This window comes from Salvia hispanica, chromosome 1 (genome assembly GCF_029641045.1).
Source record: "Salvia hispanica isolate PSC_SH4W2 chromosome 1, Shi_PSC_v1, whole genome shotgun sequence".
NCBI classification, from domain to species: domain Eukaryota; kingdom Viridiplantae; phylum Streptophyta; class Magnoliopsida; order Lamiales; family Lamiaceae; genus Salvia; species Salvia hispanica.
In genome coordinates this window covers 58821201-58893289 of record NC_142692.1, presented here as the reverse complement: position 1 = coordinate 58893289, position 72089 = coordinate 58821201, and the positions used below count along the sequence as shown (strand labels likewise).

At 36.2% G+C, this 72089-nt stretch overlaps 6 protein-coding genes across 10 annotated transcripts; 2 read left to right on the top strand and 4 right to left on the bottom strand.

Annotated features, from left to right (window-relative positions):
• Positions 1-12185: 12185 nt before the first annotated feature.
• Positions 12186-13342, top strand: LOC125218130 (AT-hook motif nuclear-localized protein 24). The gene has a single exon (XM_048119733.2). It carries the CDS (start codon positions 12492-12494, stop codon positions 13239-13241), a length of 750 nt encoding a protein of 249 aa, XP_047975690.2. The 5' UTR covers positions 12186-12491; the 3' UTR covers positions 13242-13342.
• A 3705-nt stretch (positions 13343-17047) lies between these two features.
• On the bottom strand, positions 17048-29787 carry LOC125224516 (kinesin-like protein KIN-UA). Its single transcript, XM_048127925.2, has 19 exons — positions 29526-29787; positions 28841-28941; positions 28581-28703; positions 27668-27853; positions 27337-27558; positions 27084-27240; positions 26528-26677; positions 24431-24519; positions 24060-24263; positions 23202-23348; positions 22172-22306; positions 21955-22086; positions 21069-21207; positions 20563-20655; positions 19831-19956; positions 18937-19062; positions 18087-18230; positions 17602-17730; positions 17048-17522 (listed from the first exon to the last, which is right to left on the bottom strand). Exons 1-19 carry the CDS (start codon positions 29692-29694, stop codon positions 17359-17361), a joined length of 2736 nt encoding a protein of 911 aa, XP_047983882.2. The 5' UTR covers positions 29695-29787; the 3' UTR covers positions 17048-17358.
• A 15052-nt stretch (positions 29788-44839) lies between these two features.
• On the bottom strand, positions 44840-46777 carry LOC125219654 (YCF49-like protein). Of its 3 annotated transcripts, XM_048121688.2 has the most exons (5): positions 46480-46770; positions 46296-46374; positions 45972-46040; positions 45216-45369; positions 44840-45072 (listed from the first exon to the last, which is right to left on the bottom strand). In XM_048121688.2, exons 1-4 carry the CDS (start codon positions 46728-46730, stop codon positions 45262-45264), a joined length of 507 nt encoding a protein of 168 aa, XP_047977645.1. In that variant the 5' UTR covers positions 46731-46770; the 3' UTR covers positions 44840-45072; positions 45216-45261. The 3 variants fall into 3 exon arrangements, with proteins under 3 accessions (XP_047977645.1, XP_047977646.1, XP_047977647.1); XM_048121689.2 differs by lacking the exon at positions 45972-46040; XM_048121690.2 differs by lacking the exon at positions 44840-45072 and having other exon boundaries at positions 45269-45451; positions 46480-46777.
• A 3631-nt stretch (positions 46778-50408) lies between these two features.
• Positions 50409-53644, bottom strand: LOC125219795 (Golgi apparatus membrane protein TVP38-like). Its single transcript, XM_048121863.2, has 5 exons — positions 52982-53644; positions 52121-52357; positions 51803-52020; positions 51290-51452; positions 50409-50834 (listed from the first exon to the last, which is right to left on the bottom strand). Exons 1-5 carry the CDS (start codon positions 53207-53209, stop codon positions 50793-50795), a joined length of 888 nt encoding a protein of 295 aa, XP_047977820.1. The 5' UTR covers positions 53210-53644; the 3' UTR covers positions 50409-50792.
• Positions 53645-57866: 4222 nt separating this feature from the next.
• On the bottom strand, positions 57867-61833 carry LOC125223111 (1-aminocyclopropane-1-carboxylate synthase 6). Of its 3 annotated transcripts, none has more exons than XR_007176668.2 (5): positions 61230-61833; positions 60674-60799; positions 59637-59797; positions 58580-59549; positions 57867-58403 (listed from the first exon to the last, which is right to left on the bottom strand). XR_007176668.2 is itself a non-coding variant. In XM_048126095.2 (4 exons), the coding sequence occupies exons 1-4, from the start codon at positions 61644-61646 to the stop codon at positions 58697-58699; spliced, it is 1557 nt and encodes a 518-aa protein (XP_047982052.2). In that variant the 5' UTR covers positions 61647-61833; the 3' UTR covers positions 58412-58696. The 3 variants fall into 3 exon arrangements, 1 of the variants encoding a protein (XP_047982052.2); XR_007176667.2 differs by lacking the exon at positions 57867-58403 and adding an exon at positions 58412-58470; XM_048126095.2 differs by lacking the exon at positions 57867-58403 and having other exon boundaries at positions 58412-59549.
• Positions 61834-63164: 1331 nt separating this feature from the next.
• On the top strand, positions 63165-64394 carry LOC125220307 (uncharacterized). The gene has a single exon (XM_048122466.2). It carries the CDS (start codon positions 63165-63167, stop codon positions 64392-64394), a length of 1230 nt encoding a protein of 409 aa, XP_047978423.2.
• The last annotated feature ends 7695 nt before the right edge of the window (positions 64395-72089 follow it).

Genomic DNA, 72089 nt, shown 5'->3' with positions numbered 1-72089 from the left:
GACAAAAACGAGTTGGTGCCTACTCGACTGGTGACTGGATGGAGGATGTGCATTGACTACAGGAAACTGAATGAGGCCACCAAAAAGGATCATTTTCCTTTACCATTTATTGACCAGATGCTAGAGAGGTTGGCTGGCAAACAGTTTTTCTGTTTCCTTGACGGATACAGCGGTTATTTCCAGATTTACGTCAACCCAGAGGATCAGGAAAAGACCACATTCACATGCCCTTTTGGCACTTATGCCTACCGAAGGATGCCATTTGGTCTATGCAATGCACCGGGAACGTTCCAGCGTTGTATGATGAGTATTTTTTCGGATCTGCTGGAGGTATGTATCGAGATATTCATGGATGACTTCACCGTATACGGAGACTCGTTTGATACTTGTTTGGCCAGCCTTGACCTAGTGCTGCAAAGATGCCAAGAGAAGCACCTGGTTTTGAATTTCGAAAAGTGTCACTTCATGGTGACTGAGGGCATTGTCCTAGGTCATGTAGTTTCTGATAGAGGAATTCAAGTAGACAAGGCAAAGGTGGAAGTGATTTCAAAGCTACCTTACCCCACAAGTCAAAAAGAAATTAGAGGATTCCTGGGTCACGCAGGTTTCTATAGGAGGTTTATCAAGGACTTCGCAAAAATTGCGCAACCACTCACTCATTTGTTGCACAACGATGTGGAGTTCGTGTTTGATGAAGAATGCAAAAAGGCATTTCAGTTGCTCAAGGATAGACTCGTGATCGCACCAATTATTAGGGCGCCAGACTGGAGTTACCCTTTTGAGATAATGTGCGACGCGAGCGATTTCGCTGTGGGAGCCGTCCTAGGGCAGAAGATAGACGGAAAAAGTTATGTGATCTTCTACGCGTCCAAAACGCTGAATCAAGCTCAAAAAAATTACGATACCACGGAGAAGGAAATGTTGGCTGTCGTGTACTCATTTGAAAAATTCCGACCCTATCTACTTGGGTCAAGGGTTATTGTTTTCACGGATCATGCAGCAATAAAGTACTTACTGGCTAAGAAGGAGTCGAAACCAAGGTTGATCCGATGGGTATTGCTTCTGCAGGAGTTTGATTGGGAAGTAAGGGACAAAAGAGGAACGGAGAACAAAGTGGCCGATCACTTGAGTAGAATTCATCAAGGGGAAACAGAAGAGGCCATCCCTGATGCTTTCCCCGAAGAGCATTTGAACTGTCTGGATGAACTCCCTAGACCGATAAGCTGGGAAGCTGTGTTGGCATTAACCGGTCTTGGAGAATCTGATAAAGGAAAGCGCACACTTAACGCAGAACCATGGTTCGCCGATCTAGCAAATTATTTGGTCATGGGAGAAATGCCAAGCTCAGAAGAAGCTTCCCGAGCCCAGAGGATGAAGCTTAAAAGCGAAGCCAAATACTATTTTTGGGATGATCCGTACCTGTGGAAAATGTGTTCAGACCAAGTGATTAGGCGCTGCATTCCCGAATGGGAACAAAAGGACGTGCTAATTCATTGCCATACTTTGGCATGTGGAGGTCATTTCGGACCAAGGAAGACATCAAGGAAGGTCCTGGATAGTGGTTTTTACTGGCCAACATTGAATAAAGATGCTTTTGAATTTTGCCAGTGCTGCGAGAGATGCCAACAGACGGGGGGAATTTCTAGGAGGGATGAGATGCCTCAGGTCCCGGTGGTTGTTTGTGAAGTTTTTGATGTATGGGGAATGGACTTCATGGGACCATTTCCGTCATCTTGTGGGAATACTTACATATTGGTTGCAGTAGATTATGTGTCTAAGTGGATAGAAGCCAAGGCCACAACGACATGTGAATCAAAAGAAGTGGCAAAATTCTGCAGACCAATATTTTCAACAGATATGGAGTTCCTAGAGCAATCGTTTCGGATCAAGGGACGCATTTCTGTAATCGCACCATCGAGGCTCTGATGAAGAAATACGGTGTTCACCATAGAATATCCACCCCGTACCACCCTCAGTCTAACGGTCAAGCGGAGATATCTAATCGCGAGATCAAGACGATATTGGAGAAAACGGTCAACCCGTCAAGGAAGGACTGGAGTAAGAGGCTCGGTGACGCACTATGGGCTTACAGGACTGCCTTTAAGACACCTATTGGAATGTCGCCTTATAGGCTTGTGTTTGGCAAGATGTGCCACTTGCCCGTGGGTATTGAGCACAAGGCGTACTGGGCAGTAAAAGAGTTGAACATGAAGCCTATGGCTTGCGAAGAAGAAAGGAAATTACAGTTACAAGAACTGGAGGAAATGAGGCTGGAGTCGTGTGAGTCTGCCATGTGGTACAAAGAAAGAACGAAGCTATGGCATGATAGGAATCTCCGGGTCAAGGAATTCCATATTGGACAGAAGGTGCTCCTTTTCCAATCCCGGCTCAAGCTGATGCCAGGAAAGTTGAAGTCTAAGTGGATTGGCCCATATACCATCGTTAGCCTCCGCGCAAACGGAGCAGTGGAAATCCAGGGAAGTGCCTCTAACTCTGTTCCTTTTCTTGTTAATGGTCATAGATTGAAAGTCTATAGGGATAATTCTGAGTTGTGCGTGGTGGAGGAAATGCCACTTCGTGCACTCTCGGTTGTCACCTAGTCAGGCAAGGAAGTATTCTCGATAAACTCCTGGGTCAAGGAAAATGTTTATGTTTTTACATACTGAACCAGGGGATTTCGAGAATACTCAAAGATAATTTGTAAATAGTTTAATTGCTTTCGGAAACCTTAAGAAAATCCAAACAAAGTAAAAATTTTAATCTCCCAAAAACATTTTCGAAGCACCAGACTCCAAGGGGAATCTATATCTTGTACTCTAATCTTGACCAAGGAGTTTGGCGTCTTCATTCTTTTCTTAGTGTAGGGTCACGGTCAGGGAAATCAATGAGGGAAGGAAAGCATGAAGGAAAAGATCAAGGAGGGAAAATAATAATTTGAAATTCAAATCACCGATATTTATGGAAGGTGTACGGGTACTGACGTCACGTCTGCAACCGCATCACCTTTTCAGTTAAAGGGGGCGAACCGTCGTTTCTCTCTCCACATACTCAACCTGAATTTGCTCTCCCTTCTCTCTACTGTCATTCTCTCTCTCTCTAAAAAAAAATACAAACCCTAACCCAAAATCGACCAAATTCTTGTCTAATTTCAGATCTACAGCGATGGAATCAGCCAAGCCCACCGGAAGTTCGCAGCAAGCGGAGTACGACCCAACTTTGTTAGCCGAATTGACGCAAAAATTGGGGAGCGTCGAGAAGGCAAAAGAAGTATATGCCCTCTTTTCTGCTAATTTGATGACATCCGCGGCGGCCACTCCACCAACGTCGATTCCAGAGGATTCGGCGGCCGAACCCTCAAGTTTTCAAGAAGAATTGCCTCAAGAAGAAGCGAGAGAGCCGAACTCTGAACCACAAAATGCAGAGACCGCTTCGCAGGAGGCGGGCGACGAAGAGGGTAGACCAACGAACGGCGGGAAGGTGGATGAAACAGAGTTGCATGGTGACGGAAACCCTAAATCTGAGGGTGATGACGGTGTGGAGGGGGGAACCCTTGCTATGGCTAGTCCGGCTGAATTCAGAGTCTCAACCTCTGAAGCCATGGAAGAGGGGGCAACCCCGAGTGATGTCAGGGGGGAGGACCCCGTTTATATTGAGGGGACAACCCCGATGGTGGATGGTGAGGGGGAAACCCCTGAAAAACTTTTTGCAGACGCAGATCTGCAGATGGCTGAAGTACCAGAGGACGTGGATGCAGGAATGAAGTTGATTGTGGACCAGGTAGACGACCAGGATGCAGATGAACCCCAAGAGGACAGGAGGACAGAAAGGAGACGGGCCAGGAGAAGTCTACTTGATGAAGTAGACGACTTAGTCGATACGGGGAAAAATGAGTCCCCTGGGCAAGGGACGGAAGCGGAAGAGCGTCGCCTGGCGAAAGAAAAGGCAAGAAAAGGGAAGGGCACGGCAACTATGTCTACACGGTCTAGGAAAGCTCCCTCTGTCAAGGAGGTTGAGGATACCCTTTCCTCAGAGGCTGACGTTCCCTCAACCGAGGAACAAGACGAGCCTGCCCCTGAATCCGACTATGAATCAGAAGACGCTGAAGGAGTACCTATTCCTGGACGTCCGGAAGTCTGGCTGACGAAGAAACTACTGGAAGCGATGAGACAGTTTGACGATCAAAAAAGGGCTGCGGTGTACAAGGAAAGGTGTGGTACCGGGAAGATGACCAAATCCGGGAAGCAGTATAGCTCGAGGGAGCTTAAGATGATCGCGTGTGACAAGGAGTTCCGCGCCTGCATCTCCTCGATAGGATTCGAGTGGCTACTGCGACACAGCCAAGAAAGGGTGCCGGTGGATCTGGCAAGGGAGTTTTTCTCCACTTTTCGTTTGAAAAATACTACTGATCTGGACGCTGACTCCATAACGTTCCGGCTTTTCAACGAAGAGTATGAGATGAGCATCCGGGAGTGGTCACTGCGAATGGGATTGTTCACACAGGCAGAGGACGATGAAGGAGAATGGAATGAGAGGATGATCGGCGCACCCAAAAACACGTCGAGCTTTAAGGTGCAAACGGCATGGGACCTGATCACCCACCCCAAGGCTGGAGCGTTCAAATCCAGTTATTCCAAGGCATCCAACATCGAAAACCGCATCCTCCGTTTTGCTCAGACCTTCATAAGCTACAATTTGATGGGAACAGCAAATGCCGCTCTTACAACCACCGATCTATACTTCACATGGTGCATGGCAAAGGGCATAAAGGTGCACCTCGGATATTGGCTGGCTCAGGCTTGCCACCAAATGACAAGCAACCCTGCGCGCCATATGTACACATGCCACCTTCTCGGCGCCTACCTCCAACGGAATATTGATGTGAAAATCGCCAAATCCGCTCCCCTGATAGTTATGTGCGACCCCCCGGAGGTTTTCAGTGTTGATTATTTTTTCAATAAGGGGAAATGCAGAGCCTGAGGAAGCCGAGGAGACCATGCCCAGTGAAGAGATTGAGGAGCTACGGAAGGAAGTCCAGGAAGTGAGAAAGGAGATGCAGTTGCTGAGGAAGGAGATGGTAAAGGAACTCGGCGGAATCAGGAAGGAATTGAACGGGAATCGGGAGGAAGCGAAGGTCCTGAGGGACAATGTGGAGGATTTGGCCGTGAAATGCGCCAAACAAAGTGAACGAGTGGCGGAGGCAGTGGAGCTCTCCATGAGGATGTTGAAGTGGATGCAGCAAACACTCCCCTTAACCCAGACGAAGGCAACTCCTGGGTCAAGCAGTGAGGTCAAGAAGCCCATCCAGAGCAGTCCCTCCGTCAAGTCACTCCAGCAGATGACCACTCCGACCGTTCCCAAGCAAGTTCCAGTCCCACCCAAATCAAAGCCCCAAGTGATGAAGTCGGTACCCACCCAGACAGGACAAGCAGAGGAAGAGCTGGATCAGCCAGCAAAGAAGAAGGTGAAAATGACCCGCCACGGAATCCCACCACATTCTGGCTCCCGAGGGAGGACTTAAATAAAGAAGACGGAAATCCTTTCCCTCGGACGAGAGAAAATCGCCCCTTGTCTATGTAGAGAGGGGGGCGAAATTTTTGAAGAAAAATAATTGTGTTTTATGTCTCCTTTATTCTCCTGTTTATAATAAGTCACATATTGGGCCCAGACAGGGATCTATGGAAGGCTTTGGATATGGGCTCCTCCAATTAGCTTTTTACTAATTAAATTAAACACAATTTAATATAAGCTTATAATTGGAATATTACGAGCAGCCACTACAGAAGTAATATTGCACTCCCCATCCAAATCCGAAATTATAAGTACTTCGGGTTTCCATTATTTGATATTTATTTCCCACGCTTAAGATAGAAACATCCATTAATTAATTATTGTCTGCTATGGACTTAATTAATTAATATCTTATTTATTCCAAGAGAGGACTCAGCAAGAAAATCTTATTTATTATTCATAGAGTAATTAAACTCCAACTAGCTAGGTTCCGAATAATAAAACCTTATTTCAAGCTTCTCTTGAAGATGTTATCAAACGAGACTCACCTCGCGCACGATTCAGCATAATAGCAATCCTAGCACCGCTAGATATTAATCACCACTACCCAATATACCAGGCTTGTTGGGTTGCGAAAAATCCGCACCATTTGGTAAGTCAAAGTAGTGCATAATCAATACCGTATGCTCAATGCTAACGTACATTGATTAAGAAATAACAATTTACAAGACCTCGTCTTTCAGTAGATAGCATAAAGACTGTCTCGCTGTTAGATCCATTCAGTGCTATATGACACCAACGTCATCTTATTTCAGTAAGGCTTAGAAATAATCGGACTGACGTTGCAACCTTTCACGATAGGTAGTCTAAGCCTATCTAGGTTGTGAAATTCTTCTTTTTCTTTGTTTAGAACTGACCGTGTTACCTTAAAGTGGACGACGCCCACAACCGGTCTACTAAAACAAAGACTTAGACTTTGTTAAGTTACTTATACATTTAAACATGTAATAAACATCCATTAAATGTAAAACATAACAACATTATGACAAAGATAATATGTTTATTCCTTTGGAAAATAAAATAAGAGTTTTAACAGTATTCAATCACTCGAAAGGTGATTTCTAGTATATAAACTCTAACAGTTAATTCCATCGTTGAATCAACCATCACACTGTAAACCTGCACTAAAGCATTGAAAAACATAAAATTAAACTAAAGCTTCATTAAAACTGGAAATAAATCGAGGTCCAACAGCGGAGTCGTCAATTCATCCGATGAAACTCAGGATCTAACTACAGCATCTCAAAAGCAATAAATAAAGCAAGGATCCAACATCGGAGTTGTCAATTCCTCTGCCGAAACAATTTAAATCTAACTAGAAAGCAAGGTGGTGAAGGAGCTTCTAAAATGGAGGCGTCAATTCCACCGTCGAAACGACCAACACACTGTAAATCTACACTAAAGCATTGAAAACATGAAATTAAATGTAAACAGGAAATGAAATAACCAAATCTTCAATAAACTGGAAATAAGTAAGATCCAGCGCCGGATTCGTCAATTCCCTTGCCGAACCCATTAAGTCTAACAACAAAGCAAGGTGGTGAAGGAGCTTCTTAGATGGAGGCGTCAATTCCACCGTCGAAACGACCAACACCATGTAAATCTACACTAAAGTCTTGAAAACATGGAATGAAATGTAATCCCGACGTCGGAGTCGTCAATTCCTCCGTCGGGACTACAGAACTAAACTAAACTAAACTAAACTAAGCTAAGCTAAGAGAGCTTCCTATCTAAGCAACTGTAGTGTTCAGTCCCTTTCTTTATTGTAGAAAACTTCTATTTATAGAACGACTTCAAATCTTTAACCACAAGGTAACTTCTCGTAAGTGACCATTTTATCCTTGCAGTAATTTAGGCTTGATCAACTCATGTCTTCATGTGGTGATTTGATCAGCTCATGTCTTCATGTGTTGGCTTGATTCAGCTCATGCCTTCATGTGGTGGCTTGATCAGCTTGTGTCTTCACTTGATCAACTTGTTGGCCGCCTGGTATTGTCAATTCACCTTCGCCCACTTGATCAGTTTGATCCAGCTTGATCAACTTAGCATGGCTGCCTGTCATTGTCATCCCATCTAGGCTCTCTTGATCAGCTTGTCTCCAACTGATCAATTTGTCCTCATATTTGGCCATTTTTTGCTCCTTTTCCGTGTTGATCAAGTTAATCATGCACTTGCCGCTTTTTTTCATTTTATAGCCTCTGCACACTTAAATTCACCACTTTTTCGCACATTATTAACCCGATTAGTTTATAAACACCCATAAAACCATGCCTGAAATGAGCCTCATCAGCTGCCATATACACAATTTTACCCCAAGACAATTATTTATTTTTCGTTTTGATGACATTTAACACTTTGATACTATTATTCCGTTGCTTTGATTAATAAATACACCTATTTTCTTTATTTATTGTCGAGTCAAGTTAAATACCGCAATTTAATGTACGTCTTTCCCCCGTCTTCTCTCGTCGCTTCGTATCTCCCACCCCCAGTCGCGGAGCCCACCCGCCATGGGCTATCCTTAGCCGGGCGGGCCGCGTCATGTTTACTTCGTCCCCTTCTAAGTGACATTTTTCTTTTTAGATGTCTCATTCTAATTGATATATTTTGTAGAATGGAATTTTTTAACTAAACTAATAAAACAATACTGCATAAAATTTCACGGCGAATAAAAATTGCTCCACTTAAAGTGGGACATGAGAATATATAGAAGTAAGACTCATGAATGCATTAATTTTATCCTCTGAGAGAATAAAAATTTTATCTTCATTAATTTTATCGACGAATAAAAATTTCACGACGAATAAAAATTGCTCCACTGAAGTAAGAGAGAATAGTATAGAAGAGACTATCTTTTATATTATTCTCTATCTTACTTAATTTTATCTTCATTTTAATTATTTATAATTATATTTAAAAATAAATGCAAAAATAAAACATCTCATTTAAGCAAAGACTTTGAGTACATTAATACACTTTGAGGATGAAACTTAAAATTTCGAACGAAAGTAGACATGAATAGACTTTGAGGGCCGGGGTAAAGACGCGTGTCCATCTCCTCTTGGAACCCTCAAACATTTTTTCTCCTCTGAGAATCCTCACTTGCAAACTACTCCAAGTAAGAAGACGAGATTGTAATTGAATGTGGTGCACGTGGCTGCTCTTTCTCTCTCTCTCTCCTCATGATGTTGCATCCCAAATCCCAATGTTTTAAAAATCGGATCGGCCGGTGAACCGGTGAGGCTACTGGTTCACGGTTCAACCGGTCCGACCGGTTCAATCACTGGTCGAACCGTTTTACCTTGCAAATATATATAATTAAATATATCCATACAAAGTATATTAAATTTAATGAGTGATAAATTATAATTAGTAATATATAACAAAAACATATACTATTAAACTTTGTATATAAATTAAATATGAAGAGCATTTAAAATAAGTGAATGATAAAATTTAAATAATAACTAAATACATAAATTATTAATTAGAATAACTAAAAAAGTACAATATTTTTCATATATAAATAAATAAAATTTATATTAATTTAAAAATATTTATGTGGTGAAATAATATTATAGACAATATATAAAAATAAACATGAATTTTTAGTTAATTTGGATAAATATATACTATATTAGTATTATTAGTTAATACATAAATTAAACATGAATTATTAATAAGTTTGGAGTATTATTTAGTAAATATGGAGTAATAAACTATGTTAATAATATATATACTACAATGTTAAATCTTAGATAAAATCTATTATTTATATACATTATACAAATAAAAGTAAGATTTAGTGATGGATAGTTAATATTAATCATATCACAACTAATAGTAATTATTTAAAAGTATAAAATTAAACACAAATTATTAATTTGTGTGGACAAAAAATTATAGGTTTAATGTATAACAATAATTAATGCTCATAATATTTCATTCAAGTACATGTGGTGGAGTGGTAGAGATGTTGGTCTCTTGACTCATAGGTCATGAGTCAACTCCCACCAAACTCAAATTTTACAAAAATTTTAAAAATCTAGAAAACCGGTTTCCGGTTCCCGGCCAGACCGGTCCGACCGGCCGGTTCCGGCGGTTCATGGCGGTTTGATGTGCTACTGGTTTTATAGTGCAAACCGGACCGGACTACGCACCGGTTCGCGGTCCAACCGGTCGAACCGGCCGGTCCGGTCCGGTTTTTAAAACTTTGCCAAATCCCGACCTAATTTATTTTGCCAGCTTCATCTCCTTTATTGTTGATAAACCTCATTTTTCTCAATTTAGGTAAACAAAATGCAAACTTCGTCTCCTACTTATTCATACATGAACAAACTTGATTATTTATTCGAATTGGGATAAAAGTACTCGGTGGAAAATGTCAGTTTTTACTAAAAGAAAGGGCTCGATGTTATAGTCACACAAACTTACAACAAATTAAAGTCGAGATACTTTAACAAAAGTTATCATAGTCATGCAAAATTAACAAAAGTAATGTTGACATTTAGTTAATTTATACGGAAGATAGCCCCCTAAAAAATGATCTGTATTTTGATATGCGTAGTGTTACACGGCCACTTGATATTTTTATATGGGAATTGCAATCTTTTCCAGAAATTAAGGGCATCGCTTTATTGTTCATTACGTTAATTAATAACTAGTACTCCCTCCATTCACCATTAGAAGTCTCATCGACTTTTCTGCACTTGTTTTATAAAAATGATATTCTTTTCGTCCAATAAAAATTTGTGCATTTTCCATTTTCGTCCGTTCCACAAAAATATGTACATTCCATTTTTAAAAAGTTATATCAATTTAATAATGTGGGTCCCACTATATACTAACATTACTTTAACTACCATTCTCATTCTCTCTCTCTTACTTTACCATACCATTCTTCTCCTCTTGCTTAATTTACCAATTTTGTCTTAATTCACATCCCATACCCATTACCCATACTTTTATGGGACAGAGGAAGTAATAAATAATTAAAGTGGAAAAATGGTAAAGTATGAAAGATAATAATATAGAGAAGACTAATGGTGGATAGAGAGAGTATTACTTTTCCTTTTTTATACTCTCTGCGTCTCATAATAAATGATTAATTTTCATTTTTCTGTTTTTCATAATCAATGAATGATTTTTAATTTTGGTAAAAAAAAGCAATGTATTTATTTTTTTATTTTATTATGTCTCTTATTTTATTTTCTTTCACTCTGCTTAATTATTCTTCCATTTATTTTATTCTTGTACTCCCTTCGTCCAATTCTAAGTGTCATGTTATAAGTGACACATTTTCTTTTATAGCAAAAAAACACACTTTATCTTTTTTTTTTACTTTATCATCTCTCCTACTTTTTCTCTCCACTTTTTCTTCAATCATACTTAATTATCTCTTCATCTAACCACTAAACACCACTATCTCAAAACATGAGCTCAAAATAAATGTATCACAAATAATGGACAAAGGGAATAACCTGTATATTTGGAATATGTTTTTAGTGCTAATAAATTGTGCATCAACCATACATATGGAGATTACTATCATAATTATGACGATAAAGTGAAGCTCTGTTGGTGAGGCGTGTCCTTTTTAACCAATATGTCAGGAATTTGAGTCAACACGGGTAGATAGGAAACTATTAATAATCCTCTTCAAAAAATTTAGATAAAAAAAGTAGATGACTATTATAATTATGAATGAAATTATATGTTATTTGAAACATTGCAGAGGAGTAAATAACTACTAGGGTAGAATGATATGATTAATGGACCTTTATAGATTAAAATAATATTTGACATTTCACATGACATACTTTTGAGTCATTAGTTCGCCAAATCTAATGATAAATAATTATTCTTGGTTAAAATTTAAAATCCAATTATTATTTGATTGCATAATATATACTCCTATAAATATAACATTGCAATAATTCGTAAATAATTGATTAATCAGGTTTAGAAGTAGTTATATCGGTTGCACACAAATATTCACATATGGTTGGTTTTAGGGACTGTAATAACAACCTTATCTTAATAGCTTGTGCGGTATGATAGCAATTAGTATTATATCTGTCAGTATAATACGACACGCAGCAGTGAACTTACCATAATATCCCTCATCAATATATTACAAGAAGCAATAAAAACCTTAACCAATGTCCTGCAACTACAACATAAGATCGTGACCAAATTAATACTCTATCCATGCATTAAAAATTAGTTTCATTTTGCTAGCTACAAATAATAATCTCATTTCTAAAACTGGAAATATTTTCTCTTATTTAACAATTTTTTCTACTCTCTATTACTTTATATACTTTTTCCTTTCTTTTCTCTTACTCGGTCTATTTTTCTCTCTCTATCTTACTTTATCAATTTCTCATTAAGATTCGTATTGTCTACGAATAAGACTAATTTTTTTTTTGGCGGAAGGAGTATTTTTCTTTTAAAGATCCCCCTTATTTTATTGCTGATTGTGACCTTGTGCAACAAATGGACAAAGAGAAGTTGAATTTGGTGAGCATTTGGCTGAGATAGTGTGAACATATACTAGATAGACATGAGAAATTAGAGGCCCACCTATTATATATGAACAAATAAAGTTGAAGAACCCTAATCCAAAAGTAGCCCTTTGAAATCAAACAAGCCATCCAAATTTAGTTGGAAGAGATGGTGGATTCCTCTCACAATTTGGTTGGCAACACCCAAATTCTCAACTTCTTTACAAATACTATGAGTAGCAAGATTCATTAAACAATCCAAAAGGAAAGCAAGAAACTCACGTTAATTCCACTCTCTTTCTCTCTCTTCCCCCCTTCAATTCATTTCTCCTTCCACTACTAATCCTTCTCCTTTCTTGAATTATTACACTCTTTATTGTATTGTAATTAATCAAGAAGAATTTGAATTTGAATTTGATGGATGGCCATCAACTCCCACCACCATTCCACACAAGGGATTTCAATTTGCAGCAGCACCAAACCTCCGAAGAAGAAGAACAAAGCGAGACCAGCGGCCTCAACAAGAGCGGCCCGGGCACGGGCGAGGGCGAGATGTCCGTAACCCGGAGGCCCCGAGGCCGCCCGGCCGGGTCAAAGAACAAGCCGAAGCCGCCGATCATCGTCACCCGCGACAGCGCCAACGCCCTCCACACCCACGTCATGGAGATCTCCGACGGCTGCGACGTCATGGACGCCGTGGCCACCTTCGCCCGGCACCGCCAGAGGGGCGTGTGCGTGATGAGCGGCACGGGCAGCGTCGCCAACGTGACGCTGAGGCAGCCCGGGGCAGGGGCGGTCGCGACCCTGCACGGAAGGTTCGAGATCTTGTCCCTCTCCGGGTCGTTCCTGCCCCCGCCCGCCCCGCCAGCTGCCACAGGGCTCACCGTGTACCTCGCGGGCGGGCAGGGGCAGGTGCTCGGGGGCAGCGCGGTCGGGCAGCTTGTCGCGGCGGGGCCGGTTATTGTAATGGCGGCGTCGTTTAGCAATGCGGCGTATGAGAGATTGCCGCTGGATGAGGATGAGAATGCGGCCCAAGTTCAAGGCGGATCTCCGCTGCCGCAAAATCAGCAGTTGATGGGGGACCTGCAAGGGATGCAGCCCAATCTTTTTAACCCGATTCAGATGCAAAACGATGCGTTTTGGGCTACGGGTAGGCCGCCATTCTAGCTACCATCTCCTTCTTCTTCATTAATTCACTAGTTTTTTTTAATTAATTATCAGATCATTAACGTTTTCAGTTTATATTATTACATGGATTTATCGCTTCTTTTTTTTTGTTGGTGAGGATCATTTGTTAGTGCTATTTGGTGTATGTTTATGGGGTTTTTTTTTCTACTTCTAGGTTTTCACTCTTTGTTTAAGTTTAACCATATATTCAGCCTAGAACTTCATTTTAGCAAATAGGAGTAACTTTGAATAATTTTACGTTGTTATTGGTTCGCTAGATAAAATAATACTCCAGTTGGATACAATGAGGGATAAGTTATAATAGGATATTAGATTTGTCTGAGATTAAATTAGATGCGGAGGTAAGATGATTAATTGTGAATTTATGAGGGAGTGCAACATAATCTTAGCATTATGAAGGCGGGACACGATATATTGTTATTGGTCGGACTTTTGAGTAAAATGCAACTGAACGAACCGAATACGATCAACTTCCAAATTATTTTTATTTGTGTTTCCACATGACCTTTTCTCTACACACATTGATTAATCTAGCTTTAAGCATAAAATGGTCATTACCTGAAAAAAGGGCATCAAATGTTGATCATTATTTTTTAGGGAGATTCGTTTTTGTCCAGCTTATTTTAATCATTTAAAATTTCATAGTAATCAGCGAGAATTATGTATTAGTAACATGCATAATAAGTAGAACGGTTTCATTAAAGCTATTTACAATTTCGATACTGGAGGGGTGGCAAAACATTTTACGAGAAGCTAGGGAGGTATGGCCTTATCATGTAGTATTAATATAATTTTCCCAATCTTTAAATGTACCAAACAGCTCACGTGTATTTAAAAATATCCTACACTATTCGCAATATTCTAAACTTTCAATTTTGTATCTTAATCTGGCATACGTTAAATATTGAAGGACTAAACCATTCATTGTTGATTTGTTCCACTTTCCATTTAAAATGACATTCATGTGCATATTTATATACTGTATATTATAAAGTACTTGTAAAATCTTGAATATTAAAATAGGGGTTAGGAACTTAGGATTATGTTCTTACCCTTATTTTCTCTAAACTTTTCTTTAGGGAAATGTTCATGGTTTCTTTTCTTTAGTACGTATTGCAAGGGTACTAAAATGAAGGTTAGAAAATATTTGATATGTAGTTCAAAATACAAGATTCAATAGGATTATTTTTCATATCAACATATTCAAGAATTACCAATTCTGTCACTAAATTTTTGACGGATGTTTTTAGAGTACATAATATTCTTCCAATGAGCATAATTAAGTATGGGGCAAATTGCTTCTAAAGTCATGAACTTTCAACATAGTTTGGTTTTTCCCGAGAACTTTAAATGTTGCATGAAAAGTCATGAATTTTATCGAATTGTGTAAATTTCTCATCCGACCTGACGCGATAGATTTCCGACACAAACTTATCCTAGTTGACGTGTCGGAAGCATGACTTGGCAAATGACAAATTTAGGGTTCAATTTGAATTTTGGAATTAATGCTACTTTTATGCTGATTCGATTTGTGATTCTTTTTGTATGTTTATGTTGATTTGTATACTGAATTCGATTTGTATATTTTCATTTGTTCTACTTGTATGTTTGAGATAAGTACAAGGTCAGAGATTGTAAATATAGAAGAGAAATAATCAGAATTAGTAGAGTTTTCCAAGTCATGCCTTCGGCACGCCACGCAGGATAAGTAATTGTATCGAAAATCTATCGGGTCGGGTTGGATGGGAAATTTACACAGTTCAGTAAAGTTCATGACAACAACATTTAAAGTTCACGAGAAAAACCAAACTATGTTGAAAGTTCATGACTTTACATGCAATTTGCCCTTAAGTGTTTGTTCATCGAATTAGTGCATATAAGTTGTCATTTTATTAGGATTTTATTTCTCATTGAAAATTTATATATGTGGTCTACACTCAGTATGGGTATAAGAGCATCCCAATTATATTAATGAACAATAATAGTAATATTTGGAGTATTTGTTTGTATATATGTATATGCATATGTAAATGCTGGTAAACACGTGAAGAAAGCAAGCTCCTTTTTGAGGCAATCTAGAGTTAGAGAGTGAAGGGAAGAAGGTGGTGCGGTGCAGGGACAAAGTGGCTTGAGCTAGCGTTATTTGCGGCTTTCTTATTATTATATGTTTAATTTTGTGGATGCTCAATCCAAGAATTTTGAGATCTAAATCAGGAGCATAAGCTGAGAAGATTCTTTGAACTGAAGCGAAACCCTTTAAATACGTGATGTTTGTTGCTTCCTTTTTATGCAACATGCATGTGGACAACAACCCTATCCATTATCTCGAAACAATGACATGCCTTCTTTTTTCTTTACTTATTTATTATACATGATCACCTTCACTTGTTTTTCTACTTTTATTTGTTTTGTTTCATCATTGTGTAGCATAAAATTTGATTGTATAGATAAACTAGACGTAAGATAATTCAAAGAAATGGAACTTCAAAATTGAACTATAAATAAAGTAATATAACTGTAGTATCCGACCGAGTCGAGGAAAGTCACTTTTTGTAAGACGAAATACACCCTGATAGTGCTCTCGATTTAGGCGTGTTGCCCCCAAAGATAAAAAGGGCTACATTGTGTTCATTGCAGCATCGCAGACGGAACAAGCTCATGCCAACGGAAAGAGGCGAGGACTAGCTAGTGTTATATTATACCAATGTTTGTTAGATAGTTATAATCTATCTAGGTCGTGGAATACAATATTACTTCTACAAGGAACTGATTGTGTCACACCTATTATGATTACATGTTCCACGATCAGTCTACAATGTAGAAGAGCTTACTTTTTTGCTTATAATACATAAATGTAAGACATAAATGAATAAACAAAGCACAATGTAACAAAATTATTCCTTCTAATAAATTGATAAAAGTGAACAGAGCGTTTTACATATACGAAGCACTCGAAACATATTTTTTTATTAAACTAACTCTAACATTCCAATCTACGTCATGCTCCTAAATTTGAGTTAAAGAGACATCAAATAATAGACAATTACGCGATAATAGGCAACTGTACCACAAACGCATATTATAATAAGCGCAATAGAGAGGAACTAATTAACACAAGAAAACTCAAATCATTCAATAAAATGAAAACATATTTAAGCAAACCATACTACAATTATACTACAATAGAGTGGTCACAATTATAACATTAATTGATGTAATTGTCATTGCTGACAGGTATTCGGTAGATGAAAGCTTCGTCAATCTTTTCTCTAGCTCTTGGATGTCTCTCTTTTAAGTCATTTCTCTAGGGTGGCAAAAGTCCCTACTCAAAACGTCTTTAGGCCTTATTTATACTTGGGAGACTAATGCATATGCTTAAGATCGAATCACATTCGGATTCGGCTGAAGTTTATGTCGTCCACTCGCATAAGTTACCCAGGTGGCTTTAAGTGCCAGGTAAAAGTCTTTGGAGTAACATCTCATTATCACCCGATCGAGTAACTTCACTCGGGTGGATGAAACTCTCTGGAGTGCGATTTTTTCCCTTTTCTCTTAGTTCATACTTCGTTCTTCCTTTTGCAATGTTTGTACAATTTATCTAACATTAAGGATGTTCCATTGCATTGTTTATTTAATATCAAGTGCATTTGCGCGTCTAAACTTTAGGACTTAGGGAGTGTATTTGTTCTCTACTATAAATATCAGTAGTATTTTAGTGATACAATATTAGTGAACGGTGGAGTAGTTAATTGTGGCTTACCGTTTGGAGTTTTTGACAAGGGGAATGCAAAATTTTGCCAAAATAAAGAGTTCCATCATCAAATAAAAATAATACAAATTGTACAAATGTAATTCCATACAAAAACTCATTAAATCTCTACATGTATACAAAAACAGATAAAGACAAAAAAATATAAAAATCAAGATGACCTATAAAAACTTATTTTAGATACAAAAAAAACTCGCTATAATACATCAATACTTTTGACCTTTTTAGTCTTCTTTTTTTATGGTCTCTGATTATATTCAATCCAATCTCGTCAATCTAAGTTTCTAAGCTTTACAGTGAAAATTACCACGTGCATTCTTCATAACTTTACCCATAATCGACTCTTAGTCTCTTCAGCTCAGCTTGGAAACCAGAAGTGGACTTTAGCGTTCGTTGCGCAAGAACCCTTATATCCTCTCGTGAACAATCGCGGGAAATACGAACTAGCTCCCACAATGCACCCACATGGATCATGTCTCTTGCATTAACCTCTGCCAAGAAGAAATCAAGCATTTTACGTCTAAAAACTCTAGTCACCTTGAAGTAGCATGTATGCAGTAAGGTACTTACCATGTTGAGCTAAATGGCAAAGGGCTAGCTCGATGTGGCGCCTGATTGGTGAGGCGTTGTTGTTGGCATTCTGAACTATCCAAGGAAGGGCGCCATCTTCAATCAGGACAGATCTCCCAGTCTTAGTCCCTGAAAAAGCAAAACACCATTGTAGAGGTTAATTATGAATACATTATATTTATAATGTTAAAACCAGATCAAATGTGCAACCAAATGTAAGAGAAAATAACAGTATCGTTAAATGGGCCTTTGTTATGTTTAAAGACTCTTGCTGATTTATGAAATATGGAAATAATGATGAAAGAGTATATGTATATCTTTAGACAAAGATGCCTTATAAAATAAAAATCCTACTCAGGAGCTTCTTTAGTTTGTCTTGTAGTAGTTTGATGTACAAATAAGTAACTTTATGGAAGAAGGCATGTAGAGAATGCCATATAATAGTAATTTAGTTGGTGGGCAGAAACAACAAGAGCTCTTTGTACCTTGGGTGGATGCCCTAGACTCACATTTGGCGAAGTTCGCCATCCCACGAGCCACTTGTGCAAGAACATCTGGATGTCTACATCTAACCATTTCCACCAAAGCTCTAATACCACCTTCAGCTCTCAGCTTTACTTGCAACTTATCTGAGAATATGAACATTAACATCACAGATAGCATTAAAAACAGAAAATGCAAACTCTAGTAGCCCCTTCATACTAAGGTCTCATGGAATTCGAAGCTATGACATGACCTTTGCTGCAAATTTTTAATCAGCATTCAAGAGAGAGAGAGATCTTTAAAGACAAGTGGAGTACTAAGAGACTTAAGGGGGGAGATTATATGGCATTACAAGGATAAAGGATTCACTCCATAGAAGAAGGCAACAGTAGAATAGGAATATAATAATGATCGTAAGCTTAAATCATACTCCCTCCGTTCCATAGTAATAGGGGCGTTTTTCCATTTCCGTCCGTTCCATAGTAACAGAGTCATTTCCCTTTTTAGTAAAAGTCAACACATTTTTCCACACCTACTTTACTCTCTCTTACTTTTTTCTATCTTCATCTCTCTACCTTTTTCATTTTTCACTTTATTCTCTCTTTACTTAACTCACCTAACACAATTTTTCTTAATCTCCGTGCCGAAAAGTTTTGCCTCCATTACTATGGAACGGAGGGAGTAGTAATTATTTGAAAGACATCATTATGCACTAACAAAAACAATATGAGAAGAACCAAATAACATTAAAACTTTACTCTTCAGAAGCATCCTTCATCATTAATAATTTAAACCTCGTGAGGATAGGAAACTTAGATCCACAAGAAATGGAATTGAAGGATTGTTGCTTACCGTTGCCACAAAGATTAGCAATAGCTCCAGCAACCATGCGAAGCGTTTGAGGATCCTCTGTCTTGGTTGCTTTAAGGGACAGCAAGCTGATGCCCCCTTGAGCCATTATGAGCTCCTGGTTGGTTTCTGGCAATCCCCATGAATTAAACATATACATAAGCATGAACCGCATAAAGGGATATTTAATTTAAAATAATAACAAAGATCTAAAAATAACAAAGACCAATTATCATCCATTAGATTTGTTGATCTATTCGCTTTAAATAATGCCATGTGGAATTTCTTTTCAATTGATTTTTTTAGAAAATGGTATAAATGTATGTGTATTATATTTATGGTGGTTATAGCATTCCCTAAAATTACACAATATTTCCATAGTACTCCATGATTTAGTCTTGTTATTCTTCATGTATAATACATGTGCATTGATATACTGTATGCTTATGTTGTCATTTGTACATGTATTATATTGGTATAATATGATAGATGTATTGATATTTTATATATTTTCAAAATAAATGAATATGCAAAAAATATTAACAAATTTCTTCATTCGAACATATGCAATTAGGACATCGTTAGAATCCTTATAAAATTATCTTTAATTTGATATGTTTTGTGAAAATATAATTTAAATTGAAAGAGTTATGTGGAATACAAAGTTTGGAGATATTTTTTGGGAGAGGGAAAGTGGATAATTTCGAGTTTACTAAATTACCTTTATATTGCTATTCTAAATGACTTCTATTGACATATGGGTGATGAAATCTTGATCGCTGATTTTCGAATATGATGGATATAAGTGGTCTTTGGTATGCACTAGCGTGGTGGTATCAACCTAGGTATGAGCCTATCATAGGTAGATATGAAATAACTCCAACTAATGAAAATTACCATTCATTGCAAGATTGGCAATGGCACCAGCCGCTACTCTATGAATAGTCTCATCATTGGAACTTCTCAGAAGCTCAAGTAAGGATGTAAGCCCACCAGCTTGAACAATCTTTTCCTGATTTGATTCTGAAGATTAAGGAAACATGATATGTCATGAACTTGACTTTATTAAGCAATCAGTTACAAGAGGTCAAGACCTTTTTCTAGTAAAAAATGATATTCTGAAGAACAAGATGACAATATGAGCAATTCAAGACCTTATTCAGCAATCAGTGATAGGGGAAGTAGGTATTTTTTTCCCAGTAATAGATGATTTAGCAGGTCACTGCATTATACGATAGAGATGTGACCCAAACATTATCGGAAAAGATTAGCATTGCTTCATCTAGAGACTTTGCTGATTATCACACAAAGTAATCGGCTCTTATAAATAATTGCATTGTATCAAACTGCTGGTGTGATGACCATCTATGTAGTTTCAAAGCATGCCATTCCTTCCACTAAAGGAGCCACCCTAAAACCAGTATGACTGCACTGAATCGTCCATGGTTCCAATGGTATCACTGATTAAATTTACAGTACCAGCACTTCAGAAAGAAAAGGACTTAATTTTTAGCAATCTGTGTTCAGCCTCAGATACATGCTTGAAGACAAATGACAGGAAGGAAATACGTACAAGGAACATAAACAACGTTATATTACTAAAAAGGATAGAGACTAATTAAGATATACCTTCTGCTGCAAGATTAGCAACTACTTTAACAGCATGAATCCGTACATCAGCATCATCAGATTGAAGTAATGACAATATTTTATGCAGTCCCACTGTTGCAGTGTGGTAAAATTCATCAATACAATTGCTAGAATGAAAGAGAAAAAACAATAACCTAATAGGAATCTAATTGTAGATTGATTAATGATGAAAATAAAATTAACAAAGAAAAATCACGAGAAGGTTTTATCCTGCCCATCTGCAAATGCTGCTATTCTGGGAAAGAATGTAAATTCCAGACAAGTCTTCTCTTAGGGAGAAAGACTTGTTTTATAAAAATAATCTATGCAAAGACCAGGTAGGGGTCCACATGCCAATACTGATAAAAAAACTGACTGAAAAAAGAACGAGACTATAGACGGAGGACTTCGCACACGATGTCTCATGTCCATAACAACATGGAGACTAGAAAATGGGGTCCTAGAAAAGAATTGGATTAACTTAACACAAGAAATTACAAGTCCACCTTGTTCAAAGAGTTTCACAACTGATGCTTTGTCTCCATCACCAGGCTCTCTCAGTTGCTGATGCTTAGCCTGAGGGATGAGTGAGTCAAGAGAGCTTGCTGCTTGTCCACTCAATCTTTTATCAAGATTTCTTCGTGACTACAAGGTCATAAGTAGTAACGAAGTTAGTAATTCATCATGCACAATACTAATACTCCCAGCCTTTTCTTTTTTTTTTTCTTCTCAAAATTAAATTCTAGTCCAATAGCCAATGAAAAATTCAGCACAGACAATAGTGGACTAAAATACCAATAAGCAGAAGACAGACAAATTTGGATTGCTACCATTGAAGCAAGATTTAATTCAGTTAAAATTCAATCAGACATGGCTTTGATTAATATTATGTAGTCATCTCGTCTCGTCTCATTATGAAATCCAAAGAGCTTGCAATTTTTCCTAAGTTCAGTTCAAACCTCAAATCTATGACAGCCAACAGATGAAACACTTCAAGAAAAGCCAATTGTAAGAGAATGTAGACTAAGAAGTATTGAGATGGACAAACCAGTATTAATTTCTGAAAGATATTAACTAATGGGTAGCAGATGCATTGTATGAGCTCTAGCTCCAAAATCACAAACAAACACAAAACCTTCCAAATAGAAGACACATACACAATGTGCTGCCACTGCAATTAAAAAATGCAAAAGTGAACTATCATCTAATGCCCTAAACTTGGCCTCAAAACGAACAGGAGGGAAAGGATTGGCAAGATAAATGTTGATGTTTTAATATTGAGCAGGAATAATCCATATTATGCATTCTCTTGTTTGGTGGGATTAGTAGGTTACTGGATTTAGATTCCAGTTATGGAGTGATGGCGGTTCAATACTCGTCAAACATAGATACCTGGTCTGCTTCAAAACTTATTTGCAATAGTTGACTCTGTAACATTTTGATTTCTTCTTCCAGTTTTGCCTTTTCACGTTCTTCATCTTCCAGCCTCTTACCAAGCTTTAAGATCTCAGAATTTTTAGCAGCCTAGTGTAATCCAAGTTACAAAATTTATCAAGACAGAGAGTATTTGGTCAGATTATTGAAAAAAAGTAACCAACTCAATTAACACCTCTATGTTTTTCCACTGAATCAATTGCATATTCAGGTTATCAACTTCGGCTTCTGCAGTGTTGCGTAGAAGAATTTCATTTTTAAGCTTTTGCATAAGCTCTGCAACTTCATCAGAACTAGGTAACACTGGAGGCTGCAATATGAAGCAGTACATGTTTAGAGAAATATACCAAAATAAGAGAACACAAGACAATGCAGATATTATAAACAAGGCTAATGGAGTATTAGTTCTGGATTTACATTGTTCATTGTTCAACTATTTCAAGTGAGGATAGGAAATTTCTAAAGTCTCTTTATAGAATACTCTCATGTAAAAGTCAAACTTCACTTGAAAGTATCATCATCAGCAAGGTTACTGAAGCAATAAATAGAGTATCACAACCAAGTCAAACTAAGAGACATAGTTTATAGATTGATCTCATGCGTCTCCCATCAAAACTGATAGCTTATAACGTGCTATGAAGTCGACATATAAAAAACTTATCTGTTAAGCTCATCTTCCTTATTTTTATACATATGGCTTCTCAAGAGACCATTTAGATAACAAGGAATTTAACACGCAGTAGAATTGAAGATTCCTATGATCATATCACATTCAATGCAGCTCCTTATTTCTGCACTCTGCTTCTCAAGTTAATTCAAGACATGAAGGAATGGATTCGCACATTTAATGATTTAACACAGGTAGGACTCAGAATAAAAAAAAGTGTAGCCTACTGAAAATAAAATATCATTCATCTATGGTTGCAAAAGCAAGTACAGGGTGATGAGTTTTTAACTAGGTGAAAAGAATGCGATGGATGATGGCATTGTTTAAAGTGCATTTCATCCTCTCCAGCAAGAGTACAAACTCATCTAGCGGAAAAATTGCATGCAGGAGACCCAAAATTTGCCTGAAAAAGTCAGGCAAAATTCTTTGTAGAGGTTGTACTTTAAAATTATGAATCAACATCGATAACTATTTAGAACCAAGAGAACTACATTAACTAGAAGTTATCATACTGAGTAAACAAATGATTGCACAATACCTGTGACTTTGATTTTTGATCAATGCCATAATCTGATAAGCCAACATTAACTTTTTGCTGGCCGTATTTTTCTTGTTTTACTGCTGATTGTTTCTCAAGCCTCTTTAATGACTCAGCATAGTCTTTCTGACACTTTAGTTTCTGCTTCTGAAGGACAAAAAATAGCATTATCCAAAAGGCAATAAAGCAAGTCAAAATCAGAACACAAGTGAAAGAGTACAGGGATAGGTCCCTGCATATCAAAGTCAAAACTGAAAGACAGCTATGCATAAAAATCTCTGCAGATAAAAATCAAAGAAAGTATATAATCATACCATACAAATCTATGCACCTTCTGGGGCTTCTATAAAGGAAATGAAAGAAATTAGTCATGTAACCTTAGAGAACCTTGACTGTATGCCATCTAGGGCTAGGGCCTATACATGCATGAGCACGTCTTAGGTCTCCATATGAAAGGAAGCTAGCCTCGCATGCATCTCTCAGATACTCAAGGTTTTAATCAGCAAATATACACATAACTGTTAAGAAGCTGCACAGTGAGCACACAGCTAAGGTTTCTTACACCTATAACTAAAGAATACATTGTGCTTGTTGCTATTGAGCAACATACTCTTATTTTTTAGGGAACTTGAAATTTCAACGAAAAGGCATAACTAGCCATGCTCTATCATGTCTAAAAGAAAATCATTAGGATGATATTCTCATGAACATTTAATTATAAATCATTAATTAGAAATAAAAGAATTTATAGACTAAACATATTATTTTCCCAAACTGAATTTAAAAACTGACACAAATGAAAAAGAAACCAATGCATATTTACACCAAGCATCACACTCATCTGGTGCATTTACACACCTCCAATGAATCCGTATAATTTTGTTCCACCCCAGCAATATGTTTCTGTCCTTCCAAAGTTATCCTTTCAATCTCGTCATCAAACGCTTTTTGTTGCCTTTCATGTTCCGCGGTTAGCTTGTCCAGTTGTATTTCAAGCCTCCTTGATAAACTTTTGTAATCAAATTCCTCTTTGAGTTTTACCATATTCTCCACCTTCATAGCCTGCCTTAAGAAAATAACACTCCCATTATAACTTCTTATTGTTTTACATCACACTCTATGAGCATATGAAGATATGTAATGTACACAGTTTGGTCTACAACCACTAAATGCAACATAATGAAAATCGAAGAAAAAATATATCAAAATGGGGAGAAAATTGCACTTACGCGTTGCCCAAACAAGATGGTGCTAGATGTTTCTCCTCGGTGGCGTGGTGATGGCCCAATAGTAATAACCAATGAGGTTCTAGCTGTACCTGCATATTGAATTTATACAGCCTGTGTTATTAAATCCTGGTATTGGATCTTTCAAATTTTTTTGTATCGGTGTAGACCTTTTCATTTGCTAGAAAGGAAGAGAAACCAAGCAAAACATGGACAGCCTAACTAGGTTACATCTCCTAGATATTAAAAATAAGTAGAACTGTGAAAGCAGATAGCAAACAAAATATGAAAAATGATTTGATTTCATCAATAACATACAAGAAAAATCCGCAGTCAGCTGGGCCATCAGAGACACCACTGAATGACAACATTGACTGAAAAACTTCCAAGTAGCTTCTGCAATTGACTAATGAATTTACTCATAGATAGATGTACCTAGCTATTTACATAATATTAATGAAACGCATCTAGATTGGATTAAATTCTTTTTCAGAAGATATATAAAATGACAAAATTAAAAATTTGTTCTGCTGAGTTTTGCGTAACTGATAATCATGCATAGCTTATCCAGCATATTCTTGTGATTAAAGGATCTTGAATGCATTTTTCACATACTCTACCAAACAGAATGTCTCAAATGTGCTGAACTTCATGTGTATAATGTGTTACTGACTTGGTAGATTCCACGAAATCTTTGCATATCTTGTCCCATAATTATCTAATGTTTCCTTATCTCTAGTTAATCTTACTCCCATTATGGTAGATGAGTCCATTAAGAAAAGGGTAAGGACCTGTTTGATAAGAAAGGTGTGATATGAGGAGATACATAAAATAAGATAAGAAATACGGACTTCATGTCAAGATAGGCAGAGATAAGTTTTTTTTCCGTTGTTGATTGATAAGAAATTTGTATAGTATTAAATAATAGTGGCTCAACTTGACAAATTGGTGGGTTACATAAACATGGTTAAAGTTATAATTACGGCAAGATTGGGGAGGGCCCTTGTTGAGTTAAGCTTAAATATGATATCAAACAATTAGAAATGTACACAAATAATTCTCTATCTTGGTATTACCATCTTATCAAACATGCCTAAGGATGCACGGCCATTGTCCACAAAACCTAGGGTTAGAAATGAGCTATTTAAAATCGGGAGCCCTTTAGAGGACAAAAAGTTCAATTCTATTTGGCCTTGTGCTTGCGACAGCTGTAGCATGTCATGCTCTATTTTCATTCAGCATTATAAGCTTGGTCATGAGTACGAGGAACCTTGTTTTCATTGAATATCGCTATCTATTCAATTGTTTGTCTTAGACTCCTTCCCGAGTGTATTGTGCTAAAAGAGAAGCACAAGTAGAACTGAAATTATTCCCCCAAAAGATTCCTGAATGAGCATTTCAATAGATGATTTCTACCTCTAAGGTTTCAAGAAATAAGCTGTGCATCGACACCTATTCCTTGTTGGACTCATCTTCAATAACACTTACTAGGAAAATGGGAAAAAACATCAGGAATCATTATATAATCACGATACATGAGACAAGATAAGATTTCATGTGATCACTATTCTAAATCAATCCCATCATCTCTAGCATGATGCATATAAGAGTAGGAATTCCAAGTTCGAAAAGTGAGCACTCCTGACGGACCTGAGAGTTTCCATTTGTTAAATTTGTTGAATAACATTACCAAACATAAAGGATGACGGAAGAAGCTGGGAACAGAAATTCTCATTGGAACTTCATCTTAATGAAAGATACTACTTAAAGTCCAAATGCATGTTATATTCAGCGAAAAAGAAAAAATAAGAGTCCAAACATATACTTCAAACAAGGAGAGACATACAGATAACATGGAAATTCTACACCAGTATCATAATATCCTTAAGATAGATACATCTGCATAAAATTCATTTATAATGAAATTTGACAAGAGAGGTGACATGACGAACAAGGGCACAGGATGAAGAGAGTTTCTTTTGAAGGAAGACCTTTTCTAGACATGTATGTTATTCTTCCCATATACTTTTTCATTTGAGTTTATTCTATCCACTAGAACCAAGGAATACATTGGTGGATTTATTTTATTCAAATCATTACCTCCAAAGGAATCTCGAAGCAGTCTAGTGAGTTTTGAATCGCGGACAGGAACATGAGCACTATTTTCTGCCAATGCATTGATACACTTCCCTAATGCACTCAAAGAGAGATTGATAGATTTGGCTTCCTCTAACGTATGACCCTCACTCCCTGCCAGATGAAGACAAAACACAGTCAAAAGCACGAAGATTAAGAGTTAGCATATAACATGCCAAAGCAACACTTTCCATTGATACCAATAAGAAACAACCATAATAAAATGAAAGTAAAGTATGATATATTCCTTTTAGCAAAAGTAAAACACATGCAATACTCACTAAGTATCTAGAATAGGTAGACAATGATACCTCCAGTTCCCCATTACAGGATTAAGAACTGTACATGATGCAGACATTAATTCAGTACACTTGTTGAATATGATTAATTATCTAAAGTTAGGGGCTTATTTATTGTATATTTTAATTTTAGTTAGGATTTTATGGGTCAGCATCACATTCATCTTCGTTTTTCTCTTTCTCATTTTATGGGAGCCAAGACTCAAAATATGAAAGCATACCTGATTTATTGATGCGCTCAGAACCAGCAAGATCCACAATAACTAGCTTGCTTCTTCGTATAACGGGAGGCTTCAATGTTTTGCTTATCGGGGTCCTGTTACCATTTTCAGTAGAAACTGAAGACTCTTTTCCTTTCACTGGCCTCTTTACATGTATCTTCAATGAAGAAATGCCCCCAACAATAGTCATTATATGCATAGATAACATACTTATACTTAACAGTATAAAAAAAATAGAAAGCATTTTATTTACCATTAGAATGGCGTGGCTACGAGAGGATTCTGTATTTAATTTTGTGTTTGTGGCAAAACGATTGGCTTCCCCTAATTGCAGTAGTTCTATAAAACTTTTATGATCTCTAATTTCTACCAAGGTTGCACCAGGAAGAGAAACATCTCCACTTTTCGGGTCTTCCGCAATAGCTATATTATCATTAGATGGATTAAGAAGATCCTGTATTGTTTCCATGTAAAGCTGCACCAATACATAGATAGATAAGTTTCAGTAAATACTTGCAACACAGAACTGCAGAAAAGGATCAAGCAACTAACAATTAAATCATTTTCATAGATAGTAGCAAGACCTGAAAATAAGAAACAAAAATTGAATCATTTTCAGGTGATACTTCTTCCAGTATATCCTCCATTGCTCTCAGCATTATCCCACGACCAGCAGCATCTTCTTCACCAAGTCGTCCAAGAGTGTAGGTTTTCCCTGTGCCCGTCTGTCCATATGCCATCACTGTTCCATTGTAACCATCTAAAACACTCTGCAGAAGACAACAAACTGCATCTTATCAAAAAACAGGTTAGACATTTTGCCATCCAGGATGAAGATCACATAGCAATAGATATCAACCAAAAGAAAATTCAGAAGGCCGTAGGATAAGAAAAGGTAAATAAATAGAATTCACAAGTCTGTCAGAGTGGTGACAAAACCTCAATATAGAATATCCTATTAGTGTGAGTAACAGAAGTTATATTATATAATTAGCACTGAATTTTTCAGCGAAAATTTAGGTTTTAAGGAATTTAATAACCCTAAATTGATAACAAAAAAAATCTGAACATCAGTTAGTTATAGTTGCAATATTATATGAAGCTGAAATCTAAGGTCTTTAAAATTTGAAGTAAAAAAAAACATCAGTTAGTTATAGTTGCACAAATCAAGTCATGCCATGAAAAGAAATCTGGTAAACTGATTGGATAGACCTTCTTAATAATTTTAAAAACTCACTCATCATTAAATTTTCAAGTGACAACCAATTTCTTGCTTACAATGGGTAAATAGACCTCTTTGAAATACCATTTCAACGACTATCAGCTACTAATATAGATTGCATGCAGCAAGTTCTTTATTGAATCATGCTGCATAGAAGAAGGATCTTAATATTTAATAACAAAATGACCTATTCAGTCTTCATCTGCAACTAAACGCCACATGACATTGTTAGTACAGGAAAAAAAATGAAAACCAACAAACTAAGCTTGTAGTACCTCAACTACTGGTTTTGCCACAACTTCATATACACGTTTTTGTGATGCATACTCTGTTAAGACTTCATCGAACTCATAGGTATCAGAATCCCAGTTGTTTTTTTGAAGTTTCAATCGCTTCAACTGAAACAAAATTTAGATGAGCATATTTGAGATGAAAGAAAAAACTCCCGGCTTGAAATATATTTCCAATTTCCCAGGACAGTGCAATCTGAAAATGGTCCCTTGAACATAGCCAGATAGTCTTTATAGGGCTGTACCTCTGGTTGCAATTCAACACAGTCAGCAAAATCAGCATCCGCTATCATCTCTTCAGAATTTCGAGGCCTTAATCTGACAGCAACTCGCACTCTCCCAGAAACTATCACAAAAGGCAAAATTCAGCACGCAGTGAATCTTTATAGAAAATTCTAACAACCTTCGAACAATGCACAAGGTTACAAACGATGATCTTCTCGGGAAGCACACTAAATCAAAGAAAAGAATGTTGCAGGCCAATGTAAAGGGGAAACAATCTGTAGCATAACCAAAGGTTTCCATATCTAGCAGAACACAGAAAGTTCACATACGAAAATGGCACAAGAAAGCGGAGAAAACAGCAACTACCTAATTCACATTCCCTACCAGATAATTAGCCAGCAAATATGCCAGTCGGTGAAAATCCTACAAGCAGATAATTGTCTCACACTCGCAGTGATGCATAACTAAGACAAATCAATACGATACCGGGGTACAATTATCTTCAAATGACTGCAGATAATGCATCACAGCGAAACCAAGTCACAACATAAGAAAATTAACATGAAATGTTTGGCGGTAAACAACTAATTCGGCATTTAACAAGGCAATTATAACAAGGAAAAGAGGGAAATTTCACACATTACACAAAAACAATCGAAATTCCAAAATCATGAACATATGTATCTAAATTGCAGCGAAGATTACTCGTGGAATAATCTCGGCTTCCGCGGCGAAGGCTGGAAGCAGCCGTGGTGGAGTGTTGCAGCTTCGACTTGAGAGAAGAAGATGGAGAGTACTTAGAAGCAGTATTGGTATAATTCTCAAACTTGGCAGCTCCTGCTCTTGATGCGCTGCCGCCATTCCTGGTAGACATTTTGTTTTCTCACTTCTCCTAATTGTTAATTCACATTATTCGTGGGGAGTGGAAGTGATCAGAGGAGTTTGAAAATGGAAGAAAGGTTGCTTTTTGGAGTTGCTTGACAGTTGAAAAGGAAGAGGATGGGGTGGGGGTGTGGGGTGGGGTGCTGGGGTAGGGTAGGGTGGATAGTGGGCTGGTTATCATCTAATTTTGTTATTTACTTTGTAATTAAACCAAGGAAATAGAGTTCAAATTTCAAAACATCATGTTTTTTCTGCTATAGCATTTAATTGAATTTTGTATTTACTGGCCTTGCCCAATAAATATTTGTCTTTTTATTTTATTTTATTTTATCTTGTATTCACGTCTTATTCATAGTAAATAAACTAGTAGTATATTGAAATGGAGACAATTAAAAAGATTTTGAACATTATTTGGTAATGCGTTTAAGTAATTGGCAAGCAAGAATGATGCTGTTTATAAAGACATCAAACAGAGGTGAATAATATTGTGGCATAAGTTAATATTGATTGGAGAAAAGAAAAAGAAAAAGTTAATATTGATTGGATCACGATTTTTTTTTTCTTTCAAAAATACATATAGCGGTCGTTGTACTAACATATTTTATTTCACTGGATCTTTCTATGTATTTTTGGTTCGTTAATATACTTTGTTTCATTATGTCTTTTTAAAATATTTATTTCAATAAGTCCTAAGAGGTTTAATACTTTTTATATTTAATTTGATTGAATCTTTATTTAAAGAAATTAAGAATTTAATTATTTTTTTTGTATTATTTATTTATTTTTCCTTTTCTTCTTGATTTATTTAAAATTATTTCAATTACAATTTTACTTCAAAATCATTGAAAGTTAAAAAAATTTATAAGTTGATAACGGAAATATCAATAAATTTTTCTTTTGCCAATAATTTTTTAGCAACAATAAAAATGAATGAATTTTTAAATAAATAAAAATAATTTAATAAAATTAACTAACTCAATAAAAGTTAATTAAATTGTGAATTATGTAAAATAAAAAATAAATTAATATAAGAATAGTTTAAATTAAAACGTATTAATATAAGGATCTAATGAAACAAAAAATTATAAAATGGCCTAATAAAACAAAATACATTGATAAAATGACCTAATGAATAATAAAATTATGTAGAACATAATGAAACAAAATGTATTAATACAATATCCTTGATATGTGTTTTGTTTTCTTTTATTTTTCTTAATCCATGATTAATTTCTCAAATAAGATTACTTTGATTTGATTTGGTTGTCTACTTACTCAATCCATGAATAATCTATTCTCAAATATGACTTTGATTTGATTTGACCGTCGAGTACCACTTTTATTATAAAAATGAAACACTATTTTCTTGTTGAAATCCCGAACTAATTTGTTCTTGAAAAAATATAATTTGCACCTTTTTAGTCCCTAAAGTTAGAAAATCATGTTTGAGATCTAAACATGAAAAAACAACATTTAAAAGTGTGTCAACTGATTATTTTACCCTTTAAACCATGCGTCACACGAACTTAGTGGACCGCTGACTGGGTATGGGTGTCAGCGGGTTGCTGACTGATCTTGGGCTTTCCATGGCGATCTCAGTGGAGCGCTGGGCGGGAGGTCCAGGCTCGGGCATTTCCACAAAGGACCACTGGCTCCTCATTGTCTGCTGGCATGATCGGCGACCACTGACTTTGGGTCAACGGTCATCTTTGTTCTTCATATTCGACCAGTTTTCATCTTTTTTCTTAGTCGATTTAACACATTTCTCACAAAACACATACATCAGGGAAATGATTGAGAAATACAACCGAAATGGTGTTCTCTTGTCATGATAAAAAAAAAATATAAAAAATAAATAGCTCTTAAAGTCTGTGGGTATTTATCCGAACCATATTATCGAGCCAAATACAATCTAATTGGCTAGAGAGTTATGATCATTGTCGAACCAATTTTAAAGACCGAACTAGAGACTAAATCTGGGCCATTAGATCTAGTTTTTTGATGAGATGTGCTGCTGTGAAAAAAATTTCGGCTTCATTACAAGCCCATTTTACTTCATTATATAGGTTTATTACTACATTCTGTACGTAATACCTTGAAACTACAACATGTTTTTACTTGCTTCCAGTAGATTTTGAAATAATTCAACATATGCTTCATTCAAATTCATTGACGTGGGTTTTTGCTTGATTAACATTTAAAAATGCAATTTATTCAAGTGCGTTTATTACTTCATTCAGAAACATTATTATTTCATTGGATAAGATTTTTACTTCATTCCAGTAGGACTTCAAATGCTTCTACATATACTTCATTCCAATAATTTATTACATTATTCCATGTGTTTATTAAACCATATTAGCGCCATGGCGTTGGTGATAGATATTGTAGAGAGAAAGAACGGCACGCGACGGCGAAACCACATTTACGTACTGGAATGAAGTAAAAACCTACTGGAATGAAGTAATATATTCTGGAACGAATTTAAATCTTCGTAACATATTAGTATGACTTATTTACCTTTAGATGAATTAAAATAGGCTCGTGATGAAGACGAAAATAATTTATAAATTTTTGTATCTTATCCATAAAAAACTAGATTTAAAAGCCCTAATTGGGTCTGGTAGTTGGGCTTGACGCTTGGACTTGTGGATAATGGGACTCATTGGCTAGATTCTCATTGGGTCTGGTAGTTGGGCTTGACGCTTGGACTTTATTCGAACCTAGCTTAATTCTTTTAGAGTGGATTTGTGGATAATGAGACTCATTGGCTAGATTCTCATTGGGTTTGGTAGTTGGGCTTGACGCTTGGACTTTATTCGAACCTAGCTTAATTCTTTTAGACTATCAACCCAATCCAAGTCAGCAAGCCACATCACCAATACGACGCAATGAAGCAAACGTCCGTGAGCGAACCTTGACAAACGTCGTGTCTAGATACGTCTCGTCCAAGTTCTGCCTTGAGCTCCCATAACGACTGTAATCCCTGATGATTACAGTCCAACATCATTTGCAAAGTATACATTGTAGTAGCTCTCTCTCTCACACACATAGTTTTTCTATCAAAGCTCTGCTCTCACCTTCATCCAATTTGTCGGAATTCTGTTGCTAGCGGTGTTGCTACTTTAGAGACGAAGTCATTTTATCTTTGGGGACAACATGTCAAGTCAATATCGGGCGTATCTCGTCTTGCGAAAAAATGACTCTTCAACTCGGCTCACTCATTCCTACGGTTTTATAATTTCATTTCTATGTTTTAGTAAATTCAATTTATTTCCACATAATATTTTCAATTTTCTTTTGGGTTATATTATGTCCTACTAGTGTTTATATGTTTATATCTCATGTAGAGTTTCCACAACAGTTATTTTGAATCAAAATAAAGTTATGTTTATATGTTTATATCTCATGCACAGTTTCCATAACAATTATTTTGAATCAAAATAAAGTTATTTGCATTTGATATAATGTTTGTGGATAAAAATAAAGTTATTTGTACTCAACAATTATTTTAGACCTTTATGTATTACCTAGTACTACCTATAGGGGCGTGCTTTGAGAGGTGTACACATCTCACGTATCAAACTCTCTCAAAGCACCTAATATATATGAGCACTAGTTGGAGCGTTTTTGGCCTTGCAGGTCATTTTTTCTTATCCGCTTTGGATATTAATGAAATTAGTTGTAATTTATTTATTTTCCATTATTTATACTTTATGGTTTTATTCTTTTTAAAGTAACTAAGCTATAATTGTAACAAAATTTTCAAAATTATATTTTAAAATACGGAGTCACGACATCCATAACTTGGTTTTACTCCTACAGGCTACAGTGATATTCTTGGGATTATCCGACCATACCTAGTGGGCGGCTAATCTTTGAGAAATTACAAGTTGCATGGATCAAACTTCAGCATTAATAATTGTAAGTTTTATTAAGTATCGACGCCTAACTTGGATGGAGTAAACAGATATACAAATTTATAGTTAAAATTTATGGTACAAATGTAGACATATACAGGCAAGCCATGTCATCTTAGTGGTCTCTCGACTAGTAAACAGATATACTCCCTCCGTCCCAAGATAAGTGACTTGTATTCCTTTTTGGGTGTCCCACTATAAGTGACCTATTTCCATTTTTAGCAAAAAGTCATCTCTCTTACTTTATTCTCCACCTACTTTATTCTCTCTTCTCTCCTCTACTTTTCCCTCTCTCATACTTTACTCTCTCCACTTTAACTTATTTAAATACCATTCCTTAAATCCCGTGCTCAAAAGAAGTAGGTCACTTATCTTGGGACGGAGAGGATACAAATTTATAGTTAAAATTTAAGGTACAAATCTAGATATATACAAGCAGCCATGCAACCTTAGTGGTCTCTCGACTATTTATTGATTATGTGACCAAGAAATCTTGTTTTGAGCAACGTCTAGTAAAATCACCCTAGTGATATGTTAAATTTTATTTGAACTGTTGCATGATAACACATGTTTTTATTGTGACGCAAGTGTTTATCATATTCCAAGCCTACTCTTTACAATGAATGCACTTGAATAACTCCTCATTGATAACAAATTGGTGGCATAAAATATACTCACTTGAAAAAAGACATTATACCTAGTCCTTCATGTCCCTGATGGCCTGATTTCCTTGTAAATTATGTATCCAAGTTAGCCATTCATGGGTATAATATTTGGTGTACATTCTAATCATATGACAATATATTTCATTTTACTTTCTGATCAAGCAACTCAATTGTGCAATGAATGGTATTGGACCTATTGGTGATATATTTGTGACGCAAAATTGACATGCAGGATCATTGTTGGAGGATGGATTATACGTTCATTAACAGAGAATTATACGTGTCAGGATTTCTCTTCATCTATTTTATTCTCTTTTCATTTAATACATTAAACATCTATTTTCTTATCCTTGTGCCGCAAAAAACCCACATCTATTATAATCAGTACGTTTTTAAAGTAAAATTTGGTGTAATATTTAAAAGTAGGGAAGTATAAGGGGGGGTCAAGCAAGTCTTTGAATTCGACTTAGAAAACGAGTAATTTCATTTTAAATAACCGAGCACCATGAGCCCATACCCAACAACATTAATTCAATTATGCAACTCACGATGAAATGAAATAATACCTAACGTTTTAATTAATAAACACTGCATTTGCTCCACACCTACAGAGGCTTGCTTAATATGCATGCAACGCCATTCTTCAAAAATAAGCTAGTTATCCAAAAGAAGAAGAAAAGGTTGGATATCCAAAAGGGTTTGCCTGTCTTTACAACATTGTATGAGTGTCTTGCAGCTTAATTGGTAATTAAGGCGTTTATATTTTAAACTAACAGTTTGGAGTTTTCGACTCATCTTAGATGCATTGTATATTAGATATATGTCATCAGTTACAATTTTAAAAAAATAATAATAAAATGTACTCAGTCATTCCAAATCATTAACATATATGTTTAATTAGTTTAATTCGATTATATATAATATACAATCCAATGTAAGCGACAAGTCTTGAATTTAAATTTTATTACTTGACTACACGTGTAGAATATTTCTCACTTTGCTGAGTAGTGATATCGTAGATATGAGTAGTTATTTAATAGTTATGATAGTATATGGAGTAATGTATATGGTTCGTTAAAATTGAAAAAAAATCACTCATTGCTTATTGCATTTGAGATTAATTTGATTATATTGAAAATGTTAAGATTTCGCTACTTTGGGATTTTAACTCTAAACGTGTATTCATTCATAAAAAATAACATTTTTAATTTATTAAAATCAAACAAACTAAAATAAAACAAATCATGCTAAACATGCATCAGATAACGATGATCCTCGTATAAAATGCTCATATCATATGAGCTATGTATAAGCACGTGTGTGTTTTTAATATGACTCTTATTTCTATGACCAAGTGAATTGATTGTAAGTCACCATTAACCTTTTCTTGTCAAAATTATACTACGATATTTATTCTTTAATATAATAGGTAGTGGTGGGTGGTAGGGTTGTGATGTTGAGTACTTAAGTATCATAAATTTCTCCCAACTGAATTTTGATAAAGTATATTTTGCATAAATTGGATTGCTTTTTCTTTAATTGAGAAGGTGGAAACCATAAAGGTTGGAAAGTGAAGTTTAAGGGTGGATGGGGATTTTACATCTGCATCCTGATTTGCTTTCCTCAACATAGAGAGGGAGGAACGCGGCTTCCCTTTATTGCACTTGAGCATGTCAAAATAGATAACATTTTATAATCATCATATGCAGATCAAGATATACTTTAGTTTTACAGTATTAATATGCCAAAATAGTTAACATTTCATCAATCCACTTTTTCTTCGTCAAAGTATTCACAATTAACTTAATACCAGTAAATTTAATGGAGTATTTAGGGTCGTTTCTTATAGTTTAAAACTTTAAATTATTTTGAATTGCAACACGCATGCACTCACAGTCATGCACATAATCACAAAATGTACTCTATATAGTTAACTCAACTGGAATCATCATTTTCAAATTAAATTGGCGTTTCCAATTTTTCAAATTTAATATTTTGTGTCTTTTCTTATAGTTTAAATTAATTTTGAATTGCAACTCACATACACTCAATCTCACATATAATCGTAGACGTGGCCAATTTGCACTTTAGTTTTTCAATACAAACAGGGAAATGGCCAATTTTTGGGGAAAATCGCCCAAGTTTTACTTAAATTTAGTATTTATTTTTCTCGCTATTCATACCTCAAATTGAAAATTTCCCTTTAATTTTTATCCATGCAACCTTATACTCAAATCACCCATCTTGTGTTAACAAGATTCATATCTTACCTATTATTTCTTGTCTCTTTCACTCCAGTTTCTCGCAAGTTGTGTTCACCTCTACTTTTTCATTCAATTTCTCAAGAGTGCTTACTTTATTCTTTAAATAAATTATGTAAGTTTTATGTCTCACATATGTGACATGTGATAGAATCCTAAATAGAATTGAATTTTTAATATAATACATTAACTTGGTATAAGACACAATTTTCCCTAATTAATTAGCTATCAATTGAATATATTGATTTAAATGGGATGTTTCCTAGTTAGTCATTAATTGTTGACTAATATTATATGTTTCCTAGTAGTATATTGCTATTAAGGAAATTGGGATATTTATATGTCTTGATTAGCATTAATTTAGTCAAGAATATATATGGTTTTGATTGTCATGAATTTGACGTTAATTATGTTATTGACTAACAAAATCAAATCAAATTATCATGATCAATTATTTAATTTGATTTTGGTATTACTTGGTCAAAAAGAAACGTCCTAATAAAATAGCCACTTTGATGGAAAGGGCTTTAATATTTTATAATTAGGGTTTGTCCTCTCTCTGCCTATAAATACAAGTGTGGGATCCCATCAAATCACACACATTAAGAGAACACATAAACGAGGGAAAGAGAGAGAAACAAATCCTTGGAGTTGGAGTTGCGCTACTACACCAAAGAAAGTCCGAGGAAGTTCTCCGTCTTCCCCAATCGCTTCCGCTATGGATCATAAAGGTAAGTTTTCGATCCATTATGTTTATGGTTTTACGTGAAATACATGATGTTCGAAGATCTTGCTTTATTTATATTCAATTATGTATTCTTGAATATATGATGATAAAATTATGTCCAACATGTGGTATCAGAGCATGGTTGAGAACTCATGTATTTTCGTATTATTGAAAAACCATAATTTTTGTTTTTTCAATTTGAATAAACTATTGATGAATTGAGAATTATGTATTCTTGTATATTTGGTTTCGGTAATTAAATCTCTTTCGACATTTAATGGATTATGATTTCAAATAAAGTTGATTCCTTTCATGTATTACGTGTTTAATGAATTCGCATGACTAATCTAATAACTATATTTTGATTGGCTGTCTCAATGAAATAATTGTTTCCACATGAACCGAGAGAAAACATATGATGGAATCGGTAATTTAGTTTATTTAATTTTGTTCGCATATGTATGTGAATTGTACTGTTTAATTAGTGTATCAATTAAAGATTGCTTATTTTGTATGATTATATGTGAAAAATATATATGGTGAATTCACGTGTGTTTGTATATATAACACATTATGCATATCGTTTATTTTAACTTGATGAATTGAGATTTTAATTAAATGTTTTATGATTATGAATCTACCGAGACGGTGGAATGAATGATTACATAATTCAATTCTCATTTTAACATGTATTTTGATTATATTATGTTTATTTTGCAATCACCAAAGTGAGGCAAAATAAGAAGAGTCTATAATCAAACTCATATTAAAATTTGTTTAAGCAATTAATCTCTATACATTCTTGATTATATTATGTTTATTTTACAATCACCAAAGTGAGGTAAAATAATAGTTTATAATCAAATTAAGTGAAAATCTGCTTAAGCAATTAATCGCTATACATTCTTGATTATATTATGTTTATTTTGTAATCACCAAAGTGAGGTAAAATGAGAAGAGTTTATAATCAAGTTAATATGAAAATCTATGTATGCAATTAATCATCATGCTTGTTGTGGCTATTCATTATCTAAATAGTTTGTTTGTTATAAGGTCTAGATTCCCAAAGGAAATAGTCTTTGTGGCATAATAAACACTAATGGAGTTAATAATTTAAATTGGTGTCGATTACCCAAAGCTAACGCCAATTTATTATTACTCAATTATTGAACTAAGATGTGGATATTAAAAGCATGATTTTTGTTATTGTATGAAGACTACCCAAAGGAGTTTTCATAATTGCCTCATGATATAGGTTTTCAAATAAATGTTCGTGTTACTATTCAAAGCTTTTATATGTGAGCATTCAGATCTTAATTGCTCCTATAATGTAAAAACATATATTTTTTGCTACTAGTATGTTTACCTCAAACATTCCCCAATTTATTGGAACTAACTTCTTTGAATGGAAAGAGAAACTTAAGTTCACTCTTGAAGTAATGGACTTGGACCTAACACTGTTGAATGATAAACCAATTATTTTATGATCAAAGTAGTTGGCTGATTACCCATAATGCTAGGGAAAAATCTAACAGGACTAAGTTTACAGTTGACATTGCAAAAGAATATTTGCAGAATGTTGAGGATCGCTTCACAACTGCATATAAAGTCTATTGCAGGAAAACTTATGAAGGATCTCATGAGCATGCAATATAATGGTTCTCAGACTATGTACGAGCATGTGATGGACATAAATAATATCTCTTCTGAGCTGAAGTTAGGATTATAAGTGAATGAGAATTTCCTTGTCCAATTGACCCTGATTTCCTTACCTCCTCAATCTGGACCATTCCAAATTGATTCACTATAAAAGATTAGTGGACTCTTAAAGAATTGGGAAACGTATTGGTCTAGGAGGAGCATAAGATGAAGAAGTATGGAATGAGTGCATCTCATGCTCACACTGCTACTGAAGGAGCATCTAAAGGATAATATTCATTCGAATTTATCATTCTTATGGCATAAAGGAACTGGATCATATTTCTAGTGAAAGAATTGAGAGGCTTATAAAGGATAATATTCATTCGAATCTATACTTTACAAGCATTACAGTTTGTGTGGATTGTATTAAATGAACAAACCAAACACAATACTAAAAATGCCACAAGAAGCAATGAGCTCCTTAAATTATATATACAAATATTTGCGGACCTTTGATGTCTCGACTTTTGGTGGATAAAAATATTTTATCACCTTTATTGACGATTTTTTTCGCGTTATGGATTTATTTATTGCAAGAAAAATCTCAGGCACAGTTGAACATTTTATGACTGAGGTTGAAAAGTAATTAAATAGAAAGGTGAAAATTATTCGATCCGATAGAGGTGGTGAATTTTATGGTCGTACCACTAAAATAAGTCAATTACATGGACCTTTTGCCAAATACTTAGAAAACCATGGCATTTATGCTTAATATACTATGCCAAGTACGTCTCAGCAGAATGATGTTGCTGAGAGACGAAACCGAACTCTCATGGAAATGGTTAGAAGCATGATAATTCTACCTTACCCATAATGTTGTGAATCCATGCTCTTAGAACCACTATTTATGTATTAAACCGGGTTTCTAGTAAGGTTGTACCAAAGACTCTATTATGAACTTTGGGCAGGTAGAAAACCCAGTTTGCAGCACCTTCATGTTTAGGGCTGTTCAGTGGAAACTAGAGTATACTCTTCGCAGAAAGAAAAAAAGGATTTTAGACAATTATTGGTTATTTTATGGGTTACCAGAAAAATCCAAAGGGTATAGGTTTTATTGTCCTAATGATAGCATGAGAATTGTGGAAACTGGAAATATATGATTCTTTGAGAATGGTGAGATCAGTGGGAGTTTTAACACTCATAATATGGTCATTAATGAAATAAGGGTATAACCTTTTTCCCTCATTTCCTCAAGAATTAAGTGTGGCAAATATTGTTGAACAGCCTAACAATATTTGAATGACCAACCACTTAATGATGATGCCAAAGTCATTGAACATGGGTGTGGAAGAAGCATCTACAGAAGTGCCATTTCTGATGACTATGTGGCATATCTCCAAGAATCCGAATGTGATATAGGAATACGTAATGATCCAGTTTCATGTTCACTAGCCATTAAGTGTAATAATTCTACTAAATGGATTGATGCATGATAGATGAGTTAAAATCTATGGATTAAAGTCTGGGACCTTGTCGAATTACCCGATAAACAAAAGTGTATTGGGTGTAATTGGGTCTTCATGACCAAATTCGACATAAATGGTTTCATCTAACGATTTAAAGTCAAACTTGTTGCCAAAGGTTATACTCAGAAAAGATAGCATTGATTGTAAATAGACTTTCTCTTAAGTATCAAAGAAGGGCCCACTTAGAATCATTTTGGCACTTGTAGCCCATTTTGACTTGGAACTACATTAAATGGATGTGAAAATTACTTTTCTAAATGATGATTTGGAAGAAGAAGTCTACATGGAACAACCTGAAGGCTTCATTAAGAAAGGGAATGAACATTTAGTCTGCAAACTTAAGAAATCAATTTATGGACTGAAACAGGCTTCTCGACAATGGTATTTTTAAATTCCATGACACTATTACTGCTTTTGGTTTTAAAGAGAACACTGTTGATCGGTGCATATACCTCAAGGTTAGTGGGAGCAAGTTCATATTTTTGGTTTTGTATGTTGATGATATATTGCTTGCTAGTAGTGACATTGGATTACTACATGACACTAAAATTATCTCTCTAAAAAAAAAATTCAACATAAAAGATATGTATGAGACATCCTATGTCATAGGATAGAAATATCTTGTGATCAATCACGTGGACTCTTGGATTGTCTCATAAAAGCCACATAGATCAAATCTTTTAGAGAGATACGACATGAGTGCATGTTCTCCAAGTGTTGTTCCAATTCATAAAGGTGACAAATTCAGTTTGAATCAATGTCCAAAAACTGAATAAGAACAGAACGAGATGAAAAATATTTTTTATGCATCTATCGTGGGAAGTTTGATGCATGCTCAAGTATGTAAGCTTTGCGCTTCAAATTGTTAGGTCGTTACCAAAGTAACCCTGACATTGAACATTGGAGAGCTGCAAAGATAATAATGAGATACTTAAAGGGAACAAAAGATTTTATGCTCACATTAAGGAAATCTGATCAACTAGAAATGATTGGATTTCCATTAAAGCTAAATTTATGGCTTGCTTTGAAGCATTAATGATTGCAAAATTTTATTTCAGGTCTTGGTATTGTCTCCTTAATATCCAAGCCCTTGAAATGTATTGTGATAATAATGCAATCGAATCTTTCTTTAAGAATGACAAGTATTCAAAGGAGCTAAACACATGGAATTAAATTTTCTTGTCATGAAAGATGAAGTTCAGGAACAAATAATATCTATAGAATGTATAAGCACACAGCTTATAGTGTTGACCCGTTGACTAAGGCGTTACCGCCTAAGACATTTATGGAATAAGTTAACATAATGGGTCTTGGGTATGGAAACGTCTAACCTTTATGTCTCCATGTTGGTTCAGACACTTAAGTTATAGATATTTTGAATTCAATAAAGTTGTTTCTACTTTTCCTGCATATACTTATTATTTGAAATGCATATGTACGTTTTTAGTATTAATGCAGGAGGTCTTGAAATAAGACAATTACGGACGCGGTGTCACTTATAGATTATATTAGAGTGGATATTGGTGATGTGGTACATGGAAGGAACTATGTCGATTGAATGATATATGCCCGCCATGACTCTCATTAGTAGTTCCTCTAATATAATACTTATGTTTGCCAATAATGAAAATATTTATAAAGTCCAATGTTATGCGCGCCTTATGTTTATTATATCTATTTTTACTGTGGCTCTATCACGTGTGACAAGTGGGAGAATCGAAAACTTTGTGTCCCACATGTTCGCCAAGTGGGAGAATGTAAGTTTTATGTCTCATATATGTGACATGTGATAGAATCCTAAATAGAATTGGATTTTTAATATAATACATTAACTTGGTATAAGACACAATTTTCCCTAATTAATTAGCTATCAATTGAATATATTGATTTAAATGGGATGTTTCCTAGTTAGTCATTAATTGTTGACTAATATTATATGTTTCCTAGTAGTATATTGCTATTAAGGAAATTGGGATATTTATATGTCTTGATTAGCATTAATTTAGTCAAGAATATATATGGTTTTGATTGTCATGAATTTGACGTTAATTATGTTATTGACTAACAAAATCAAATCAAATTATCATGATCAATTATTTAATTTGATTTTGGTATTACTTGGTCAAAAAGAAACGTCCTAATAAAATAGCCACTTTGATGGAAAGGGCTTTAATATTTTATAATTAGGGTTTGTCCTCTCTCTGCCTATAAATACAAGTGTGGGATCCCATCAAATCACACACATTAAGAGAACACATAAACGAGGGAAAGAGAGAGAAACAAATTCTTGGAGTTGGAGTTGCGCTACTACACCAAAGAAAGTCCGAGGAAGTTCTCCGTCTTCCCCAATCGCTTCCGCTATGGATCATAAAGGTAAGTTTTCGATCCATTATGTTTATGGTTTTACGTGAAATACATGATGTTCGAAGATCTTGCTTTATTTATATTCAATTATGTATTCTTGAATATATGATGATAAAATTATGTCCAACAAATTACACATTTACATATCACCTACATAATACTCCATTCGTACCTGAAAAATATGAACATTTGGTTCACCACGAGTTTTAATGTATAATTAAAAAAATAAGAAAGAGAGAAAGAGTAGTATAAGTAGTATTAGTAGAGAGTGAACTACACATTATTAGTAATATAACTGTAAAATAAAATGATGTGTAATGATAATGTATTGTTTAACTATTCCAAAATTAGAATGTTCATACTTTTTAGGGACGAACTAATAAGAAATTATTCATACATTTTAGACATGGAGGAAGTACCAAGAAAGTGGAGAGAGACGAGTCAGACATGGTCCCAATGGCCCCAAGGAGTTCAATGTTAATTGTAATTATGCACCAATTTTTTCAAATTTACACATAGAAGATGAGGGATGTGTTATATTACTAACTCACTCTTAAATTATTAATTACGACACATTAAATCTTCAAATCAAGAGTCAATCAAGAGTCATAATCATTCATTTTTGAGTATCAATACAATGAAAAAAAAAATGTATTTACGTCAATAAACAACAAATAGGTTATAACTAACATTTAAAAAAATATCTCACAATTTTAAATACATATAACTATCTCAATTTAAATTAATTTTTCACACAACATATATCAAATTAAAGATAATTTTATAAGGATTCTAACAAGATCTCATTTGCATATGTTTCGATGTCAAAATTTAAAAAAAAATTCTTGAATTTTCATATTTTTCATGAAGCAGTTATCAAAATATGGTTATCACAATATGTCAACATAATACATATAAAATGTCAATTCGAAATTATGTTGACATACTCAAGGCATCATATTGATATGTTAATACACTATATTGACATTTCGATCCAAAACTCTAAATTTGGTTGATATTCTTATCTCTTCAAATTTTAATAATAATAACACGAATTTACACGTGCCAAATAATAGATCGCTAGATTTCTAAAGATCTTATGATCTCTAATTAGTTGTAGTTAACAATTTAGGGAGAGTTAGCAATTGATCACATCTCTATAAGAGTATATAATACATTTATCTGGCACGTGAAGAAACATCAACCAACTTTGAATTTAGGATCGATGGAGGCTAAACCCAACTAAACTACCAAAGTGGGGCAGGGACAACTAGATCATCCTAAATCATGTAGATCCTTTTTCTCGCTTCCTCCAACTTCCATTGACATAATCCAAATATAGAAGAGTTAAAAATATAGGATACAATCCAAGTTGTGTACAAGGGGGTACTTTGACTATTACGACTGAAGTAAAAGAACGACAAAAGCAGAATGAAAATTCAACAAAAAAATACAATAAACCAATTGCAAGTTGAGTTTGAGAAAACCCTTTTTCTACAATACAAATTATATCTATGGTAGTGCTCTCATTTAGCGTATTGTCTGTAATGATAAAACGAATGCATTAAACCCATTCCAACGACGAACCTGATGGAGTTGCGAGAATCGAACAAACAAACACCTATGTGACATGCAAACGCAAATACTATATGCACATTGACAAAAAACATTTGAGAGAAAAATATTTTGTAATTTATGTGTTCTTCTATTTCATACTCAAACTATTTATATGTTCTAGGAGGGACTTTGAAAAGCCTACAATCACGGTTGTTTCCAACATTATTTCTGAGCTGTTGTTCTATTTTATTATTAAGAAATCATGGTACTCCCTCCGTCCCATGATATTAGACCCTTATTTATTTTTGGAGTGTCCCAACATATTTGAGTCATTTCTATTTATGGTAAAAATTTACCTTACTACCAACTCCACTTGCACCACTAAACATCTCCTAAATTCCTGGCCCAAAAGAAAGGGCTTTAATATCTTGGGACAGAGGGAGTATTAATTATAAAGAATAGTAACAAATTCTCAGTAATAAATGTTGTTAAACTTAAACAATTAAAATGGGCTATATTACACAATCAAATACCAACTATATGCCTCTAGAAATGTAAAGAAAGTTACAACATGAGAATCAGTAAGACAGGCGTAGAAGAACATCCACTTATATCATTTGAAAGAATTGTGTCCAATTCTTTCAAACTAGACTTCTTACTACTCAGATCTCAATGGATGAACCCTCAAACATCGAGAACTTTCTCTTACCTGCTATTGGGATCTTTTGTTAATCAAATGTGAAACAAAGGCAAGCATAGCAAGATTTGAACAACTAGCCAGCAATATTAGACTCATTTCCACCTTCCCCTAACAAAAAGGAGAGATCATTGATCCAAAAGGAAAGGAGTTACCGTTGAGACAGAGTGAAGGAAGAAGCTTTTGGATTAAAGATCGAAGTCAAGAGTTTTTGGAGCGTTCCTGTGATGATTCATATATGCGGTAGGCAGCTATGCACATTGTCGCATTACCAATCACAGTCAAAGCTGCTTGAAGAGCCACCAAGATCTAAAATTATGCAGAATATGTGGTTATAATGACAGGCATTCCACCAGTCGAAGTATCAAAATTGACAAACAAATTCAGCTACCTGTAATGTGCAAAAAGAGGGGTCAATGGAACTACAAATCAAATTTTAGTAGAGAAGTAGGCTGGACTTAGAGGAGGGTGTTTGGCTGAGCATCTCAAATATTCAAGCACTTTCGCAACTCACACGGTTTGAAGACATTATGTATCTTTATAAGCTCTCAAAAATAAGCGTAGCCACACATACTCTTAGCATCAGCAACTAAGGAAGCAATATGAGCGGCATTCTCTTCCGACTTGAAATATCAGTCGACATAAGAAACTCTGACCAACACACATTAACTTCCACGACTTCAATAAAAATTTAAATTTATTTTGGGCAAGTTTTGACGAAAGAGTTGTTCCCTAGTTAACGTAATAACGTCTGAAGATGTTATCTTATTGAGAAGATCATACGCGATATTCAGAACTTGTATTCAGTTTTTACGTTGGGCTCAAAACCTCTTGTTCTTTAGTTAGTGGGATGGGAAAACTCCATACGAGCTATAGAGCAACAAAACTTGTGAAATATGCAAAGTTCATACCTCAAGCGACTCTGCGTTATAAAAGAAATGCCATGTACAAGCACAGAGTGCTCCACCTAACAAGGGTACCTACACATATTGATAGAGGTTCAAACAATTATGTATTCTGGAAATCAAACTTGTCACCCACATTACTGCATTAACCATTTTCATGTCCAACAAAGCTCGTGCATTGATGAACTAAATTTATTATAAATTGACACTATACAAAATATAAATTGAAGCTGAGACCACAAACTGAAACTCTCTATAATTAACCCTAACACATTTAACAATTGGGGCTTATGCAGAATAATACTGAAATTGGGAAGAAGAAGAATTAACCATTCCCCAAGAGAGACCCTTCCAAGATTGATAACCAGATTTCTCGCCGTACTGCCACACCAAAGCCATTGCAGTAGCCCTTTTCCAAGCACGTATGAATCCAATTACAAATGAAAAGAATCAGCATTTCAATCGAATCAGATAAGTCTTAAATTTCAATGGAATTCATACAAGTTAAATTTACCACTCGACGACGCTGGAAACGTGAACAGCCCAGGTTGGGAGAGAGAGAGCGTTGGATGGCTCAGTGAGAATCGGAAACTCAGCAGCGGAGGAGGGTCCTGCAAGGGACATTATGGTAATTCCAGCAGCTCCGATTAACACGCTCCGGCTAAACATGACCTTTTTAGCCTCCAGTTTGGATGGAGGAAGAGGTGAATCCAATTTTGGGAGAGGGAATTGTTTTGGAAGGGAGACACAGTTTATCATTACCATTTTTCAAGAATTGGAGAGCAGAACAAGAAGATGATGATAACGCAAGTTTAACAATCATTATATATAATTAATCAATAGCACAACTAAATTTTATTTATTTGATAAGTTTTTCATTTTCTTCTATTAATATATGGCAGTGAGGATTTCAACAATTGGAGGTCCAATTCACCAATTCATTATTGAGAATGTAAAGTTTTTCTGGCACCAACCTCACTGAAAATAGTTAAGGAATGAATGATAAATGATTGACTCCAAAAATAAAGATAATGTAGGGTTTTGATCTACGCAAAATGCAGAATAAAATTATACGGAGGGCATGTGTTTAGGTCATTGTTAGTGTATTTTTAAGTCATTTAAATAATGAATGATCTAAAATGAACTAAACTCTACATCAACCCCATATTTTGTAAAATGAAAATGATTAATAATGACATGTCAATTATTGACAATTAAATCATCTAATCCTAGCTAAGATTTGTGCTGCATTTTTAGATTTAGATGCATTCTTGTTTGGATCATCTCTTTCCCTATGATAAAAACTATGATCCCTCTGATAGAAACTAGAAATATATACGGTGGTTGTTCTTCAAATCATGTATTTATAAAAAAAAAACAAAGAGTATTATAAGCTTATATAAAAATTAAAACACAAAATGAAAAGTGTATGTGAAAAATAAAAATTAGTTGTCTAAGTAAATAAAAAAATTGAGAATAAATAAAAAAATAAGAGTAAAAATTGTGTATACAAGAGATCAAAAGTGCAAGTGAATAGAAAAATCAATAAAAAATAAAATCATGTGTGTAAATAATTGAAAAAATAAGTGCAAGTGATTCTAGAAAATAAGAGTTAGAGACATAAATAAAAATGGAAGAAAAATAGAAAAACAAATAAAACACACAAAATAAAAGTGAAAACAAGACACAAAAATAAAAATGTGTACATAAATGAGAATAATAAGAGTAAAAATTGTGTATGTAAAAAAAAATAAAAATTATGAGTGTAAATAATTGAAAAATTAAGTGCAAGTAAATTGAAAAAAATATGTGAAAGAGATATTTATATAAATAAAATAAAGTGGAAGAAAAATAGAAATAAGAGCACTCCCAATGGAGGTGGCGAATTCTCGGCGATAAATCGCCGATTATCGCCGAATTATCGCCGGCCATTGTGGCGAAGTCGGCGATAATTCGGCGATAATGTTACCGTTGCTTCGCCGAGTGGCGATTTATCGCCGGATTATCGCCGAGCGATCGCCGGCCACTGTGGGCGACGCTCGGCGATAATCGGCGATTTTTAAAATTTTTTTTTTTTTTTTTGGCCGAACGGCTATTTTATCCCACCCCTATAAATATTTCATCCTCTTCCTCCATTCATCACCCACAAACTTCATTCACACAAATTTTCAATCTTTTTTCTCTCCATCTTTATTAAATGAGTTCTGATTCATCGTCTCGTGCTCAGTCCGACGAGGAAATATCACATTCTTCTTCCGAAGAAGAGGTACCTCCCGCTCCCACCGGATGGGATGTAGCGGGTTTCGCCAACAACCCAATCAACAACTATATCTCCCGCTGCATACAAAGCGAGATCGCTCGAATGCAGCAGCCACCCCCCCAACGGCCAATCCGCCGGCGGCGCCGATACATCCCTCGCAACCACACTGGTGCGCACGATCGGCTGTTCGCCGATTATTTCGCGGAGGAACCACGTTATCCGGCAGATGTATTTCGTCGCCGGTTCAGAATGCGCCGCTCCCTCTTCCTGCGCATTGTTAATGCGTTGTCCGCGCGTTACCCCGAGTTCCGGCTCCAGCGAGACGCAGCAGGGAAGCCCGGACTATCGCCCCTACAGAAATGCACTGTTGCCATCCGGCAGTTGGCATATGGAGGGTCCGCCGACATGTTCGATGAGTATCTGCAATGCGGCGAGACGACTGGCAACGAGTGCCTGAAGAATTTCTGTCAGGGCGTGCGAGAGATATTTGGGGAGCACTACCTTCGCTCGCCGGACGCAGCTGACTGCCAGTTCCTACTGGATTGGCACTGGAGGACCCACGGCTTTCCGGGGATGCTCGGCAGCATCGACTGTATGCACTGGCAGTGGAAGAACTGCCCAACCGCGTGGCGAGGCCAGTTTACTACCGGCTACAAAGGTACGCATCCCACCATCATTCTTGAAGCCGTTGCCGACCAACGGCTTTGGATTTGGCATGCTTATTTTGGTATAGCCGGGTCGAACAACGACCTAAATGTTCTCAATTCCTCGCCCCTTTTCAACGAGCGGATCAACGGATTAGGCCCCTCCATCGAATTCACGGCCAATGGCAATGTGCATAACATGGGGTACTACCTGGCTGACGGCATCTATCCGCAATGGCCCGTGTTTCTGAAGACGATCAGATGCCCACTCGGAGATAGAAGAAGGTATTTTGCCCGAGCGCAAGAGTCTGCGCGCAAGGATGTGGAGAGGGCATTTGGGGTGCTCCAATCGCGATTTGCACTGGTAAAGGGTCCGACGCGCTTTTTCTACCAGGGGGATATTGCCGATATCATGTATGCGTGCATCATCATGCATAACATGATCATCGAAGATGAACACGAAGGCGTCCTCGACGTCACCAACGACCCAAGTGTTGCATCATCGAGTCACGGTGTCTCAACCGAGTCCGCCCGCCAGGGTGTACCGCACAACGAACATGAACGGTTCCAGGCGTTCATGGACATACACCAGAAGGAGGCCCATCAAGCACTACAACACGATATCATCGAAGAATTGTGGGCAAATAGAAACCGCGCCCACCGCCCTTGAATTTTTTTTTCTTTGAATTTTTTTTTTGATTTTTTATTTCCATTCGTGTACTTTTTTTTTTTTTAATTTTCTTCGTTGTAATGTGTACCCGTGTTTAATACAACGAACTTTATTACTATTTATTTGATTTATCTTTATAAATTAAATAAGCTAGCTTTATTATATATAAAAATAAAACAATTAAATTAGTGATGATGTAAAAATGAAATGTTGAGTTAGGGAGAAATAAGGGAGAAATAAGGGAGAAACCATTGTAGGGGTTGGCTAAAAACTGGGGATAAAATGTGATGCTGATGTGGCGCTGATGTGGCAGGAGTTAGGGAGAAATAAGGGAGAAATAAGGGAACTCCATTGGGAGTGCTCTAAGCGTTAAAACAGTACACAAATTATAATATGGAGTAGTACGTAAATGGAAATATAAAAGTGAGTAAGTGAGTAACTGAAACAATGACATAGTTGAATTTAAAATAAAATGTAAGAGAAACTCGGAGGCCCCCGCCCCCGATGTGGCTTTGTCACTTTTTTTCTTGTATATGCAAAAATAGTGAAACCGCATTCAGCATATGCATCTTTAAGAAACACAAATATCCTGAATAGTATCATGATTCGGAAAAAAACACATAGGCCGATTGGGTGTTTCACTAGACTTATAGTTATAACAATCATTGTTTCCCTTTTCGCACAGAAACACATTGAGCGGGATTGACGAGTTCTTTGGTGATTTTCTTCCAACTTGTGATCATATTTTAAGATAAGTTCTTACTCGTATATACCAAATTGTTTAATCACATCGATTCTCCACATGACCTGTACTGATAATTGTTTAAACAATTATGAATAGTACATTATTTTTTAATAATGTAGTCATATTTCACAAGTATAATAGGCATTTTATGTGAGAAAAGGGAGACATAAGGCATTGGTAATGCCATCGAAGGCAAACCCAAAGCGAGAGATGTATCAAATTTTTGTTCATATTTTGAACCATCTCCATCATCCCATTCCCACACTATCATGGTTTTGACATTCTACTATTACAACAATTACTTCTCTTCTTTACACTTCAATCTTAGTGTTACAAAGGATTACACACACAAAGAAGCCAAAATCACCCCTTTTTAAAAAGAGACCATTTCTCTTTTTCCTTTTTAAGTTCTATCTTCCTTTTTTTTCTTTTTTATTTTCCTTTTTTTTAAAAAGTCAGGCTTTAAGCTTCGGAGGTAGAGAGATAGACGCCCGAGGCCGGTAAGCACCTACGTTAGCTGGAGGTTCTCATTTCTCAGCGACAATGAAACCTTGCACAACATATCACATCCCCTTCTCAGAAAAAAAAAACACATGCACATAATACGCCTACTCTTCACTGCAAACATTCTAAACAACATAATTAAGGCATAGAGTTACATGAACTCAGCCATATATATCCTTTTATTCGAATTCATATAGCCAAGGTAGTAATAATGCATGGCTTCTTGTAACATAACCTTTAAAGGCCGAGATCGGGGAGGACTATGCACAGATCATAATGAGGAGGGTAAGTAAGGAAGGAAGCAAGAATCGATATCATTGGTTGTGATGCCTAACTCCCTTTTCCACTCCCGGCAGACGAGTCTCAAAAGAATGAGGAGCCAACTTATAAACTCACCAGACGATGAAACAGTTCGTGTATACGCTATGGGTGGTGTATAATTGCAATAGAAAGCAATAATCTAGCCACATGACATATGAGGTATTACTGCAAGACTAGCACCTCTTCCATCTGCAGTTCCTTCAGTCGCCTTTTCGCGTACAATGTGACGAGCACTGTTGCTGCCGCAGTGATGCAGAAGCCCCCAATGTTGCACAGAATCTGAGAACCTGACATTGTTTTCTGATAATCCGTAGCATCGGCTAAAGTTTGTATGATAATTCCACTGCATTTGAAGTACTAACACATTAGTCTGAAGTAATGAGAGAACATATACTAAAACCGAGCAGCATGCCAATCCTAGAGGCAAAAATATACACGACACAAAGGAAAGCATTCATAGTTCGATAATGATCGACTTCACTATCTTTTCCATGATGCATGGAGTATACAAAACCTCAAATGTGGATACCAAATTACCAATGGTGCAAGTATAATATGCATCGTTAATGTAGCATTATTGTAGCAAAATTGAATGATGTGTCTACATGCACAAGGAAAACAAATCTATCAACATCTTGTTTGTTTGTGCATCTACACGGGGGAGGGGGGGGGGGAGGGAGGAAGAGAACTAACGTGTAAAGTGTAAGAAATATTTCTGGCACCATCCCGACGAGCGTCCCTAACAAGTAAGGTCCAAACTTGACATCTGTGGCTACGGCACAGTAATTATATATGATGTATGGGAAAGGAGAAATCCTAATAAGTGCTACAGCTCTGAACTGATTAAACAGACTTCCCTCGCCTGCCAATCTTATAACAGAAGCTCGTTTAGGATATCTCTCTAACCACAGCTACAAGTGAGAAAACGAACATTAGGTTTATAACGTGTATTTGAGCATAAAACACTAAAAGAAAAAATGACAAACAATATAAGAAACCATATATCAGTACTTGGATTTTATGGTAAAAAAGTGAGCCAATGAAATACGGAAGAGAGACACCAAATATGACTCCTCCAACGACCAGCAGAAAACCATAACCATATCCAAAAGTCATCCCAGCAAGCCACATAGACGGTGAAGAAGGCAAAAGGATGGATGGGAATATTGTCAGAGAAGCAAAGATTAAAAGTGCTAGGTGATTGGTGCTGAACGATTCTCTCTCCCAATTAATTAAGGGGATGATCTCCTGCAAAAGTAAACATCACACTTAGTTAACATTGGAACTACGGAGTACTAAAGAATGGAATGATGAACAGATGCTAGTCGAGTTATGCGATCTTAGCCTCTTAGGCACAGGCATTTCAGGTTTAATGGCAATTTGAATTGCATATTCGAAGATTATCTGATAGAGACTACGGTATAAGAACTATCCCCAGCTTAACCTCATCAACTCTACCTGTGAATTCGATTTTAAGCAAAAAACAGAGAAACACCATCGCGTGTTAGTGAACTCGTAATGGAATGTGACACAACAATGCTGCATTAACTGATTACACCAAATACATACACGATAGCATATACAGTTTTCTCCTAGACCACACAGGCTGATTCCAACAACACTTGAATAGTTGGATATACTCCACAAAGTAACTTCTCCATTGATTAAAGATTTATTTAACGAGCAATTCTTAGACAATATGTTTCCAAAATGAGGTGCCCTAAGTTGGGACAAAGAGCTCACTAACAGACTAAACATAAATTTGGTGTAAATGTTTGCAATTTCTTGATCCACAAACAAAAACTAACAGAAAGAAACAAATGCATGCATTCATATGGAAATACATGATACCCAAATTAGGAAAAATCAAACCTTGTCCATGACGAAGGGTCCGATCCATTTCAAGAAAACAGCAAGCAACACCGCAATAAACAACGCCACCAGTAGCAGCTTGGCCCACCACCACAACAGCCACCGCCATTCGCAAGAAGGCGAGACCGCCTTGAGGCACTGGGCCCCACCACCACCGCCCACGCCAACCTCCAATTTCACGTAATCTCCCACCAGCCTGAGATCGCCATGGCCGGCATTGTGAGTCATCACAAACCCGAATTAAAAAAAACCCTTGTGATTACGATCAATTGGATTGAAACTTAAGTGTCTCAGCAACGAAAAAGATGACAATTTTGGGGGCCCCACCAATTGAGGGGGGCATTCCGATTCAGGGTTTCGCAACAATAGTCAAAATACAGCCGTTTCTGTGCTTTTTTTTCCCAATTTTTTGTTATTATAAATAGAGAAATAAAGATGAATGTATTCTTCTGCGGTAATGGAGGAAGAGAAGGAGAGGGAAAATCGGAGAATACGTGGCAACAAGTGATCGTTACAGTACACTACACCAGAACAAGTGAAACTTCCACTCTCCTCTCCACTTTGTTATTTTTTCCCACCGCATTTCGCATTTATTTGACTTTGTTGCCCAGGTATGATAATGATGGTGGTGCACTCAAACCGAATTATAAATGGAGAAATCATAGTTTGAAGAATCTGCTTAGTTTTGGGATGCTAAGAGCACTCCCAATGGAGTTCCCTAAAAACTCCCTTATTTCTCCCTAACTCCTGCCACATCAGCGCCACATCAGCACCAAAATTTATCCCCAGTTTTTAGCCAAGTGCTACATTGGTTTCTCCCTTATTTCTCCCTTATTTCTCCCTAACTCAACATTTCATTTTTACATCATTATTTTTTATATTATTTAATTTTCCCTACAAATGTATTTAATAAATAGACTAATAATGAACAATTCATCGTTGTATTAATCATTGGAAAATATAATACAACGAGAAAAAAAAAACTACAAATAAAAAACGCAAATAAACAAAGATTTAAAAAAAAAAAATCTAAGACGGAGGGGCCGGAGGGGCGTCGGGATCGAGCCCCAGCGTACTCTGCAGGTGTTGGATGCATTTCCAGAGGGCCGCCTTTTCTTCAGGGGTCCCGCCGCCGGTGAAGTACAGCGTGTACATCTGGGTCAGATTGGCGACATTGCTCGAATAAGTGGCTTTTTCTAAGTCGATGACGGATTCCGACGCGACTTCCGACGTTGCGCCCTTCCCCTTCCGCCTCCCCTTCGCCTTCTTCACTCCCTCCGGGCGCTCGTGCGGACCATCCCCACTCAAGTCGATGTGGGCCGCGCTCCCCTCGCTCTCCGAAACGCTAAGTCGCGAGCGCACCGATTTCCCGTGCAGCGCGTCGTGCATTCCCGTCCGGAATTTGGGGAGATCCTTCAGCTTATCGTAGATGTTCCAATACTTGAAGCCCTTCGTCGACAAGTACTGGCTACTATACATCCGGATGGCCTCATCTCGGACCATGTGCTCGTTCTGGCCACTCGTCATGTGAGTCATCAAGTTAGAATAAATACCGTTGAAGTGCCCGCAGTCCCTCATGAGGCGCTCCCAATGCCGACGGATCGCCTCGCTGCCATGGTCCTTCATTGAGGCAGTCTTGTGGCTCCTGTACTTCGCGGCAATCCGCTCCCAGAATATGATCTCAGTCTGGTAGTTGCTGCGCTCCGCGTCCTGTGACGTGTCCGCCCAGCAGTCGGCTATCAGCTCGGACTCTTGCAGAGTGTAAGTAGTCCTTACCCGCTTCGGCCTCTCATCGGAACCCGTATCAGTCGCAGCCGACGACGCCGGCGCCTTCCCCCTCCCGCTCCTAGAAGGCGGCTCGGTGGGCGTTTCTTCCACCTCGAAGTCCTCCGCGCTCAGTGTCGCGGCCTGAGATTCTTGGTCGCCTGGGGTTGATCCGGGGGTGTCGAACTGGGGCCGATACACATCGTCGGCTGGAAAGGGCATTCTGCCGGCAGAGTTGAAGTACGGAGAAAGTCTCCGCGCCGGAGGAGTCTGCAAAGGAGACGGACCCCCGTATGGAAGTTGGCCGGGAGGAGAACCCATCGCCAACAACGACTGCATCCACTGCTCGTTTGCTTCATCCGTGTTGGGAATTTGTGAACTCGACTCTTTCCCCTTACCCTTATCCTTACCCGATCGGGAACTTTTCTTCCAAAAGCTCATAATTTTGATGAAAATTGAAGATTGGGAGAAGAGATTGAAAATGGAGAGAATGAAGATTGTGGGTGATGAATGGAGGAAGTGGAGGAAATATTTATAGGGGTGGAATGTAAAATAGCCGTTGGGTTCAAAAAAAAAAAAAAAAAATTTTAATTATCGCCGATTATCGCCGAGCGTCGCCACAGTGGCCGGCGATCGCTCGGCGATAATCCGGCGTTAGAACGCCACTCGGCGAAGCAACGGCAACATTATCGCCGAATTATCGCCGACTTCGCCACAATGGCCGGCGATAATTCGGCGATAACCGGCGATTTATCGCCGAGAATTCGCCACCTCCATTGGGAATGCTCTAAGGAGGCTAGGCACCAGCTCATTCTCCTTTTTCAAACAAACTAAACAACATGACCAATTTGATTTTCCACACTAAATTTGTTGCCTTAATTTGGATATGTAATTAGATTCTAAATGTGTACAAATCTAAGGGACATTTTTGTTAATTTAATCAGGAGATCAAATTAATATTATCATTTTTTCACTAAATTTTTGAAGGACGGTGATTTAGAGACATAATGTCTCTCAGCCATGATACCCATATATTTTTTTGTCACAAGTATAACTTATATCTTGACTAATATATCGTTAACAATGCAATTATAGATAGTTCTAATTTAGAGTATTTTAATGTAAAGAAAGTTTTAATTAATATGGTAAATTAAAGTAACGCTTAATTAATGTAACTATATATTTTTCATTTTTGGTATATCTACAAGTTGTACGATTTTTCTCCTTATTTAAAATGTTTTGAATTAAAAAATTAAATCAAAGTTATGAAATGTTTACAATTAAAAATGTGAACTCAATTATTATTAATATAATATTATATATCAAATGTTAATTTATTGCATGGTAAATTAACTATGAAGCTTTAAAACATTTAATAAATGAGTTAAAAATATATGTGGTAATTTTTTTGGTAGAGATTCGCCGTAACGTTACAAAATTAAGAATTTAATATTGAAAAATAAAAAAGTTAATATTAATTTAAAAGTTAGTATTAATAAATCATATATCAGTTTTTAATTTGACTTATGTTATAGCACATTGAGCCAATAACTCCATTTTATAAATAAAAGAACTTTTTTAACTAAATATCTTTAAGATATTAAATAAAGGAGTCAAGATCATGTACTATTATTTTCTGATTTAACTAAAAAGTCTACTATTCTATTAGAAAAATTAAAAAATATTAATTATATGGAGTATCTTTAAAATATTAAATAGATGAGTTACGAGCACGTGATTTTTTTTTATCTTGGTTCGACTGCAACATTCCAAAAGTTAAAAATTATAGAAAATGAAATTATGAAAATTAAATAATTAAATCATAATTATAAAATTCTTAAATCAAAACTCTCAACTCAACTAGTATTAACACATCACATATTAAATTCTAGTTTGTTTTATAACAACTCAACTAGTATTAACACATCACATATTAAATTCTAGTTTGTTTTATAATACAGTGGATCGAACTAAGAACTTTAATATTTTATAAAGAATATGAGAAATTATGAACTATATAACATAAAATATTAAATAGATGGGTTAAGAACATGCAATTTTATTTATTGAGGTTCAATTATAACATTCTAAAAATTAAGAGTCAATACATTTAAAATTTTGCAAAAAAATACATTGTGAAATTTGCTCTAGAAGCTGCAAAGGGATCCGAATGGATCAAATAGGCATTTTTAATTTACATAAAGAATTAAGCAAATTGGTGAAGAAATAATTTGTTTATGGAGAATTATAATGGGAGAGGAAGAAAATGATAATTTGTTTATAGAAAATTATAATTGGAGAAAAGGAAAATAAGAATTTTTTATAAACATATAAATAGAAAAGAAGAGAGAGAGCTAGACAACTAATGAAATATTAAAATGTAATTAAATGTTAGGCACTTCATTTAGCAAAGCTCATTAACACACTCACAATACATTCCTTAATTAAAAGCAAGAGGAGCGTTCATTATTATAAGGGTAAAATAGTATTTATGTATAACATAAATTTAATTATAAATCTAATATAATCTTAAATTACCCTTTTAACCCTATTATGGCTATGCCATTATGTCTCCAAAACATTTTTCATTTTTGAAATGTACTACCTCCACTTTGACTCGATACAATTAAATAAAAATGGTGGAAAAATGTTAATTATAATAGTCTATTTTTATATATTACTCCAGTTTTTTAGTAGAATGTACATATAATAATTTAATGGAGTATAGGATCTATTAGCCTTTGTTGTCCCAAGTTGAATGAGTCATTTCCTTTTTTTATCATTCTCATTGTTATTTTTTATCTCTATTTTATTCTATCTCTTAGTTTATTCTTCTTCGCTTAACTAACAAAACCTCATTTTCTTAAATTTCGTGCTAAAAAGAAATGTCTCACTTAGTGAGGGCCGACGGGAATAAAATCTTAAATTATGGACAACCAAAATAGCAAACTGAGACATTATATTATGAGACTCCATTCATCCCAATAAATATGAAACATTTACTTTTTGCACGTGATTTTATGTAATGCTGTTTTGTAAGTTAACGAAAAGAGAGTAAAGTAAAAGATGAAAAAGTAGAAAGGATATTGTTCTCATTTTAGGAAACGTTTCATTTTTAATGTGATAACCCAAGAAGGAAAACATTTCATTTTTAAAGGGAGATGATGAGTATTTTATATGGATGTGTTCTGATGTGAATCAGGAGCCAGGATGAGTTCGAGCAGGAAATGGGCCAGCTTGGAAACCTTCATCAGGCCAATCTGGTTGCTGTCCAAGGTTAACAAATGTAACTAATTCTGTTGGAATTCGTATCAAGAGGAAATCTGTATGATGCAATCCGGAATTAAGCTTGTCTAGAAGGTTCTGTGGAGAAGTCGAGACTGCCAGAGCTCTAGCAAGCGCCCCGGTTCTTCACCTCAACGTCAAGTCCACTATCATACTCCTCGATGACAACTACACAGTGAAGGCGAAGCTGTCTGATTTCAGCCTACTTGAAAGCTATGATCACCAAAAAATTGACAATGCCAGAGCTTGATGAGAGTTCGAGAATCAGACTGTTTCAGACTGCCAGGTGATGAAGCTGAGGTTGCTCAAGTTCTTATAAGAAATGTTTCAGAATCATAACTAACTGTGTAACATGATCTCATCTTCACTTGCCCTGAAACATTGTAAAAATATCGATTCAATTTTCAATCGAACCGACCCCGAATCCTCAGAGCCATAATCTGTAGAGAACAAAACAAGGAATTACACATGCGGGTATTCTACTTGATAAGATGCAAGAAAACAAATTTGTAGGGATATTATGCACAAGAAAAAGAATGAATAAACTACGATGTTCATCTCCAATTCTCATCAGCAGCAGATGGCTCTTTTAACTTTGGCGACTTCACCCTCAACTGCATCTATACTTATAAAATGAACCTCTCTTGACGAGTCACCAACGACTTTTCAGAGAGATGTACAGGTATCTGTAACTTCCTTAATCCGTCCAACGACTATCGGGATCTCGCTCTCACTCAACGTGCTAAAACACAAGCCGAACCATCCGGGTTCCACACAATGGCAGGAAGATCCGGGGACTGCATTGATCTTAGCGACGCTCAACAGTTTGTTCCATAGATCAGTTTCTCCTTTCTCGCTGTAGGGTCGGATTAGCCTGCTCATATCGGCCCAGCAGTAGAACCCTCCGGAGCTCTTCATGGACTCAACCCCTAGCTGCTTCAACCCGTTGACAAGCTCGTGATGCACCCGCTGAAGCCTCCCCCTGCCTAGCTTGATTGCTTGGTGGATGAATTCTGAATCCGAGAGCATAGATATCAGTAAATGCTGTGTGGGGACGGATACAGATGAGAATCTTGCTAGTTTCTTGGCAGCGGACAGGACGTTCATGTTGGAGGTGTAGATGATGCCCATCCTGAACCCAACTAGAGAGATGTCCTCGGACAGACCATAGACTATGTGAACTCGGTCTTTGTCGTGATCTTCTGTGTCGATGATCTCTGCCATGCTTACAAACTCTTCGCTTCCATGAGTGGATCCGACTAGTAGCTCGTTGGAAATGATATGGATGCCTTTCTCCGTGGCGAAGTCCAGAAGGCTGTATAGTGTTTCACGGCTGTACAGAACACCAACGGGGTTGGAAGGGTTGGATAGAATTATCCCACGAACTCGGAGACCGCGTTTCTTGGCTTGGTTGAATGCTCTGTCGAGAGCAGTGATGCTTAAACTGAAGCTATCAGCACTGCGGCAAAGAACTGGTATGATCTCCACCCCGGTACGCCATTTGATATCCCCATCGAGGCTGCATATATAGTTCACTTTACTGTCTCTGTTACACAAAAGAATGACCAATGATGCATCATACCTCAAAAAATCAAGTAAAACTTACTCGGGAGAGTATGGGGCTGGCACGAGAAATGCATTTCCTGGATCAGCAAGGGAGAAGACGAGCATCTCAATTGCCGGGGCTGCACCAGCTGTGAGTACTAGTTGTTCGGGATTAGAAAATAGCGGTCTGCCCACCACTTGACACATGAACCCTGCCACAGCCTTGGACATTGTATAATTAGTATACAAAGCTTATCGAAAATAATATGAATCATCACTATTCCCGGACCATAGATAAGAAAAGAAACTCTGCATAGCTTTTACTCCCTCCGTCCACGAATAGAAGTCCATGTTTAACCAGACACGAGTTTTAAGAAATGTAGTAGAAATTGAGTTGAAAATGTTAATGGAAGGTGGGTCCTACTTTTATATATAATGAAATGTGAGCGAGATAAAGTTAGTGGAATGTGGGTCCATTACTAGAAGTATGAAAAAAGCAAATGAGACATTTATTGGTGGACGGATGGAGTACTTTTTTATATCATATGCTCATCCTTACAATCTATTTATGAACCAAGATTACAGCTTGAACTTCACTACTAAGAACTAAAAACTAATCTTAGCCATATCGATGAAGTGATAAGATCAATCTACTAGTTTTAGCCTTAAAATTTCGGCAGCAATAGAACTAAGGAGTAAGGGTATTGGTTTCTGTAAAGGACTGACAATAAAGAAAGGCAATTCTACATAACTTTTAGGTGTTTATATTTTATTACGCAGCCTTTCAATTCATTTATGAAACAAGATTACAGCATCAACTTCATTACTAAGTCTCAACATGAGCTGAAATGTCCTAGAAGTAATGGCAACAGCAGACTGAAGTTACTGCCAAAACAGGAAGCAACCTTGCCTCTGATTGACACGAACGGAAGAAAATGATAATTTTACCAATAGCAAGATGCACATGGAGGCAGAGGCATCGTTAAGATGCAGAAATAGTCAAAATTAGTCCCGAAAGCAGCAGTCTCGCAATTTGATTAAATAGATGTTACTAAGATGAATGAACACGAACCCCGAGCAAAGAAAGGAAATACTCACTTTTTTCAGGTCCTTCAAACCATCGAATGGTTGGTATGAGGTGATCCCACTTATGCTCAGTTCTCCACCAGTTACCAATTGTGTCATATGATCCGCAAACCAGTATTGAACCATGTCCCACAACAGCTACACAAGAACAAAGGGAAAATTGATCAGTTTTGGCTCTACAAATCAGTGTCAATAACGCTGAAAGCATGACCAAACAACAAGATCTATCATAAACCTCCTTTATCACTCAAGCATGTAACTGCAGCAACATTAATAGTATATACTTTCATAGCTTTAATTTGCATCTCCAACAAATTGTCATATTTGAAAAGCACATTTCCAAATCCATTAATCACCATACCAAACCAAACTCTCCAAAACAGAAATACAGCTTCAAATACCACAATCCATTTGACCTTAATGAAAATCTCATGAAAGCAGATATGTGTGCATACACTTAAGCAGACAGAATTCAATTGAGAACAGAAACACTAACACATAGTACTAAAACATGCCAGCAAAACACATTTTCTCATATAAAGAAGATCAAATTTTGAAGTGGACCCACCCTATTTTCAGTGGAGCAAAGGTGAATTACACCATTGGGATTCTCCACCTCATCAAAAAAGTCTTCCTCTGCTCGCTTCAGCCTCTCAAATTCACGCTGTCTAACGATAGCATTAGCTCTAGACGACACCGTGGCCGGCCCACCGGCTCCACCACGAGGCGAGAGCGAGAGCCTTGAATGCACCCTATGCAGCCCCGCAGATGGCTGAGGAGCCTCCACCTCAGGCGGCGGCGGACCACCGCGGCCGCGGGTCTTGAGGTACATCTGGAGAAAGTAGAAGAGGGCGCAGGGGATGACGGAGCCCAAGACAAGGCCGCCGCTCCCCTGCACCAAGCCTTGCAAGGGCACAATCACCCGCATCCCCGCCGCAGCCCCGCCGCCGCTTGTGGTGGAGGAGGGGTTTCGGGCCTTTCTCATGGCGACATTGCGCCGAACCCCACCAACCAGCGACGACGGAGTGTACTATGCAAGACTATAAAGATTGAATTTATATATTTTATCTCTCTCTCTGAGGAAGAAGAAGAAGAAGTGTGTGGAAATTGATGAGAGCGTGAGTGAAGGAGATGAATGGTGGCTGAGATTTTTATGACTTGTTTTGTTTCTATTTCGTGTGGCGCTTGGATAAATTCATACTAGAATCGAAGCGCATGATTTTTAGGTTTTTCATTTTTGTTTGCTTTTGTTTTGCGCGGTTGAATTTCCCAATCACATTTTTTTTTTTAGAGAAATTGGTCTCTAAAACCATGAACTTTGCTTAAAATTTGGTATTTCCTATGAATTTTGAAATTGGTATATAATATCACGAACTTTGCATTTTGTTTGGTATTTCCCACGGCATGTTTATTGCTATATTTGACTAACTTACGAGGCTTTTTTTTATCATACTTGACACAATTAAATCAACGTAGTTTTCAACGTGATATGCTACATGTTATGAACTTAAAAAGTGGTTTCAAATATTATAAAACATATCAAGGTTGCTTATATTAAATAAGATTTTGATGAAAATATCTTATTTGAGTGAGTTTGGGAAATACCAAACAAAAGGCAAAGTTTGTGATATTATATACCAATTTCAAAGTTCATGGGAAATACTAAATTTTAGGCAAAGTTCATGATTTTAGAGACCAATTTCCCCTTTTTTTAAAGCTGTCCTCCTTTTCTTGCTGTATGCTAAAAGGAGCAATAAATTAACTGCACAGATCCTATTTGTAAGAGGCTTCAAAAATACTCGAGGCTTCAAAAATACTCTCATCTCAATTAAGTTGAGTAAAAACTTTTGGACATGAAGATTAAGAAATATGTTGAAAAGTGTGAAATAGGAATAAAGTAGAAAGGATAAAGAGAGTGTAAAGTATATGATTGAATTAAGTAAGAGAGGTTGATGTTTTATTTTATCAAAAAAAAAAAATAACTCAACTTAGTTGGCCCAAAAAGAAATACTTCATCCGTTCCAAAGAAAATGACCCATTCCTTGGGCGGCACAGGATTTTATACAACTTTATTTTGGTGTGTTAAGAGCATCATCAACACCGGAGTCGGACCGCCGTCCCCCGACGTCAGCAGCGGACGTCCGCCATTGCGCGAGGAAGAGGGACAAACGGACGTCCCATGCGGACACGGGTGTTTCGCGACGTCCATCGCGACGGCGGCGAGACGTTCGCCGCTGTGGCATGCGGACGGACGTCCGATAATTCTATTTTTTTTCCTTCAAAATCTATATATATGGCTCGTTGAACTTCATTTCACTCACACCACTTGTGTTAACAAGTTTCTCTCTCTCTCTACGTTTCTTTTATTATTTAATGGCAAGTGGTAGGTAGTGGAAGTGGAAGTGGCAGTGGTAGTGGTAGTGGTAGTGGTAGTGGTGCGGGTAGTAGCGGTGCTAGCGATTGGCGCCAGATTGTTAGGGATAAGCTGCGTGTCGTTACGTCTATGGAGATAAATCGGGCGTTACAAGCGGCCATGCAGCAGCAGCAACAGCCGGCGGTACCTCGACCCATCCATCGTCGCACTTATATACCTCGTGACCGCATCACAACACACCATCGGTTGTACGCGGACTACTTTGCTCAGCCGCGGTTTGGAGACAACTTATTCCACCGACGTTTCAGGATGCGTCGTGAATTGTTTCTTCGTATCGTTGGTGCTTTAGAGCGTCGATACTTATATTTCAGGACGAGAGAGTATGCGGTTGGTAGACCGGGCCACACGCCCATTCAGAAGTGCACTGCAGCGATCAGGCAGCTGGCTTACGGAGGTACGACCGACATGTTCGACGAGTTCCTCCACATCGGCGAGACGACTGCCCGCGAATGTATGGAGTTTTTTTGTCAAAGCATTAGGGAGATATTCAAGGATACCTATCTTCGGAAGCCTACCCCACAAGACTGCCAGGATCTGATGGCTATGCACGGGAGCCAGCACGGGTTTCCGGGAATGTTGGGCAGCATAGACTGTATGCATTGGGAATGGAAGAACTTCCCCTCCGCCTGGAAAGGGTTGTTCACAACCGGTTTCAAGAGCAAACATCCCACGATAGTCCTTGAGGCGGTAGCTGACTACCGACTGTGGATTTGGCATGCATATTTTGGAGTAGCCGGTTCGAACAACGACATCAACGTCCTACAGTCATCTCCCCTTTTCAACGACCAAGAACTCAGTGTTGGTCCGGCTGTCAGTTTCGACGCCAACGGCAACCAGCATAACATGGGCTACTATTTGGCGGATGGGATCTATCCTATGTGGGCCGTCTTCATGAAGACGGTCAGATGCGCAACAGAAGATAAGAATAAATACTTTGCTCGTCAGGAAACAGCGCGCAACGATGTGGAGCGGGCATTTGGTGTGCTCCAGAGTCGATGGGTGATATTGAGGGGTCCATCACGGTTGTGGGATATGGAGACCATCGTTGATGTCATGTACGCGTGTATTATCATGCACAACATGATTGTCGAAGATGAAGGTCCAGCACTAATTGAGTGGGTCGATGATGATGGTATCGGTCCAAGCCACGGTGTGGCCACCTCCAGTGCACGTATGGGGGTACCCCAGGAAGGGCTCGACCGGGTCCGTGCGTTTTCCGACATGCGCCAACGACAAGCCCATATTCGACTCCAGAACGATATAATTGAAGAGCTATGGTTGCGTCGGGGTGGTCGTTGATATGTTCGGGCGTGTTAAGTGATGTTGTACTTTTTTTGTCGTTTTTTTAATCGAATGAAATTAATTTGCACTTTGTTTAATTCCGTATGCGTTTCGAAATTTTAATTCCGTACATTGTTTATTTTAATTCCGTGAAAATTTTAATTTGGTGCAATTGTGATTTTTTTTTATTGCGGGAAGTCCGCGCGGGAAGGCTATGGGATGTCCGCCACTGTGCAGGGAAGGCTATGGGATGTGACGTGGCAGTGCTGGGAAGGCTATGAGATGTCCTTTATGACGTGACAGGAGGTGTTTTTGGGAAGTCCGTCGGAAAGGCTATGGGACATCCGCATGCATTGAGGATGCTCTAAGTGGAGAGAATAAAGTAAGAGAGAGAATAAATTAGAGATAAAAAGTATTTCCAATTTTAGTAATGAATCATATTGATTGAAACAAACTAAAAAGGAAAGTGGGTCATTCGGTGGGACGGAGGGAGTACCAACTCAATCTTGCAAAAGATTGATTAAAGATTGATTGATGTTTTATTTTTTATATAAAAAAAAGGAATAACTCAACTTAGTTGAGACATCTCAAAATGAAATACGACTAAATCTTGCAAAAGGTTGAAACCCCAACCTCAAGGGCCCTCCACATCCCAGCTCGACAACATTGTGAGGGGTGTTCAATCAGAGTACGCAGTGACTCACTAAGAGAAAGGGCCGTAATCCACTGTCCTGCCAGAATCCCACCTCCCAAGGTCTCACACTTGTGCCTAAGAGATGTTGCAACTACACGATAGTATTGAATCGATCATTGTCCATTCTTGCAACTCTGCCCCTCCGGAACCAATTACGCCGGCCCTGTTTTTTTTATCTAAAAAAAGAAAATGACTCTCAACTTAGTTAGGACATTTCAAAAAGAAATACGGCTCAACTTAATTATAACTTAGGAAGTAGTACACTCTTTTTCGGTTTTTATTATCGGCCTCTATTACTTGGAACTCATTAACATCTCTGTGCTAATCAACACAACGATTTGACTTATTGGCTCGCTTGTGCGTTCAATTAATGCGATTACATTGTCAAACCTACAATATTGAAAGGAAAACCATACAAGAATACACAATACTCCCTCCGTCCCACTTTAGGAGTCACGGTTGAGTTCGGCACTACTTTTAAGAAATGTAAAGGAAAGTTGGTGAAAAAAGATAATGGAATGTGGGTCCTACTTTTATATATTAATTTTAAAATAAAATGTGAGTGGAAAAAGGTGGGTGGAATGTGGGGCCTATTACCAATTATGAAATATCTCAATCGAAACTCCTAAAGTGGGACATCCAAAACTGATAAACTGGGACTCCTAAAGTGGGACGAAGGGAGTATAAAACTAATCACTACCCATCTCTCTATCCATCAAGGCTAGTAACCAAATGAATTAAAAACATAAATGACATAAATTTGGAAGAAATAGAGCCCCATCCATACCAAAAAAAAGAAAGAAAAAGAAATTCCAAGATAAAAAAGCATATCTTAATAGTAAATCTTTGCATAACAAACCAAATAGGCCTTAAGAGCATCCACAATGGGTTTAGGCTAGCCATAGGCCAGCTATAGGCTGGCCACAAACTCCTCATGCCATATCATCTGTACTAAAATTCCTCCTACCACATCATCAGGACAAGCAACTAGACAAGCAATAGGCTAGCCACAACAAACAAAATTAAAAAAAAAAACAACTAAATTTACGGAATTAAACACAAAATACGGAATTAAATTTACGACACATATACGGGAAAATTCATTAATATCATTTTTAAAAAAAAGTACATTAATTAAAAAAAATTACATCCAAAAAAAAAAACCGGGCTTCCACACACGAGCCCCCGCCTCACTCTACTCCTCACTAATTTATTAAAAAAATACATTAAAAAATGCAATAAAAAATGCAATAATTTTATATAAATTAAAAAAAGGTACATCCTAAAAAAAATTCATAATTAAAAAAAAATCATAAAAAAAAATTCATTAAAAATGAAAATGCATAAAAAAATACATTAAAATATACATTAAAAAATGCAATAAATAAAAAAAATGCATAAAAAATACATTAAAAAAAATGCAACCGGCTAGCCGAAATTGAGCCTACTATGGCGGCTAGCGCATCGGCTAGAGCTCCCTGATCGGCTAGCCTAAATTGCCGCAATGGAGGCTAGCGGATCAGCCAGCGCACGCGATCGGCTAGCCTATCCGCTAGCCTCCATTGTTGATGCTCTAAAGAATTTTACTTTGAACTACGAAAAACTTTAAAAGAGTACCATTCATATGTTACCTCATTTAATTAACTATTCTCTCCGTCCCAAGGAACATGATCCCTTTCTTAGATAGTTATACCCCAAATATTACAAAAATTAAAATAATCAAAATTAAGGGTAGAAAATTTAATATTAGAATAAGAAATAGAATAATTGACATTTTAACTATAGTTAGTTTTCCTTAGAATAATAGAATAGGGGATAAATTTTAGTATGATATAATGGTATTATAAAATGATAGAAAATTTGGGACGATATTTAGATGACTAAATAGTGTAGAAATCTAAGTATAATAATAAGGAAAAAAAAAGGAGAAAGAAATCTATCCTAACTAGAAACACTTGAGGTATTTAAGAAACAAAGGAGTTAATAAAATTTACCCAATTTATCTTCCTAAAAAAAATCAGCACCGTCGAGAAGCACCTCCATTCCTCTACAATCTTCACTTTCAGCAGAAATAGGGGGAGAGGAATCGACGGAGGGGAGTCGGGGGGGAGGAGAAAGGGAAAAACGATCTCATCCATCTCTAACTTCTCATTTTTCTTGAAAACTCTCTTCCCGACGCCACTTTCTTCGGGAAGCTAGCATACATTAGTAGCTCTCTACACCACAATAAATACTCATCTCCGTTTCTTTTCTTACTTTAGTTCTTACCTTCTTTTAGAAGCTTAGGTGTATAATTAAAACTAAATTAGAGTATGTAGAATTGACTCAAGTAGGGAAATAGGTGTTGATGGAGACGAAAGAATTCATTACCTTGAATTACTTTAATTTATTGTTAAATTGGTAATGCTTATTTATCTTGTCCTAATCACACACATAATATTAGCCATTGTCTTTTCCTTCAATAGTGGACAATATATAAGAATGAATTGAGAAGTTGAAATTGTTTGTGAAAGAGGTGAGATAAAATCTATTTGCAAATGGTGTTTGCATAGCATTCAAACTGTTCCGCAATTGTTAGTCAATATTTAAGATAGTTCTATATTTTTGAACTTATTGTTTATGAAAGTTGGTATATTTATATGTATAATTATTGAAATCCAATGACTTTACATGCTTAAATATAGAAATAAATTGTTCTTGAATTTCTACTAAAGGTGGAGGAGTAGCCGATCCGAGTCAGTTGAATAACGACGAGGAGAAAGTTCAGTGATGCCTAGGTTTGGTCAAGCTCACTCAAGGTATTATACTTAAAAGCTATATTCTTGATGTGTTATTAGGTGATGATTAAGTGCTCTCATGTGTATATATGAATTGAGTAGTTAACTGTAGTATAATTCTTTGTGTGCTATTATGTTATGATTAAATGCTTTCATGTGTTTATACAAAAGTAGTTTCAGTTGAGATATTGCGGTAGAATAAGATATTGCGGTAGAATAAGAAAAATCGCTATTAGTGAAATAAAATAAATCATTATATAGTAGTTTAACCATGAAATGAATCAATTTAAATATGCATGATATATATGTGGATGCCGTGCTTGGTTGATGTCACATGGGGCTGTCAAACTACTATGGGAAATATGAATTGATTATTCGATCGGGCCACATGCGGTGGCAAAGATATAAATTGTGCACCATTTTACACATGGGGCCATAAGGCTAGGCGGTCCGGAAAATGTTGTGGTGATTTGCCCCATGAGCTATACGGCCAGTAGGTATAATTTATAGTGCACCACGTTATAATCTATTCGATCGGGCCACGCGCGGTGGCAATGATATGTGTTGAAACACAACATTTACTCATGGGGCTATACGGCCAGGCGATTCATAACATGATATGATGAACTACTCCATGAGCTATAAGGCCAGGCGATATATGAATTCGATCGGTCCACACGCGGTGGAAATAGTACATATTATGATCATGGAAGACATGTTATTGTTTGTGCACCCTGATGTGTCCAAGCACGTGCGATGAGGAAAATATTGAGATGGTATTCGTGTGATGAATTAAGATTAAATGTAGAAATGGTGGATGCTAGAATGAATATAAAAGTTGTTAGAGTTATACACTCATTTGAGTCGAATTAAATAAGTGAATTATAAGATCAATAATGATTAAATAAGTACAAAATAAAAGAACTAATGATTACATTTATTATATCTACTTTCTTATTATATAATTGGGTCTAAATAATTAAATATGTTGCAGGTTAGGTGGATGGAGGACTTTTGTTAACACTTCTTTTGTTTCCTCACCAGCATTGCAATTGTTTTTGCTTTTGGGACACTCTTGATTTTGCTTTTGTGCATGACTTATACTTTTGTATATCGAATGTAGTATGATAGGTTGAAGCCTGTTATATATGACTTCATCTATGGTTGTAATGATGTTGAAGCATTTTGAATATATATATATAGGGGTGCACTATGGTGCCACCATAGATAGGATAACACCATACCACCAATATAGTCCGTTAGATCTCATCTATGGACGCCTAGGATTAAGTTTCGTGAAAAAATACGGGTTTGCAGTCTACTGTATTAGATATTGCAGTCGTGGTAAACTGCAATATTGTTGTGGTAAGACTGCAATATTCAATGAACAACACTGCAATCTGGTAACGTAAAATTAGAAATTTCCTATTTTACCCCTCCGTGTTTTTACACGTGGCAGCATGACAAGCACACGATTTTCAGATCCAATGGCCTAAAATGGTGGTATGGTGTTACAATAAAGAGGGTTGTCATCTCAAAACTATGATCTTGACCATTGAAAAATGTGAACGGATCACAAAAAAGCATCAATAGGAAAATGTCAACAGAATTTCAACGGTAGTCAATGATTGATGTTGTGTTGATATTGTGTTGATTCTGTGTTGACATTAAAATCTTGAAATTTTACACTGTGTTGATATTGTATTGAAACTGTGTTGAAGCTGTGTTGAGGAGTTTTGAGTTTGTACAATATATAAGTTTGTATTTTATCCATATATATATATATATATATATATATATATATATAGGGTCTTGTTAGGTTGAGATTATTTAGCTAAATTGAGAAATGAGATGCAATATGGGCCACTCATCCAGAATATTTGTGAAATGTCAACAACATGTAGTTTATGTCAACAGAGGGGCATAATTGTAATTTTATTAATTTTTTTTATTTTTTAATTTTTTTTAATTTTTTTTAATTATTTTAAATTTTTTTTTTCAACTATATGTACAATTCATGTCAACTACACATCAAATGTCAACAACTTTATTCAATAAATACTATTTGACATGAATTGTACATGTAGTTGACATTATATTGTGTAGTTAACATGAATTGTATATGTAGTTGACATGGATTGTACACATAGTTGACATTATATGTGTGTAGTTGACATGAATTGTATATGTAGTTGAAAAATAAAAATTAAAAAAAATAAAAAATAAAAAATAATAAAAAATTTTTAAAAAAAATTTTAAAAAAAATTAAATTTTTTTTTAAAAAAATAAAAAATAATTTAATTTTTTTTTAAAAAAATTAATAAAAAATTAAAATTAAAAATTAAAAAAATATTTATTGAATAAAATTTACTATGATATTACCATTCTGCCCTTTTATAATTAATTAATCTAAAGATATTTTCCATGTGGAAAAATCTGGACCACTCATTTAATAAAAATGAGTGGCTGATATTGCATCTCATTTATCAATTAGCATAAAAAATCTCAATTGATCACAATCATATATATATATATATATATATATATATATATATGTTTGTGTTAAAATGACAACCCCTCTTAAAATGACACCGTGACACCGCTTATACAACAATATTATAAACGCTGCACAGCAATATTACAAACACTACACAACAATCTATAGATTGTTGTATAGTGTGTCGGATATTGCTGTTTAAGAAAAATTGATGTATAAAGACCAGCAAATTGCTGCCCGTCTTTTTCCAGATATTTTTTTTTGCCACATGGCAGCTTATTATTCGTCCACGTGTACAAATGATTGGCTAGGAATGGTGGTGTGGTGTTATTTTAAGGGGTGGTGACACCCTAACATGCCCCTATATATATATAGGGTCTTGTTAGGATGTGATTTTTGGTGTTATTGAGAAATGAGATGCAATCTTAGCCACTAATTCACAAGATTAACTTTATGTCAACAACTATCACATTATGTCAGCAAGGGGTATAATTGTCTTTTCATTAATAATGTAGAGGACAAAAATAAAATACATTTGAAATCATTTTCAAAAGTCTTCAAATCTTCAAATCTTCAACATTCAAATCTTCAAATCTTCAATTCTTCAACATTCAAATCTTCAAATCTTCAAATCTTCTTCAACATTCAAATCTTCAAATCTTCAACATTTAAATATTCAAATCTTTAAATCTTCAATTCTTCAACATTCAAATCTTCAAATCTTCTTCAACATTCAAATCTTCAAATCTTCAACATTCAAATCTTCAATATCAATATCGAATGTCAACAACTCGTATTAAAATGTCAACAACTAACAAATAACACTTTTAATTAACATATCAATACCGAGAATATCGAATGTCAACAACTCATATTAAAATGTCAACAACTAACAAATAACACTTACAATTCACATATCAATACCGAGAATATCGAATGTCAACAACTCGTATTAAAATGTCAACAACTAACAAATAACACTTACAATTCACATATCAGTACCGAGAATATCGAATGTCAACAACTCGTATAAAATGTCAACAACTAACAAATAACACTTACAATTCACATATCAATACCGAGGATATCGAATGTCAACAACTCGTATTAAAATGTCAACAACTAACAAATAACACTTACTATTCACATATCAAAATACCGAGAATATCGAATGTCAACAACTCGTATTAAAATGTCAACAACTAACAAATAATACTTATAATTCACATATCAATACCGAGAATATCGAATATCAACAACTCGTATTAAAATGTCAACAACTAAAAAATAACACTTATAATTCACATATCAATATCGAGAATATCGAATGTCAACAACTCGTATTAAAATGTCAACAACTCATATTAAAATGTCAACAACTAAAAAATAACACTTACAATTCACATATCAATATCGAGAATATCGAATGTCAACAACTCGTATTAAAATGTCAACAACTCGTATTAAAATGTCAACAACTAACAAATAACACTTAAAATTTACATATCAATACCGAGATTATCGAATGTCAACAACTCGTATTAAAATGTCAACAACTAACAAATAACACTTACAATTCACATATCAATACCGAGAATATCGAATGTCAACAACTCGTATTAAAATGTCAACAACTAAAAAATAACACTTACAATTCACATATCAATAACCGAGATTATCGAATGTCAACAACTCGCATTAAAATGTCAACAACTAAAAAATAACACTTATAATTAATGTCAACG

Coding starts and splice junctions, on each gene's coding strand:
- LOC125219795 (XM_048121863.2), bottom strand. CDS start 53,209: ATGACTCACAATGCCGGCCATGGCGATCTCAGGCTGGTGGGAGATTAC. Junction 52,358..52,981: donor GACCCTTCGTCATGGACAAG/GTTTGATTTTTC, acceptor TTACTTTTGCAG/GAGATCATCCCCTTAATTAA. Junction 50,835..51,289: donor AGGAACTGCAGATGGAAGAG/GTGCTAGTCTTG, acceptor ATGTTGTGCAAG/GTTTCATTGTCGCTGAGAAA.
- LOC125223111 (XM_048126095.2), bottom strand. CDS start 61,646: ATGAGAAAGGCCCGAAACCCCTCCTCCACCACAAGCGGCGGCGGGGCT. Junction 59,798..60,673: donor GTTTGAAGGACCTGAAAAAA/GTGAGTATTTCC, acceptor ACAATGTCCAAG/GCTGTGGCAGGGTTCATGTG. Junction 59,550..59,636: donor CCAGCCCCATACTCTCCCGA/GTAAGTTTTACT, acceptor CTATATATGCAG/CCTCGATGGGGATATCAAAT.
- LOC125220307 (XM_048122466.2), top strand. CDS start 63,165: ATGGAGATAAATCGGGCGTTACAAGCGGCCATGCAGCAGCAGCAACAG.
- LOC125218130 (XM_048119733.2), top strand. CDS start 12,492: ATGGATGGCCATCAACTCCCACCACCATTCCACACAAGGGATTTCAAT.
- LOC125219654 (XM_048121688.2), bottom strand. CDS start 46,730: ATGGTAATGATAAACTGTGTCTCCCTTCCAAAACAATTCCCTCTCCCA. Junction 46,041..46,295: donor AGGGTCTCTCTTGGGGAATG/GTTAATTCTTCT, acceptor CAATATGTGTAG/GTACCCTTGTTAGGTGGAGC. Junction 45,370..45,971: donor ATAACGCAGAGTCGCTTGAG/GTATGAACTTTG, acceptor GCATAATTTTAG/ATCTTGGTGGCTCTTCAAGC.
- LOC125224516 (XM_048127925.2), bottom strand. CDS start 29,694: ATGTCTACCAGGAATGGCGGCAGCGCATCAAGAGCAGGAGCTGCCAAG. Junction 20,656..21,068: donor TGTGAAACTCTTTGAACAAG/GTGGACTTGTAA, acceptor ACACTGCAACAG/TGGGACTGCATAAAATATTG. Junction 19,957..20,562: donor TGCTAATCTTGCAGCAGAAG/GTATATCTTAAT, acceptor CTTAATCTTCAG/AATCAAATCAGGAAAAGATT.